This window comes from Triticum urartu, chromosome 3A (assembly GCF_056163025.1).
Source record: "Triticum urartu cultivar PI428250 chromosome 3A, HENAU_Tu73, whole genome shotgun sequence".
NCBI lineage: Eukaryota > Viridiplantae > Streptophyta > Magnoliopsida > Poales > Poaceae > Triticum > Triticum urartu.
In genome coordinates, this window is record NC_141875.1 from 514,637,169 (window position 1) to 514,709,257 (window position 72,089).

Genomic DNA, 72,089 nt, shown 5'->3' on the forward strand with positions numbered 1-72,089 from the left:
AAAAGAATTCAGAGAAGATTCAAATATTGTTCATAGATAAACTTGATCATAAACCCACAATTCATCGGTCTCAACAAACACACTGCAAAAGAAGATTACATCGAATAGATCTCCACAAGAGAGGGGGAGAACATTGTATTGAGATCCAAAAAGAGAGAAGAAGCCATCTAGCTAATAACTATGGACCCGAAGGTCTGAGGTAAACTACTCACACTTCATCAGAGAGGCTATGGTGTTGATGTAGAAGACCTCCGTGATCGATGCCCCCTCCGGCGGATCTTCGGAAAAGGCCCTGAGATGGGATCTCACGGGTGCAGAAGGTTGCGGCGGCGGAATTCGGTTTTTGGCTCCGTATCAGGTAGTTTGGGGGTACGTAGGTATATATAGGAGGAAGAAGTACGTCGGTGGAGCAACATGGGCCCCATGAGGGTGGAGGGTGTGCCTGGGAGGGGGGGGGTAGGCGCGCCCCCCTACCTCGTGCCTTCCTGGTTGCTTTCTTGACGTAGGGTCCAAGTCCTCTGGATCACGTTCATTCCAAAATTCACGTTCCCGAAGGTTTCATTCTGTTTGGACTCCATTTGATATTTGTTTCTGTGAAACTCTGAAATAGGCAAAAAACAACAATTCTAGGTTGGGCCTCCGGTTAATAGGTTAGTCCCGAAAATAACATAAATGTGTATAATAATGCCCAATAATGTCCAAAACAGGATATAATATAGCATGGAACAATCAAAAATTATAGATACGTTGGAGACGTATCAGGGAACACCACCGACTGGGTCCCCGAACACAGTTCGGCGAACCTTCTTCCTATAACCAAACAAACACATGAGTCACAGTCGGATGCGACTGCTGAAAAGCATGTTTATCCATACCTCCTCGATGAAGGCCTGGTTGTGTCTTCATCCGCCTTCCTCTTCGAAGGCTTGCCCGGCGTGGGAGCCAATCTCTTCGAAATCGCCGAACATCTCCCCTATGAAGCACGATACAGTGCAGTGGGTGAGGCATAATAAGAGCACTCTTTTAGAGAAGGTGTTTCTTAATTATTTACATGTGAAGCAGGAAGAAGGCCAGGGTAGTCGGCGGTGATGGCCACTTTTGTGCCGTCATAGCTTGTCTGGTAAAACACTCCCTCCGCAAGCACCACGAATATATCCGGATCCTCTTCAAACCTAGGATCTAGCTCCCGGTTGTGGATCTCCGGCTGTGCGGCAGGACTATGAAGTCCTTCAGTGACCTTCCGCCAGTGCTGTCATAACAAACATACTTGAAATTTATCAAAAGTAATCTGTAAGGGGAATGAGTGGAATAGAGGGGTCGAAGCTTACCCAACTGGGAGGATCATACATAGAATACCCATCTTTGCGCTTAATGCGAAGAAACTTCTCTTCCTCCCCTTTAAACAGCTCGGCCAATATTTTGGCCAGAGCGGCGGGGGTATCCGGACCCTTCCGGCCATAGCGGGAGGCGTCATCCTCTGCATTGTAGTGCCACATGGGCAGCCCTCTGTATTGTAGCGGCTGAACCCCTTGCACTATGGAGGTCGCCATTACCCCGATTATTGTGAGTCCGGACTGAGCGAGCATCTTTATCTGGCTCATAAGCTGGCAAACTTCTGCGCTGTCATTCTCTTCAAGACCCCGGGGACGCCAGCTGTGGCGTTTCTTCAGTAGAATGCTCGCAAATTCAGGAAGACCCTTTCGAACTGGGTCAGGAAGCGTGACGTCCTCAATGTAGAACCATTCGGAAGGCCATTCTTCGGGTGCCTTCCTTGGTGTGCCGAACAGATATCCAGTATCGGCGATACGCCATACTTCGGCTCCGCCCACTTCAAATATTGACCCCTCGTGATTACACGTGACAACACAAAAGAACTTCCTCCACAGCTCGAAATGAGCCTCGATACCCAGGAATAGTTCACATAAAGCGACATAACCCGCAATGTGCAGAATGGAGGCAGGGGTGAAGTTGTGCAGCTGGAGGCCATAGTATTCCAAAAGTCCTCGGAGGAACGGATGAATGGGAAATCCAACGCCCCTTAGCAGGTACGCGACAAAACATACTTGCTCTCCCCTTGATGGATTGGGGAAGTCCTCTACCTGAATCTCACCTTTGAAAGAATCTAGCCCCGCTCGAACAGAAACTAGATCCATGGGGGGAAGAAATCCCTGTGCCTGCAGCTTCGTTAATTGACTGTGGGACACTGAACACCTCTCCCATTGGCCTTTCTGTGGGCCGGAATGGGTGGAGGAGCTGGAGGCAATAGCCATGCTGGAATGGTTTCTCCTAAGCAGTTTCCGGGGATTTCCTCCGCGTGGTGCTGAATGGATCTAGGATCCAATCTCTTTAATAGGTGCTCTTCCTTGCACGGACGGGGTGTTATCTGCAAAAATACCCTGACCTTCCACCTTCGCTTGACACGTGGAAGGCGAAGTTATTTAACGAGCAGAAGCCAAGGGGAGCGACATTGAACCGATGGCCGAATACATCACTTGGAGATCATTAAAGGAGGAACCCACCTTGCAATGCCGAAGACAATTTGTGTGCCAAACACCTCGCTATTGAAGACTGGTTCGGGGGCTACTGTGGGAGTCCTGGACTAAGGGGTCCTTGGGTGTCCAGCCTGTTATCCATGGGCCGGACTGATGGGTTGTGAAGACATCAAGGCCGAAGACTGTACCTGTGTCCGGATTGGACTCTCCTGGGCGTGGAAGGCAAGTTTGGCGACCGACTATGAAAATTCCTTCTTATGTAACCGACTCTATGTAACCCTAGATTCCCTCCCCGGTGTCTATATAAACCGGAGGGGTTAGTATGGAAAGGATAAATTCATTACCATAGTCATACAAGCTAGGCGTCTAGGGTTTAGACATCACGATCTCATGGTAGATCAACTCTTGTAATACTCATATTCATCAAGATCAATCAAGCAGGAAATAGGGTATTACCTCCATAGAGAGGGTCCGAACCTGGGTAAACATCATGTCCCCCGTCTCCTGTTACCATCGATCCTAGATACACAGTTCGGGACCCCCTACTCGAGATCCGCCGGTTTTGACACCGACACCCTCAATTCCATTTTTTGTAGTTTTCTTTTATAAACTAAACTAGTGATAAAACAAGAAACTAAAAGATTCGATTCCAAGATCTAAAGATATACCTTCAAGCACTAACCTCCCCGGCAACGGCGCCAGAAAAGAGCTTGATGTCTACTACACAACCTTCTTCTCGTAGACGTTGTTGGGCCTCCAAGTGCAGAGGTTTGTATGACAATAGCAATTTTCCCTCAAGTGGATGACCTAAGGTTTATCAATCCGTGGGAGGCGTAGGATGAAGATGGTCTCTCTCAAACAACGCTGCAACCAAATAGCAAAGAGTCTCTTGTGTCCCCAACACACCCAATACGATGGTAAATTGTATATGTGCACTAGTTCGGTGAAGAGATGGTGATACAAGTGCAAATGGATGGTAGATATAGGTTTTTGTAATCTGAAAATATAAAAACAGCAAGGTAACTAATGATAAAAGTGAGCACAAACGGTATTGCAATGCGTTGAAACAAGGCCCAGAGTTCATACTTTCACTAGTGCAAGTTCTCTCAACAATAATAACATAATTTGATCATATAACTATCCCTCAACATGCAACAAAGAGTCACTCCAAAGTCACTAATAGCGGAGAACAAACAAAGAGATTATTGTAGGGTACGAAACCACCTCAAAGTTATTCTTTCCGATCGATCTATCATAGAGTTTGTACTAGAATAACACCTTAAGACACAAATCAACCAAAACCCTAATGTCACCTAGATACTCCAATGTCACCTCAAGTATCCGTGGGTACGATTATACGATATGCATCACACAATCTCAGATTCATCTATTCAACCAACACAAAAACTTCAAAGAGTGCCCCAAAGTTTCTACCGGAGAGTCAAGACGAAAACGTGTGCCAACCCCTATGCATAAGTTCACGAGGTAACAGAACTCGCAAGTTGATCACCAAAACATACATCAAGTGGATCACGTGATATCCCATTGTCACCACAGATTAGCACATGCAAGACATACATCCAGTGTTCTCAAATCCTTAAAGACTCAATCCGATAAGATAACTTCAAAGGGAAAACTCAATTCATCACAAGAGAGTAGAGGGGGAGAAATATCATAAGATCCAACTATAATAGCAAAGCTCGCGATACATCAAGGTCGTACCACCTCAAGAACACGAGAGAGAGAGAGAGAGAGAGATCAAACACATAGCTACTGGTACATACCCTCAGCCCCGAGGGTGAACTACTCCCTCCTCGTCATGGAGAGCACCGGGATGATGAAGATGGCCACCGGAGAGGGATCCCCCCCTCCGGTAGGGTTCCAGAACCGGTCTAGATTGGTTTTTGGTGGCTATAGAGGCTTCTGGCGGCGGAACTCCCGATCTATTCTGCTCCCCGATGTTTTCAGGGTATATGGACATATATATGCGAAAGAAGTTGGTCAGGGGAGCCATGAGGGGCCCACGAGGGTGGGGGCACGCCCAGGGGGTAGGGCGCGCTACCCTGCCTCATGGCTTCCTTGAAGCTTCCCTGACGTCTACTCCAAGTCTCCAGCATTGCGTCCGTTCCAAAAATAACTCTCCCGAAGGTTTCATTCCGTTTGGACTCCCTTTGATATTCCTTTTCTTCGAAACACTGAAATAGGCAAGAAAACAACAATTTGGGCTGGGCCTCCGGTTAATAGGTTAGTCCCAAAAGTGATATAAAAGTGTATAATAAAGCCCATAAACATACAAAACAGATAATATAATAGCATGGAACAATCAAAAATTATAGATACTTTGGAGACGTATCATCCATCGATGTCACCCCCTGGTTTTTCTTTTAAATCAAATTTTGACCAGAAACTTTGACCATCCATAACTTTTAAATCATAAGTCCAAATGAGTTGATTCTTTTTGCATTGTGTTTATTTTGAAAAGTTCTAGCAGCACACCAAAATGGAGATTTTTCCTTGCTGTCCAGAATTTCTGGTGATTTTCAGAGTTGTTCTTGATATTTTATTTTGTTGTTTTAAATTATTTTCAGAGGGAGAAGCTTGTCTTGAAGATAACCAAGAGTGTGAACCTCCTCTGCAGTAAGGCAAGCCACACCAACATTTGTATGGTGTCATTTCAATATCTATGATTTTTCCAACTTGAATATGAGTTATTTTCATGCATTTAATTATTTAAATGAATATTTCTTATGCAAGTTACCTTGTCATGCTTGAAATGCTTATTTATAGTACTGGTTGAATGCATGAACTATTTTAAGTCAGTAGAAGAAATTTTTGATTGTGTGGTTATGTTTTCATGATTAATGGTAGTTTCTTTATGTGATAAATTGATTTTAATATATTATGGTATAACCAAAATGATGAGTGATAAAAACCAGTAAAGTTTAATGATGAGTAGTGCAAGAAGGAAACTTTGATGATGTTGATCTATTTACTTTGAGTGGTATGTTTTGCATGTTGAATAGTTGCATGATCATGGCATATGGTGACTCGAGTAATTTTATTTCAAGTTAAAACTGATGTTAATTCAACTTGAACATAAACGTTGATCGAGTCATGGTGCTACTGAATCAAGTTTTTCCTAGTGCAACCACATTTGCCTTTATGGGAAGGTCTTTATTTGGTCCGTTTTCATGCCTCTGGTCGGTACCTCCAACGAGGGAAGGTTATGGGCGTGCGGTACCCTGGCCCGGTAAGCAGACATAACCTTGTGTGCCCGTTTGTTGTTTTGGTACCTTGTCCCCGTTTGGGACCGTTTTTGCCACGACGGTGGCCGTTGATGCCTTTGGTAGGCATGGCGCCACCCATGACTTAGCCCAGTGGGGAGATAGTCAGAATGGCCGGGAGAGTGTCATGGCAATGGGAGGGTTTTGTCGGAATGCCGTTGGTCCACCCGAATGCGAAGACGAGGCCATGGATTCCGTGGTGTGGGTAAAGTGCGCTACCTCTGCAGAGTGTATTTAATCCATCGATAGCCGTGTACTCGGTTACAAGCACAGCTCGTGAGTAAGTCACACCATGGATCAACATTAATAAGTAATCTTGCACACTAAATTGTTATTGTTTGGCACTGGTTATGTCATTATTTGTGAGATCATGGCGATGATTGTGGTGGGAACCAAAGTGTTGGTTTCGTTTGTGATCCAGGTATGATCACCGTTTTGGTTACGAGGTAACCCGTCTTGTAACAGAGTCTGAGTGACTCGGTGCACAAGTTGATTTTACTCCATCAGTAATATGTCTTGCATTGCATTAAACCTGATTGATTGTCATGATATTGTTTGCCGTTATGCTTATGCTTGTTGTGATATTGCAAGTACATTCAATGTACTGACATGGTGTGTCATGCCAGATTTCAGGAAAGTCGTATCGGATCGGAGTGCTTCCCGTGTCTAGATCGTGTCCACATCAATGTCCCTGTGCTGTGGAGTTCCACCTCATCGCTGTTCCACTGTTGCGTAGTTATCGTGACCGAGGCCCCTTCATGTTCATGAAATAATGTACATACTGTTCAGCCGCACCATGTGTGCCGCTTGGCCTCGCTATTTGATGTAATATCGAACCTATGTTTCCGCTAGCATCAATAAAGCAGTTGTTTTCTGTACCAAATTCTTGTGTGTTGCCAGAAGACTTGATCTCTGGGCTGGCAATGCAAGGTAAACCGGTTGCTGTGAGTCGGGGTGCCACAACCAATGAGGATGATGAACCCCTCTGTGATGGTGTCTAGATTGGATCTATGGTTTCTAGAACTTGCGGCGGCTAGAATTGTGTTTCGTCGACTCCCCTAGGGTTTTTGGAATATTGGGGTATTTATAGAGCAAAGAGATGGTGCGGGAGGCGACCGAGGTGGGCACAACCCACCAGGGCGTGCCTGGGCCCTGAGGCACGCCTAGGTGGGTTGTGCTCCCCTCGGAGCCCCCTGTGGTACTTCCTTGGCCCATCATGTATCTTCTGGTCCAAAAATCTCCAAAAAGTTTTGTTGCGTTTGGACTCCATTTGGTATTGATTTTCTATGAAGTAAAAAACAACAACTGGCACCGGACACTATGTCAATAGGTTAGTCCCAAAAAATGATATAAAGTTGCTATAAAATGATTGTAAAACATCCTAGAATGATAATATAACAGCATGGAACAATAAAAAATGATAGATACGTTGGAGACGTATCAACATCCCCAAGCTTAATTCCTACTCGTCCTCGAGTAGGTAAATGATAAAAATAGAATTTTTGATGTGGAATGCTGCCTAACATGTTCATCACATATTCTTTTCTTTGTAGCATGGACATTTGGACTTTTATATGATTCAAAGCAATAGTCTAGTTTTGACATGAAGGTTTCAATACTCAAGTATATCAACAAGCAACCATGTCTTTCAAAATATCAACACTAAAGCAAGTTATCCCTAGCCTATTATGCTCAATCATTGATCCATTCATGAAACACACTCGCATATTAGCTACACCAAATGCTCAAGTACGATCATAGTGCCCCTTAGTTGGTGCTTTACAAGAGAAGATGTAGAATAAAATTAAAATTACATAAAGTAAATAGAGAGGCCCTTCGCAGAGGGAAGTAGGGATTTGTAGAGGTGCGAGAGCTTAAAGCGAAAAATTAAGAGATAAAACATTTTGGGTGGCATGCTTTTCCTGTCAACAAAAATGACCGAGTAATTCCCAACACTTTCCATGCTAGATATATCATAGGAGGTTCCCAAGCAGAAAATAAAGTTTAGTCCTTTTTCCACCATACTTTCACATTCCACAGCTAATCGAATCCACAGGTGCCGTCCATACCAACACTTCTCAAGGAATTTATTATTTGACAACATAAAGTAAATTCATTTTTCATTTCGGGACCGGGCATCCCTAATACCTTTGTCGTACTCCCGTGCAATGACAAGTGAATAAAAACTCATCTTGAGAATAACACATCTAGCATGGAAAATATTCACCAGCGGCTGCCGCTTCAAGAGCGGTATGAGCACACAAAAATGAAATTTATTTTGAAAATTAGAGATGTCACAAACAAATTTGCTTAGAACGATGAAAGAATACCGCATATAGGTAGGTATAGTGGACTCATGTGGCAAAACTGGGTTTAAGGGTTTTGGATGCACAAGTAGTAATCATACTTAGTGCAAATGAAGGCTCGCAAAAGATTGAGAAGCATCCAACCAAGAAACAAAAGATCTCATAAGAGAGCATTAAGCATAACTAACACCGAATAATGCACCATAAGTAGGATCTAATTTCATTGCATAACTATTGACTTTCATGCTTGCATAGGGAATCACAAACCTTAACATCAATATTCTTACTAAAGCATAATTACTCATCAACATGACTCACATATTGTATCATCAATACTGCAAAACTATTACAAAGAATCAAGTTTATTTTGTCCAATCATCTTCATGAAAGTTTTTATTATATCCTTCTTGAATATCTATCAATTTGGGACTAATTTCATATGTTGCTTTTTATAGCTCAAAGAAACCTAAGTGAAGAACATGAGCATAAAAAGATTTCTTCTCTCAAAATAATTTAAGTGAAGCACGAGAAAATTTCTAATTTTTTTTACTAACTCTCAAATAAATCTAGGTGAAGCATGATATAATTTCTTCAAAAATACTAAAACACACCATGCTAAAAAGATATAAGTGAAGCACTAGAGAAATTCCATAGCCCCAAAAATTTAAGTGAAGCATAAAGAGCAATTCTAACAAATCATAGCATAATTTTGGCTCTCTCAAGTAGGTGTGTCCAGCAAGGATAGCTGACACAAAATAAACAAAACAAGCAAAGAATCATATAATACAATACGCTCCAAGCAAAACTCATGACATGTGACGAATAAAAATTAGATCCAAGTAAGATACCGATGGTCGTTAGAAGAAAGAGGGGATGACACTCGGGCATCCCCAAGCTTAGTTGCTTGCTTCTCTTTAATATAATAGCTTGGGATGCCATGGGGAATCCCCAAGCTTCGACTCTTCTTACTCCTTATTCCTTCATCCATCGTTTTCTCACCCAAAACATGAAAACTTCAATCACACAAAACTCAACAAACCTTCGTGAGATCCGTTAGTATAACAAAGCAAATCACTACTCTAAGTACTATTGCAAATGTATTCATATTTTATTTTTGCATTATATATACTCTATTCCAACTTCACTATAGCTTATACCCTCCAATACAAACCATAGATTCATCAAAATAAGCACACAAGACAAAGAAAACAGAATCTGTCAAAATCAAAATAGTCTGTAGCAATCTAAAAACTTCAAATACTTCTATAACTCCAAAAATTCTGAAAAATTTGAACAACATAGGAAATTTGTATATCAATATTTTGTATAGAATTCAGAATTTTATGCGCTTTTGTGATTTTTAACAATTCTGTGACTGACGCACAAAGTTTCTATTTTTCAACAAGATCAAATCAACTTCACCCAACAAAATTCCAAAGGCTTTGCTTGGCACAAACACAAATTAAAACACAAAAAACACGACCATAACAGTATAATAATTGTGCAAATACTCAGGAACAGAAAAAAAAGACAAAAATAAATTTTATTCATTGGGTTGCCTCTCAACGAGCACTATCATTTTATGCCCCTAGCTAGGCATAATACAAAGATCTAAGTGTTGTCATCTTTATTTATGGATCCATAAGATGCCCTCATGATTGATTCATATGGTGGATTAATTCTTGTTATAGGGAAGTGTTCCATACCCTTCCTTAGTGGAAATTGAAATTTAATATTGCCTTCTTTCATGTCAATCACGACACCAATTGTACGTAAAAATGGTCTACTAAGTATAATATGACAAGACGGATTGCAATCAATATCAAGAACAATAAAATCTATGGGCGCATAATTCCTATTTTCAAGAATAATAACATCATTAATACTTCTCATAGGCTTTTTAATAGTAGAATCCGCCAAGTGCAAATTAAGAGGACATTCTTCAATATCGATAAGACCACATCACATAAAGATTTCGGAATTGTGGGAAAACTAGCACCCAAATCACATAAATAAAAACACTCATAATTTTTAATATTGAATTTGATAGTAGGTTCCCATTCATCATGTAATTTTCTAGGAATGAAATCTCTAATTCCAACTTTTCTTCCAAGGCTTTCATCATAGCATCAACAATATGTTTAGTAAAAGCTTTATTTTGTTCATATGCATGGGGTGAATTTATCATGGATTGCAACAAAGAAATACAATCAATCAAAGAGCAATTATCATAATTAAAGTCTTTGTAATCAAAAAGAGTGGGCACATCACTAATTAAAGTTTTCACATCTCCAAACCCACTTTTGTCAATTTTCTCAACAAGATTTTCACCCTCCAAATTATCGGGACGACTTCTAGCTAAAGTTGACTCTTCTTCAGTCCCTTTATCATCAATATTAATTCCACTAAAAATGCATCAATAGAAGAAAAACCGATCAGTTTAAGATCTTCATCATTTTTATGAAAGCAATCGCTAGAAAACGCATTTTCTAAAAATTCTCTTTTAGCTCTAAGCATAGCGGTTCTTTTCTTACTTTCATCGATAGAAACATATAAAGCTTTTATTGATTCCTCAACCTTAGGCACAAAAATTTTCATCTTGAGTTTTTCAACATCTCGAGAAATTATATCAATGCTTCTAGACATATCATCAATCTTACTCAACTTTTCTTTTATCGTAGTATTAAAATTCTTTTCAGCATCGATAAATTCTTTAATATTATTCTCAAGATCAGAGGTGTTCCTATTATTATTATAAGAAGGATTACCATAGAAATTACCATAATTATTAGAGGAACTACTAGGAAAAGGCCTAGGATTAAAATTACCTCTAGAACAATTCTTATTAAAAAAACCGCCAAACAAAATCCACATCTATGGCATCACTATTTTGCTCAATCAAAGTAGACAAAAGCACATCATTAAGATCAATAGGAGCACTTTTATTAGCAACCAATTTCATAAGTGCATCAACTTTTTCACTCAAAGTAGAAATTTCTTCAACCGAATTAACTTTTTTACTAGTAGGAGCTCTTTTGGTATGCCATTGTGAATAATTTGCCATAATATTATCAAGCAGTTTAGTAGCTTAACCCAAAGTAATTTCCATGAAAGTAACACCCATGGCAGAATCTAAAAGATTTCTAGAAACAAAATTTAATCCCGCATAAAAAAATTGTATGATCATCCAAAGATTTAAACCATGAGTAGGGCAATTTCTTAGCATCAATTTCATTCTTTCCCAAGATTGCGCAACATGTTCATGCTCAAGTTGCTTAAAATTCATGATTTGTGTCCTAGGGAAATAATTTTCACGGGCGGAAAGTACTTAGTAATAAAAGCATCCTTGCACTTATCCCAAGAATCGATACTATTGCGAGGCAAATAGGAAAAACAAATTTTTGCACGATCTCGCAAAGAAAATGGGAATGATTTCAACTTCACATTATCATTGTCCACATATTTTTTTCTTTTGCATATCGCATAATTCCAAGAATGTGTTAAGATGGGACGCGACATCCTCATTAGGAGTACCGGAAAATTGATCTTTCATAACAAGATTTCAACAAAGCGGCATTAATATCACAAGACTGCGCACTAGTGGCAGGAGGAGAAATCGGAGTGCTAATAAAATCAATGTTGTTGGTATTGCATAAATCACACAACTTGGTGTTCTCTTGAGTCATCATGACTAGCAACAAGATTGCACTCAAAAACAGATCTGACGAGAAAATGGCGAACGACAAAGACGACGAATAAAACGGCAATTTTCTGCGAAGTGGGGGAGTTGAAAACAAGAGGAAAATGGAAAATAATGTAAATTGCAAGGAGATGAGATTTGTGATTAGGAACCTGATAGATGTTGATGATGTTTCCCCAGCAACGGCGCTAGAAATTCCTTTTGATTGCGGCTTGAACTACGTCGATATTTCCCCAAAGAGGAAGGGATGATGCAGCACGACTACAATAGGTATTTCCCTCAATGATGAGACCAAGGTTATCGAACCAGTAGGAGAACCATGCAAAACTACGTAAACAGTACCTGCTCACAAAGAACACATACTTGCAACCTGACGTAAAGAGGGGTTGTCAATCCCTCTCGGGTAAAAAGATAGATAAAATTGTAGTAGATTGGATAAATAGATCTCGCGGGAATGCGAGATAAAATAAATAACAATAGATTGCAGCAAGGTATTTTTGGGTTTTTGGATTAATAGATCTGAAAATAAAAGATACAAATAAATAAAAAGGCAAATAGCAATATAGATCTGAAAGTATATGATGAGAAAATAGACCTGGGGGCCGTAGATTTCACTAGTGGCTTCTCTCGAGAAAATAGCATACGGTGGGTAAACAAATTATTGTTGGGCAACTGATAGAACTTCAAATAATTATGACGATATCCAGGCAATGATCACTATATATGCATCACATCCAAGATTAGTAGACCGACTCCTACCTGCATCTACTACTATTACTCCACAAATCGACCACTATCCAACATGCATCTAGTGTATTAAGTTCATGGAGAAACAGAGTAATGCAATAAGAACGACGACATGATGTAGACAAGATATATTCATGTAGGATTAGACCCCATCTTGTTATCCTTAATAGCAACGATACATGTGTGTCATTTCCCCTTCTATAACTGGGATTGAGCACCGTAAGATCGAACTCATCACAAAGCACCTCTTCCCATGCAAGAAAAATCAATCTAGTCGGCCTAACTAAACCAAATATTCGAAGAAGAAATACAAGGCTATAAGTAATCATGCATATAAGAGATCAAAAGACTCAAAATAACTTTCATGGATAAAAAAATAGATCTGATCATAAACTCAAAGTTCATCGGATCCCAACAAACACACCGCAAAAAGAGTTACATCAAATAGATCTCCAAGACCATTGTGAGAATCAAAAGAGAGAGAGAGAGAGAGAGAGAGAGGAAGCCATCTAGCTACTAACTACGGACCCGAAGGTCTACAATGAAGTACTCACGCATCATGGGAGAGGCACCAATGAGGATGATGAACCCCTCCGCGATGGTGTCTAGATTGGATTTTGGTTTCTGGAACTTGCGGCGGCTGAAATTGTGTTTTTTTGACTCCCCTAGGTTTTTTGGAATATTAGGGTATTTATAGAGAAAAGAGGCGGTGCGGGAGGCGGCCGAGGTGGGCACAACCCACCAGGGTGTGCCTGGGCCCCCCAAGCGCGCCCAGGTGGGTTATACTCCCCTTGGAGCCCTCCTCTGTTACTTCCTTGGCCCATCGTGTGTCTTCTGGTCCATAAAAATCTCCAAAAAGTTTTGCTGCGTCTGGACTCCGTTTGGTATTGATTTTCTGCGAAGTAAAAAGCAAGCAAAAAATACAACAATTAGCGCTGGGCACTATGTCAATAGGTTAGTCCCAAAAAATGATATAAAGTTGCTATAAAATGATTGTAAAACATCCAGGAATGATAATATAAGAGGTAATATCACTGGTAGACACTAAACTTGCGTTGGATGTGCAGTTTAGTGCTACAACTTTAAAAATACGGATTTTTGGTCAGTTAACTTGCGTTTAGGTTCATATACGGTCACTCTCATTGACTGCCTGCGTATTCGCCGATGACATGGCATGCCACGCAAGCAGAGGCCCACTGTCAGTGACACAGGCCGTTTCAAGGAGTCACGTGCGTGGTGTTTTTGTACAGACCCCCTGCACTTATTTTCTTTTGCGCAAAAATGTCCCTGCAAGGGCGGGAGCAAGCCAACCGTGCATATTTGCGGAGCGGTACCCCAATATCTGTGGCCATTCATTCTAACTCCCCACCGCTTCGTTTCCCGATCAAACAGAGGCGGAGGCGGAGGAGGCGGTGCTTGACGGCGGCCGTCGTCAGAGGCGACGAATGAACCCCGTCGTCGACATCCGGGCGAGGCTGCGCCGTCGTATGGTACGTCTTCCCCCCCCCCCACCCCCACCCCCACCCCTCCCTGCTCTCCTCCATCTTGTTTCTCTCATCTGCTCATGGTCGTCTTCTTCCTGCCCCGTTTCGCGTATCTAGGGTTCATGTGTTATGGCCATTATCTTTGATAGTTTCTCGTATGGACGAGTTGTTCTTAACCGATCTTGAAAGGACGGATTGGATTTTGAAGGTCCAGGCCCACTGTTTGCAAATCGAACTAGGGTTCGGGAAGGTCTAGGTCCCCTGTTTGGTTAGATTATATAGTTGAAAAATGTCTGATGTTTGTACTGGGAAGGGCAAGAAGTTAACTGAACTTCTGAATTTCAGAAAGTGCATGCAGTTACTGAAATTTTTGACACTAAATGTGTTTACTCTGAATTTCAGAAACTGCATGCAGTTAACTGAATTTTTTGACACTAAATGTGTGTACTCTGAATTTCAGAAACTGCATGCAGTTAACTGAATTTTTTTGACACTGAATGCGTGTACTCTGTTTTTTTAAGATTGTGTGCTCTATTGGTACTGTAATGGATAATTAGCTGCTGAATGCGTGTACTAAAAATGTACTCAAAATGTGTACTATAATGGATAATTAGCTGTTGAACTTGTGTTGTACTTATTTACTTGTTAACTGAATTTTTCTTCAGTAAATTCGATGTACCCTACTTACTGAATTTTTTTATTTTCACAATGCAGGTGATTTTGATGGCTTGTTTAGTGTTCAGATCCACCACAAGGGTTTGTTCTGTGGGAGTGAGAGCAACAAGACTTACATGGATTATGAGGTTGACTGGTTTGACATGTGTGAGAGTGACACATGGTCAATGTTATGGATCAAGGATTTTCTTTCACAACTGGGACATGACATGGAAGCCTCCAAATTAGATGTGTATTGGTGCCAACCAGGGAAGACCGTTGCTGATGGGCTTAAGCTTATGCAATGTGATGCAGATATTGTTCTTATGATTATTGCAACAACAGAGCACAAGAACCTACTGCTTGTAGTAGATCATGGTGAAACTTTGCAGTCATCAGATGATGATGTTTTGATTACTGGAGTGATAGAACTGCCTAAGGTCATTACTCCCACAAAACACAATGGAAAAGAAAATGTTAGCTGCTCAGCGAAAGGAAAGAGTCCAAGACAGAATGTATCAAGGAAAATGAAGAGGAGGATGTCATATGGTGAAGGATCTAGTTCTGGGTTTACAGCTGCAGTGGAGGAAGAGCAAGGAGAGGAGCATGGTCAGAGCAGTGAAGAAGAGGGTGATGTTCAGGATGAGTTAACAGATGAGGATTTTTAAGAGAGTGACTTTGATGTGCAAGATGGTGACGATGACCTGTTTGATGCACATGTTGACAAAAATGTAGATGACCACAGAGAGAAGACTGAATTTTCTGACTATGAAGCAGAACTCCCAGAAGATGCACTGGAGGATAGTCATTTGAATATGTCAAGAGAAGAGAAAGATAAGTTGAAGCATAAATTCAGTGTTTTCAACCCTACCACAGACCTGAATGCACCAGTGTTTAAGCTAGGTATGGTATTTGCAGACATGATAGAGCTGAGACATGCTCTCAATGCATACAGTGTCAGAAATAGAGTGAAGGTGAGGAAGCTCAGGAATACTAACAGGTCATTAGAGGCAGTATGCAAGGATGATTGTACTTGGTACTTGAAGGCAGGCAAGGACAACAGATCCAGCAGCATTCAGATCAAGAAGTATACTGACAAACATACTTGCACCAAAGCTTGGGATCTGAAAGTGCTTACTGCTCCCTTTCTTACTAAACAGTTCAGAGAAGAGTTCAGAGGCAATGAGAAAATGCCCTTACTGAAATTTTCAGAGAAGGTGGAACAAGAATTTAACTTAGTTGCTCACAGGAGTAAGTTGGGAAGGGCAAGAAGAGCAGCCGTTAAAGAAATCAGGGGAGAAGATGATGATCAATACAACACTTTATGGGACTATGGGCAGGAGTTGAGAAGGAGCAATCCAGGGAGCCTATTTTTCTTGTGCACAAAGGAAGTGTTTGATGACAAGGCCAAGGTCACAAAGGACCACTTCTCAACATTGTACTGGTCTTATGATGCATGTAAGAGGGGTTTTTTGAAGGGCTGCAGACCAATAATTTTCCTTGATGGTTGTCACATCAAAACAAGATATAAGGGGAATATATTGACAGCAGTTGGGATTGATCCAAATGATTGTATCTTCCCTATAGCATTTGGCATATGTGAAGTGGAGTCAACACACAGTTGGGAGTGGTTTCTAGCCTCTTTGAAGGATGACCTGAATATAATCAATACATCAACATTCACCATTATGAGTGACAGACAGAAGGTGAGTCATAGTTTTTTTGTTCTTTTATTTGTAAAATGTTCTATTCCAAAGTTCTGGAACTAGGATGCAAGAAAAGCTCGAGGCTCGTGAACCGCTCGAGATCGACTCGAAAAGAAACGAGCTGAGTTTGAACACTTTATGTAGCTCGACCAAGAAACAAGCCGATCTTGAGCCAATGTTGGCTCGCTCGATTTTAGCTCGATAGCTCGACAGAATATCATTATATTTTAAGTGATGTTTATGTTGTTGTAGGGTTTGACGAATGCTGTGAAGAAAGTTTTCCCTGATTCAGAACATAGGAACTGTGTTAGGCACATTTACCAAAATTTCCACAAAGTACACAAGGGTGAACAACTGAAGAATGACCTCTGGGCCATAGCAAGATCCACTAATGAAGCTGCCTACACCAGAAACATGGATAAGATGAGAGATCACAACTTTGCAGCATTCAATTGGGTTGAGAACTTGTCCCCAAGAACTTGGATCAAAGCTTTCTTTGACCCTTTCTGCAAGTGTGATATATTGCTGAATAACATGTGTGAGGTGTTTAACAGGTTAGTTTCATTGTTTGCAAGTATGATGTATTGCTTGATTTCTGTTGCATTTGCTTTCATTGATTGTGTGAACACATATTTGTAGCTACATTTTGGATGGTAGAGAGTTGCCAATTAAATCAATGCTGGATTACATCTTCTGGAAGATTTCAAATAGGATGGTTGGTAAGCAAAGGGAGGCAGAAAAGTGGACAGGCAGGCTTTGCCCCAAGATACAAAAGAAGCTGGACAAGTATGTTGAGTGGGCAAAAAATTGCAGGGTGAGGGAGTATGGAAGAGGTGTATTCCAGGTTATCTCATTAAACAACACTTACATTGTTGATCTGAACATGTTGAGCTGTAACTGCAAAAGGTGGGAATTGTCTGGTATACCTTGTCATCATGCAATTGCTTGTTTTAGGCATGAGAGAATTGAGCCTGAGAGCATGGTCCATTCATGCTACACTGTTGAGGAGTACAAGAAGTGCTATGGCTTCAATATGAGGCCAATGAGGGATCCAGAGGAATGGGAAAAGATGCGTGGCAATCCTGTTTTTCCACCCATATACACCAAAGTAATGGGCAGGCCCAAGAAAAGTAGGAAAAAAGATCCAAAGGAGAAGAAGGATAAGAAAGGAGTTAGGAAGTTGACCAAGCATGGTGTTAGCATGCATTGCTCTGTTTGTGGGGGCGCTGATCATAACAAGAAAGGGCATTACAAACACGTGAATCAACCACCTACCGAGGAAGCACCTGGGGAATCAGAAGAAGAATACGATGATCCAAGCATAATTGATGTAAGTTTCTTACATCTTTTCTTGTACATTGATATATTACTTGTACTTCTGTGCATTGATATATTACTTGTACTTCTGTAGAACATTATGCCACACAGAGTTTACCCACAGTTTGATCCAACACAAACTCTTGATTCTATAGTTTACAAGATGCAGGAAAGGGTAAAATATGCAGTGTTGGTTCTTTTTGGAATATTTTTTTCTGAATTAACAATTGCTCATATGATATGTTATCTGTTAACTATATTGGCAGGAAAAATTTACATACCCTGCACCTATGGACTTTGGTCCCCTTCCTGAGTCTAGCTTTATTGCTAATGCTAGGGACACAATCCCTATAGGCAGGGTGACAACAGCCATGTCCAGGGGCAGGGTGAGAGGAGGAACAAGTGGAAGCAATGCAACAAGAGGAGGAAGAAGTGCAAGAAATGCAACAAGGGGTGGTAGAAGTGGTACCAATGCAAGAAGGGGAGGAAGAAGTGCAAGCAATGCAACAAGGGGAGGCAGAATAGTAAGCAATGCAACAAGGGGAGGAACTGCTCCAAGTGCAACTAGAGGTGGCAATTACCCAAGTGGAAGTAATCCTCCCAGAGGAGCAAGGGCTGCTGCTCCAGGATTCTACAACTTGCTTTTTGGAAATGATGGACAAAGCAGCCAGCAACCACCACTTTTTATGCAGGGAGAAGAAGAGGTACTTGTGAGCCAAAATGCACCCCAAGATGGCCTGTTTGGAGATGGCTGGCCTCAGGACATGCATGATTTCCTATCTCTGTAGTTGGATGACCAAGTGATGAAGTTCATGAATGAACTTTTGTGTAGAATAGTTCATGAATGAACTGCTCCTTTTGTTGGGGTAAATCAGGAAAAAAGACCTTGTTCTGCTTAGGTTTACATGACAAATGAACCATGCTTTTGTCAGTACTAATTTCCCTATTTAGTATGGATTTTGTTCGCTACTTCTCCCAGTTTGGAGCTATGACATATGTTTACTGTCATATGCCCAAAATCAGTTTGCACATATGTTTACTGTCATATGCCTAAAATCAGTCTGCACATATGTTTTCTGTCATATGCCCCAAAAGAGTGGCCTGCATTTTGAATTGTTTTACCGAGATTTTTATGCTCAAATACATTCTGCAGATATGTTCACAGCCATAAGCTAAATTGAGTCTGCACATATGTTTTCTGTTATATGCCCAAAAAGAGTGGCCTGCTTTTTGAATTGTTTTACTGAGATTTTTATGCTCAAATACATTCTGCAGATATGTTCATAGCCATAAGCTATACTGAGTCTGCACATATGCTTACTGTCATATGCCCAAAAAAGTGGCCTGTGGTCTGCTTTTTGAATTGTTTTACTAAGATTTTTATGCTCAAATACATTCTGCAGATATATTCATAGCCATAAGCTAAACTGAGTCTGCACATATGCTTACTGTCATATGCCCAAAAAAGTGGCCTGCTTTTTTCATTGTTTTACTGACATTTTTATGCTCAAATACATTCTTCAGATATGTTCAGTCATAAACCAAAAAAATGAGTGGCCTGGGATTCGAACCCAGACCGTGCTAGCAACAACCCACACCATCTAGCCACTCGGGCAGTGAGACTAATTTGTTCAGTTACGTGTACTCAAGTCTTTTGTACCAACTATTTGTACCATCTCTTTCCTTTGCTCCGCTGCCCGTACGTCTGACAGATGTAAGAGATACGCGCCGGCGACACCCGTGACTACTCCCGCTTTCGCAAGCTCATTCCCGCCATCCAGTACTTCTTCCAAAGCCATTTCCCGCCATTAGCCCGCTCGCCACAGTGTTATTTCCCGCCCTCGACGCACGCTATATAAACACGCTGGTGACCGGGTTTTGGTGGGGCCACTGTCAGCAAGGACATTTTTGTGCAAAAGAAAATAAGTGTAGGGAGGTCTGTGCAAAAACACCACGCATGCGACTCCTTGAAACGGCATGTGTCACTGACAGTGGGCCTCTGCTTGTGTGGCATGCCATGTCATCGGCAAATACGCGGGCAGTCAACGAGAGTGACCGTATATGAACCTAGACGCAAGTTAACTGATCGGAAATCCATATTTTTAAAGTTGTAGCACTAAACTGCACATCCAACGCAAGTTTAGTGACTACCAGTGATATTACCTCATAATATAACAACATGGAACAATCACAAATTATAGATACGTTGGTGACGTATCAATGTGCGGACGATGGTGTCATTGAAGTCCCCCCTATAATAAAGAAGAATTGGGTAAGGTCGACCAACTACTCAAAAAAGTAGGATAAAACATTTTAATCATGGTGAGAGAGAGTATAAGCATTGATCTAGTAGTAGGGAGCATCAAAATGGAGGTATGGGAAGCGCATTGCAGACCACTATCATTGAAATGTGAAAGTACCCTCTGATACGTCCATTTTGCATCATGTTTTCCTACTTTTATTTATAATGTTTTTGTGCATAATAATGCTTTATGGAGTAATTATAATACATTTTCTCCAATAATGTGCAAGGTTTACACAAAGAGGGAGAATGCCGGCAGCTGGAATTCTGGACCGAGAAAAGGTATGTCAAAGTTACCTATTCTGCACATCTCCAAATGAGCTGAAAATTTATGGAGAATTGTTTTGAAATATATAAAAAATTACTAGAGAAAATAACTACCGGAGGGGGCCCACCTGGTGAGCACAAGACACCAGGGCACACCAGGGCCCCCAGGCGCTCCCTGGTGGGTTGTGCTCAGCCCAGCCCACTTTCAGCGCCCATCTTCTGGTATATAGGTCATTTTGACCTAGAAAAAATGAGGAGATGACTTTCATGACGGAGGGCCACTGTCTCGAGGCGGAACTTGGGCAGGAGTAGTTTTGCCCTCTCGCGGAGCGATTCCACTGGGGGAACTTCCCTCCCGGAGGAGGAAATCGAAGCCAACTTCATCACCAACAACCCTCTCATGTTTGGGAGGGCAATCTCCATCAACATATTCAACAACACCATCTCCTCTCAAACCCTAGCTCATCTTTTGTGTTCAATCTTTGTTACAGGAACCTCAGATTGGTACCTGTGGTTGACTAGTAGTGTTGATTACATCTTGTAGTTGATTACTATATGGTTTATTTGGTGGAAGATTATATGTTTAGATCCATTATGCTATTTAGTACCCCACTGATCTTGAGCATGATTATCATTTGTGAGTAGTTACTTTTGTTCTTGAGGTCACGGGAGAAATCTTGTTGCAAGTAATCATGTGAACTTGATATGTGTTTGATATTTTGATGATAGGTATGTTGTGATTCCCTTAATTTGTGGTGTCATGTGAACATCGACTACATGGCACTTCACCATATTTGGTCTTAAGGGAATGCATTGTGGAGTAGTTATTAGATGATGGGTTGCTAGAGTGACAGAAGCTTAAACCCTAGTTTATGCGCTACTTCGTAAGGGACCGATTTGGATCCAAAAGTTTAATGCTACAGTTAGATTTTATCTTAATACTTTTCTCGTAGTTGCGGATGCTTGCGAGGGGGTTAATCATAAGTAGGAGGTTTGTTCAAGTAATAAAAAAACCTATGCACGGGTCCACCCACATATCAAATTATCAAAGTAGCGAACACGAATCAAACCAACATGATGAAAGTGACTAGATGAAATTCCCATATACCCTCAAGAACACTTTGCTTATTATAAGAGACCGTCTTGGCTTGTCCTTTGCCACAAAAGGATTGGGCTACCTTGCTGCACTTTATTTACCGTCGCCGTTACTTTCTCGCTACAAATTATCTTGCTATCAAACTACTCGTTACCGATAATTTCAGTGCTTGCAGAAATTACCTTCCTGAAAAGCACTTGTCTTTTCCTTCTGCTCCTCGTTGGGTTCGACACTTTTACTTATCGAAAGGACTATGATTGATCCCCTATACTTTTGGGTCATTAAGACTCTTTTCTGGCGCCGTTGCTGGGGAGTGAAGCGCTCTTGGTAAGTGGAAATTGGTAAGGAAAAAATATTACTACGTGCTGAAATTTATTGTCACTTGTTACTATGGAGAACCATCCTTTGAGGGGTTTGTTCGGGATATCTTCACCTCGACCGAAATCACAATTAGTTGCCCCTCAACATACTGCACCTACTAAAATATTGGTTATAAAATTCCTTCGGGTATGATAGACACTAGTAGAAAAGAGGGCTTTGGTTCAGGACGGGTCAGCCCATTAGTCCTAGTTCAGTCCAAAACCGGGACCCATGGGGGCATTGGTCCCGGTTCGTGAGGCCAGGGGCCTGCCGGGCCTCATGGGGGCATTGGTCTCTGCTCGTCTGGCCCCTTTGGTCCCGGTTGGTAGGACGAACCGGGACCAATGGGCCTCGCTCCTGGCCCACCACCATTGGTCCTGGTTCGTGGCTTGAACCTCAGCCTGTGCATTCGGTTTTTTCGGTTTGATTCGGTTCGGTTTATACGTTTTTGGTTTATACGGTTTTTATACTTCGGTTTATACGGTTTTATATGGAGATACGGTTCGGTTTCGGTTGTAACCGTTTGCTTTCGGTTTGGTTTCGGTAATAACCAAATTAACCAAAGTTGTCGCGAATTTTTGAATGGACAACAAATATTTTTTGTCACATGATTTGGTCTGTGCATGTAGCCATGTACGTAAGACTTTTCTTGTAAGAAATGCCTACGTAGATTAGATCGTTATTAGATGGCAGTGGCACACATCATTTTGGTCCTAGGCATTACACCAAGTCTGAGGATTAGACAAGTTTTTAATTACGTGAGGGAGCAAGAAAAGAAAGAAAATAGTTTGACCCACGAGCCACGAGCGACTCCAGCGGCCGGCTGGCCTTTCTTTTAGGCACGCGAGCTCCAACGTGCGCTAGAAGCCCAGAACTGGCTGTATGGGCTGGATAATTGAGGCCCAAGAAAGCAAAACGAAGCGCCAGGTGCTCACTGCTCAGGTCGTTGGCTTGTCTCTGCAAAGTTTAGTACCACCTCGCGTATGGAGCTGAAGCGCGGTGAGCACAAGGCTATAAAAGGAGGGGTGGCTCTGGCTTTAGCTAAATATCTTCACACTATGAAGGTTCTATCGGTTTAATTCGGTTTAACCGAAAACCATCGGTTTCTAACCGAAAAACCGAAGGCTATATGGTTTTCAAAAGTGAAAACTAAAACTGAAACCAAAACCTGAAAAAACCGAATTTCGGTTCGGTTTTGTTTTTTTTGGTTTGCTTTTTGGTTTTCGGTTCGGTTTTGCACAGGCTGACTTGAACCAGGACCAAAGGCTTCCCTTTAGTCCCGGTTCATGCCACGAACCGGGACCAATGAGGTGCCTATATATACCCCTCGCCCGCGAGCAGAGCACTCCACAGTGCTCTGTTTTTCTCTGGCCGGCGAGGGGAGGGCTTTGTGGTGCTCTAGCTCACCTCCTATGCACATGAGGTGTTCGATGAAATGCCCGAGCCACACTAGTTAAGCTTTCTCCTCTCGAAGCTCGACCTCAAAGCTCCATTTTCCTCGAGATTTTTCTAGGTTTAGCGGCCCGTCACATCCCATTCCCGTCTTCACCGCCGTCGATCGCCCGCGCCGATCGCGTCGCTGGCACCACCGTGGTGAGCCTCTTGTTCTTATCTTCTTTCTGAAAGGAAAAAAAATTCTTACTTTAGATAGATACTTGTCTAATTTTCTTACTTTTATTATTGCTTGTTATTATATATATAGTGCGATGGTTTTGGTATCCGCCCCCGTCGGCCCTTGTCCTGGCTATGATTCAGATGTGGTATATATTAACTTTTTATAACTATTTGGTTCATTTATTGTTTATGAAAATTATGCCGACCAATGTGACATAATTTTTATTTATGTAGGAGGTAGTTGAACCAGAAATTCCAACCGACCCTATTGTCGAGAGGTTAAATTTAGTTGAAGAAGAAAACAATTACTTGAAGGAAAAAATAAAAAAATTGAGGAGGAGAAGATGATATTGGAGTTGCATGTTGCGGATGTCGTTGATGATCACAAGATCAAGATGGATGCAATGCGGTTGAAGATGAGAAAGATTAGAAAATATGCCATTCATACGGAGGCTTGGTATCATTATGCCGTTGGATCAATTGTTACCTTGGTTGCGATTATGATCGCATTTTTCGCATTGAAATGTTTTACATAGTTTCAATGTATGGTTTAATTAATTAGATGCTCTGGAGAGCTATATGTTGTTAGATGAGAACTATGTATGTACTTTGGTTTTAATGTGATGATGAACTTCTATTAATTTGGTCACTTAATTATCTATTCATGATGTTCTGTAATGGTTTTTGACACACTTAATTATATATAAAGCACGCAGATGAACCGATAATGGATGTACGGTGACAGACACACCTCCGAGTACATTAAGGGGGTGCATGATTTTCTCGAAGTGGTTGAGGCAAATAAGCAGAATGGTTTTATGTGTTGTCCATGCCCTAAATGTGGGAATACGAAGTCTTACTCTGACCGGAAAATCCTTCACACCCACCTGCTTTACAATGGTTTCATGCCACACTATAATATTTGGACGAGGCACGGAGAAATAGGGGTTATGATGGAAGACGGCGAAGAAGAAGAGGACGATGACAACTATGTGCCCCCTGAATACGGTGATGCTGCAACGGGGGAAGCTGCTGAAGATCAAGAGGAACCAGACGATGTGCCCAATGATGCTGCAACGGGGGAAGCTGCTGAAGATCATGAGGAACCAGACAATGTGCCTGATGATGAAGATCTCCGTCGGGTCATTGTCGATGCAAGGACGCAATGTGAAAGTCAAAAGGAGAAGCTGAAGTTCGATGCAAGGACACAAAGCTCGGTACCGTACTGGAATTGCTGCAGTGGAAGGCAGAGAATATTGTGCCTGACAAAGGATTTGAGAAGCTACTGAAAATATTGAAGAAGAAGCTTCCAAAGGATAACGAATTGCCCGACAGTATATACGCAACAAAGAAGGTCGTATGCCCTCTAGGATTGGAGGTGCAGAAGATACATGCATGCCCTAATGACTGCATCCTCTACCGCGGTGCGTACAAGGATCTGAACGCATGCCCGGTATGCGGTGCATTGCGGTATAAGATCAGACGAGATGACCTTGGTGATGTTGACGGCGAGCCCCCTAGGAAGAGGGTTCCTGCGAAGGTGATGTGGTATGCTCCTATTATACCACGGTTGAAACGTCTGTTCAGAAACGAAGAGCATGCCAAGTTCATGTGATGGCACAGTGAGGACCGTAAGAAAGACGGGAAGTTGAGAGCACCCGCTGACGGGTCACAGTGGAGAAAAATTGAGAGAAAGTACTGGCCTGAGTTTGCAAGTGATCCAAGGAACGTATGGTCTGGTTTAAGCGCAGATGGCATTAATCCTTTCGGGGAGCAGAGCAGCAATCATAGCACCTGGCCCGTGACTCTATGTATGTATAACTTTCCTCCTTGGATGTGCATGAAGCGGAAGTTCATTATGATGCCAATTCTCATCCAAGGCCCTAAGCAACCCGGCAACGACATTGATGTGTTCCTAAGGCCATTAGTTTAAGAACTTTTACAGCTGTGGAATGGAAACGGTGTATGTACGTGGGATGAGCACAAATAGGAGGAATTTAACCTGCACGCGTTGCTGTTTGTAACCATCAACGATTGGCCCGCTCTCAGTAACCTTTCAGGACAGACAAACAAGGGATACCACGCATGCACACACTGTTTAGATGAAACTGAAAGTATATACCTGGACAAATGCAGGAAGAATGTGTACCTGGGCCATCGTCGATTTCTTCCGACCAACCATCAATGTCGAAAGAAAGGCAAGCATTTCAAAGGCGAGAAAGATCACCGGAAGAAGCCCGCCATGTGTACCGGTGATCACGTACTTGCTATGGTCAATGATTTACACATAATCTTTGGAAAGGGTCCCGTCGGACTAGCTGTTCTGAATGATGCTGAGGGACACACACCCATGTGGAAGAAGAAATCTATATTTTGGGACCTACCCTACTGGAAAGACCTAGAGGTCCGCTCTTCAATCAACGTGATGCACGTGACGAAGAACCTTTGCGTGAACCTGCTAGGCTTCTTGGGCGTGTATGGGAAGACAAAATATACACCTGAGGCACGGGAGGACCTGCAACGTTTGCACGAAAAAGACGGCATGCCTCCGAAGCAGTATGAAGGTCCTGCCAGCTACGCTCTTATGAAAGAAGAGAAAGAAATCTTTTTTGATTGCATGCTCAGTATGAAGGTCACGACTGGCTTCTCGTCGAATATAAAGGGAATAATAAATATGCCAGAGAAAAAGTTACAGAACCTAAAGTCTCATGACTGCCACGTGATTATGACGCAACTGCTTCCGGTTGCATTGAGGGGGCTTCTACCGGAAAACATCCGATTAGCCATTGTGAAGCTATGTGCATTCCTCAATGCAATCTCTCAGAAGTTGATCGATCCAGAAATCGTACCAAGGCTAAGGAGTGATGTGGCGCAATGTCTTGTCAGTTTCGAGCTGGTGTTCCCACCATCCTTCTTCAATATCACGACGCACGTCCTAGTTCATCTAGTCGACGAGATTGTCATTCTGGGGCCCGTATTTCTACACAATATGTTCCCCTTTGAGAGGTTCATGGGAATCCTAAAGAAATATGTCTGTAACCGCGCTAGGCCAGAAGGAAGCATCTCCATGGGCCATCAAACAGAGGATGTCATTGGGTTTTGTGTTGACTTCATTCCTGGCCTTAAGAAGATAGGTCTCCCTAAATCGCGGTATGAGGGGAGACTGACTAGAAAAGGCACGCTGGGAGAGGACTCAATAATATGCAGGGACAGATATTCTTGGTCTCAAGCACACTACACAGTTCTACAAAACTCTACCTTGGTGACCCCGTATGTCGATGAACACAAGAACAGTCTGCGCTCCAAACACCCGGAGCAGTGCGACGACTGGATTACATGCAAACACATCAGGACTTTCAGCAGTTGGTTGGAAACACGTCTTAGAGGTGACAATACTGTTTGTGATGAGCTGTACTTGTTGTCCAGGGGACCATCTTTGACTGTATTGACTTACAAAGGATACAAGATAAATGGGAATAAAGTTTACACGATCACCCAAGATTAAAAGAGCACCAACCAAAACAGCGGTGTCCGCTTTAATGCAGCAACCGAGAGGGGAAAGGACACACATTATGGTTACATAGTGGACATATGGGAACTTGACTACGGACATGATTTTAAGGTCCCTTTGTTTAAGTACAAATGGGTCAATCTATCAGGAGGCGGGGTATAGGTAGACCCACAGTACGGAATGACAACAGTGGATCTGAAAAATCTTGGGTACACTGACGAACCGTTCGTCCTAGCCAATGATGTGGCACAAGTTATCTATGTGAATGACATGTCTACCAAACCGAGAAAAATAAAAGATAAGGAAGCGAATACATCACACGATGAGCCAAAGTGCCACATAGTTTTTTCAGGAAAAAGGGACATCATGGGAGTGGAGGGCAAGATAGACATGTCTGAAGATTATGAAAAGTTTCATGAAATTCCTCCCTTCAAAGTCAAGGCTGACCCAAGCATCCTGATAAATGATGAAGATTATCCATGGTTACAACACAATAAGAAAATGACACAAGCGAAGAAAAATGAAGACTTTCTCCCACAACTATTATGATGATACCATGCCAACTTTGTAATAGACGAGTATGATACCATTGTCCGTTTTGTACATGCACATGCCATGTGGGTGAAATTATGATACCATGCCAACTTTCAACTTTTTCAGAGTTCATTTGAAATGCTTTAATGTCTTATGGTTCGGCCCTCGTAATAACATTATTCAAATTTTAACTATTCAAATTTGAAAACTAATGGCACTAACAGAAATTTTATAATTTTTCTAAAACTAATGACACTAACAGAAAGTTTATAATTTTTCTGACCTAAAAGCAAAAAGAATTAAAAAATAAAGCAAAAAACAAAAGAAAATAAATAATGCAAAAAACAAAAAAAAACTGGAAAAAACTATTTTTATAGTAAAGTTAATCACAAACTTATGATTCACACAAATTTCAAAGAATTCAAATTTTAACTACTCAAATTTGAAAACTAATGGCACTAACAGAAAGTTTATAATTTTTCTAAAACTAATGGCACTAACAGAAAGTTTATATTTTTTCTGACCTAAAAGAAAAAAGTATTAAAAAATAAAGCAAAAAATAAAAGAAAATAAATAATGCAAAAAACAAAACAAAAAAACTGGAAAAAAAACTGTTTTTATAGTAAAGTTAATCACAAACTTGTGATTCACACAAATATCAAAGAATTCAAATTTTAACTATTCAAATTTGAAAACTAATGGCACTAACAGAAAGTTTATAATTTTTGTGACCTAAAAGAAAAATAATTAAAAATAAACTTTAATAAAATAAATAAAAATAGAAACAATAAGTATTTTGTTGTAAGTAGAAACAAAATAAAATAAGTAAAGCAACAAAGAAAACAAAAAAAGTGCCACCTACTGGGCCCCCACGGCCTGAATCCGACTAGAAACCCTACCATGGGCCAGGATTCAGGCCCGCAGGTGGCCCAGTAGGCCCACAGGCACACAACGTATGGTTAGGCCCGAAAGCCTACAATTGAGAGGAGCTCGAGAGGGTGGGCGCAGCAGCGCTTATAAACCACTCTCGAGCTCTCTCAGCTAGCGAGGTGGTACTAAACTTTTGACGCGGGGCAGCACAAGGCCTTTGGTCCCGGTTGGTACCACCAACCGGGACTAAAGGGGGCATTGGTCCCAGTTCATGGCACCAACCGGGACCAATGCTCCTCGCCCCTGGCCCATGACCATTAGTCCCGGTTTGTGCCACAAACCGTGACTAAAGGGTTGGTCCTCGTTGCGGTCAGAGTTTAGTCCCACCTTACCAACCGAAGGGGGCTCACACCGGTTTATAAGCCCTTCCCTCTCTGCCTTGTTGAGCTCCTCTCAAAGTGAAAATAGATGCCCTTATATAGGAAATTTAACCTAAATTCAGAGTGAATTTCTCTAAAATTCATAGAAATTTACTATGAATTTAGGTTGAATTTTCTCTATAAGCGCATCTATGCTCATTTTTTTAGTAAAGTTAATCAGAAACTTGTGATTCACACAAATTTCAAAGAATACAAATTTTAACTATTCAAATTTGAAAACTAATGGCACTAACAGAAAGTTTATAATTTTTCTAAAACTAATGGCACTAACAGAAAGTTTACAATTTTTCTGACCTAAAAGCAAAAAGAATTAAAAAATAAAGCAAAAAATTAAAGAAAATAAATAATGAAAAAAACAAAACAAAAAAATGGAAAAAAACTATTTTTTATAGTAAAGTTAATCACAAACTTGTGATTCACACAAATTTCAAAGAATTCAAATTTTAACTATTCAAATTTCAAAACTAATGGCACTAACAGAAAGTTTATAATTTTTCTGACCTAAAAGCAAAAAGAATTAAAAATAAAATTTAATAAAATAAATAAAAATAGCAACAATAAGTATTTGGTTGTAAGTAGAAACAAAATAAAATAAATAAAGCAACAAAAAAACAAAAAAACAAATTTGAAAACTAATGGCACTAACAGAAAGTTTATAATTTTTGTGACCTAAAAGAAAAATAATTAAAAATAAACTTTAATAAAATAAATAAAAATAGCAATAATAAGTATTTTGTTTTAAGTAATAAAATAAAATAAAATAAATAAAGCAACAAAGAAAAAAAAACAAATTTGAAAACTAATGGCACTAACAGAAAGTTTATAATTTTTGTGACCTAAAAGAAAAATAATTAAAAATAAACTTTAATAAAATAAATAGAAATAGAAACAATAAGTATTTTGTTGTAAGTAGAAAAAAAGCAACAAAGAAAAAAGTGCCACCTACCGGGCCCCCACGGCCTGAATACGACTAGAAACCCTACCATGGGCCAGGATTCAGGCCCGCAGGAGGCCCAGTAGGCCCACAGGCACACAGCGTACGGTTAGGCCCCAAAGCCTACAATTGAGAGGAGCTCGAGAGGGTGGGCGCAACAGCACTTATAAACCACTCTCGAGCTCTCTCAACTAGCGAGGTGGTACTAAACTTTTGATGCGGGGCAGCACAAGGCCTTTGGTCCCGGTTGGTGCCACCAACCGGGACTAAAGGGGTGCATTGATCCTGGTTCGTGGCATCAACCGGGACCAATGCCACCCTTTAGTCCCCGTTGGTGCCACCAACCGGGACCAAAGGCCGCTGCTTCCCGCCCTTTGGGCTGCTGAAAAGAGACCTTTGGTCCCGGTTGGTGGCACCAACTGGGACTAAAGGGTGGCATTGGTCCCGGTTGATGCCATGAACCGGGACCAAAGCCTTTTCTATATAAGAAAACACTTAGCAGTTTCTCCAAAATTCACTTGTTCTTCGCTCCGACGCCCCACGCTACTCCTCGTCGCCGTCGCCGCCGAGCCCTGCCCCGACGTCGTCGCCCACGCTCTTGCCCGACGCCGTCGCCGCCGAGCCCTGCTCCGACGCCGTCGCCCGTGCCCTCGCCCGACGCCATCGCCGCTCGCCGCCCTGCCCCGACGTGCGTCGCCCCGGCCCGCCCCCGTCGTCGTCGTCGCCCTGCCCCGCCCCCTTCCTCGCCGGCCGTCGCCCATGCCCTGAGCGCGCGCCCCCTGCCCCGTCGCCGTCCCCGCCGCCGAACCCGCGCCCCTGCCCCTCCTCACCTTGGTCCGGCCGGCGCCCTCCCCTGTCCTTGTTTTTTTCATATATTATATGCTTGTTTTTTTCAGATTATATATATATATATATGTATATATATGTGAGTATATGTATTGTGTATATATGATATACGCCTTCTTTTCAGATTTTTTGTTCATATATATGATGATTTGTATTTTGCTTTTTTATAAAAATGTATATATGTTTGTATGTTCTCTTTGTATATATGTTCATATATGCAAAAGTAAGATTTACATATTTAGAAAAGTTTTTATATATTTAGGAAGAAGGAAGAGAAGGAAGAAGGAAGAAGAAGAAAAAGTTTTATATATGCAAAAGTTACATTTTTTGAAAAGTTTTATCTATATATGTTCTCTGATTTAGTACATTTTAGGTTAGTTTCATTTTTAGAAAAGTTTTATATATTTAGGAAGAAGGAAGAAGAAGAAAAAGTTTTATATATGAAAAAGTTACATTTTTAGAGAAGTTTTATATATCTGGCTAGGAAGAAGGAAGAAGAAGAAAAAGAAGGAGAGGAAAAAGGAAAATAAGAAGAGGAAAAAGGAGAAGAAAAGGAGAGGAAGAAAAGGAAGAGGAGAAGAAGAGGAGAGGAAGAAAAGGAAGAGGAGAAGAAGAAAGGAATAGAGGAGAAGAAGAAAAAATAGAAAATATTCTATTTTTTTCTTCTTCTCCTCTATTCCTTTCTTATTCTCCTCTTTTTTTTCTTCGATCTTCTCCTCTATTCCTTTCTTCTTCTCTTCTTTTTTATTTCTTCTTTGTTTTCTTATGTTTTATCGGGTCTGTCGTCGTCGATATACCCCTCCCGATAACTTCAACACGAGGGGGGTCGATATAACCCCCTCCCCGATAATGTTATTTTCCCATGTACGTATGTCGCCATTGTCGATATAACCCCCTCCCCGATAACTTCAACACGTGGGGAGGGGGGTCGATATACCCCCTCCCCGATAACATTATTTTCCCGTGTATGTATGTCGTCGTTGTGGATATTACCCCCTCCCGGATAACTTCGACATGAGGGGCGGTCGATATATATACCCCCTCTCGACTGTGATAACTTATACCGCGGGAGCACCCCCCCGACCCTCTTGCTCGACCAAAACTCTTGAGGACACCCAAACCCTAGAAAAAAATGATGTCGGTCTCCTACCCCCTCCCGCCGCGCCCCTACCCGACAAACTCTCTCAAGGCCACCCCAAACCCTTGAAGCGTTGTCGAGGCCACCCCAAACCCTAGAGATATATATGCTTGTTTTTTTCATGTATATATGCTTTTTTCACATATATGATGATATATATGCTTGTTTTTTTCATGTATATATGCTTGTTTTTTTCTTATATATGATGATGTATATGCTTGTTATCATAATTGTTTTTGTGTTGGAGAAGAAAACATTTTTTCCATGCAAAAGTTACATTTTTAGCTAGGAAAGGAAGAAGAAGAAAAAGAATGAGAGGAAAAAGGAAAATAAGAAGAGGAAGAAAGGAGAAGAAGAGGAGAGGAAGAAGAGGAGAAATGAACAAGAAGAAGAAAAAAGAAGAAAAAGAAGAGGAGAAGAAGAAAGGAATAGAGGAGAAGAAGAGAAAATAGAATATTCTCCTCTTTTTTCTTTTTTTTCTTCAATCTTCTCCTCTATTAATTTCTTATTCTCCTCTTTTTATTTCTTCTTCATCTTCTTTTTTTATCGGATATGTCGTTGTCGATATACTCCGTGTCCCGATAACTTCAACACGAGGGGCTACTTCATCTTCTCCTGTATGTATGTCGTCGTTGTCGATATAACCCCCTCCTGGATAACTTCGACCGTGATAACTTATACCACGGGAGCACCCCACGGCCCTCTCGCTTGACCAAAACTCTCGAGGACACCCAAACCCTAGAAAAAAATGATGTCAGCCTCCTACCCCCTCCCGCCGCGCCCCTACCCTTGAAGCGTTGCCGAGGCCACCCCAAACCCAGAATAAGCTAGGTCTACGTTTGCCACTAATATATTCACATGCTGTCATGTTTGTGTAATAATTGCCATGTTGTAATATTTGCAGAAACAATGGAGCACGGACAAGAAGAGGAAGCAGAACAGGTGTTGGGGGACATAATCTTAGCCAGAGGTGATGTCTTGTCATATCTTAATGACAATGATGGTCTAGAAGAACATGGTCAAGAAGAAGCAGGCTACGGTGATCGAAGAATGGAGGAGGAAAGACGTGATTATGATGGCTCCGATGACTCAATGCTAGTGCAAGAAGGAGCCCGTGGTGACGGCTCCGGTGACCGAACAGAGTCCGGCCAGGTAAATATATTAGTTAAGCCTGGGATGACTAGCTAATTGATGCATTCATTGTTTTGGTATGTACACATATTAATTAACTCTCGTCTTTCTTCTTTTTCATAGCCCTCCGGATCGAGCACAACTTCGGTAAAGAGACGAGGCCCAAAGAAAAAGTTGCGCTCGGATGAAAGGTTTGAGATCACAACAATCACGCGTGACGGCCAATCGATTGAACCCATCCGGACAAAGGAAGCATTTTCTGCTCAGTGCGGGGTTCTTGTTAGGGACAAGATCCCGATTAGCATCCACCAATGGTATAAGCCTAAGAACGAAGAGCCTGAGGTGTCTTATGTCAATGATATGCAGAAAGATGATCTTTGGACTGAGCTGAAGGAAAATTTCACCCTACCGCCAGAGGAGGATCCGGAGAAGCCAGTTAAAGAGCAATTAATCAAGTCTCATGCTCTTAAGAAGATGGCAGACCTATTCAGGAGGTGGAAGAATGAGCTGAAAACGTTTGTCGACAAAGAAGAGACACCAGAATTCATCGGCAGATATGAGAAGATCAGAGATCACTAGCCCGCATTTGTGGCCCACGAGACATCGGAAAAGATTAAGAAGATGTCAGCGACAAATAAGAAAAATGCTGCGAAGAAGAAGCTTCACTATCGCATGGGGTCTGGTGGCTACCTCAAAGCCCGGCCTAAGTGGGCCAAGGCTGAGAATGATTTGCTTGATAAAGGGATCGAACCAGATACAATGAACTGGCCAGGCCGTTGCCGGACTTGGTTCTTCAGGGCTGGCGGAACCTTGGACCCTGTAACAGGGAAGTGCGTTTAGACGAATGAGCAAATGAGAATACCAGTCAAGAGGCTGAAGCACTATATTGATGCAGCGCAGCAAGGGACGTTCATTCCAGACAGACAGAACGACGAGCTCACAATGGCCCTCGGGAAACCTGAGCACCCTGGACGGACATGAGGCACACTAGGCTCTGTTCCATGCAAGGCTGGTTTTCCGGACACAGGCGGTTACAAATGCCAGGAGAGGAGGAAAAAAGTGGAGCATGCCCAAATTCAGACGCTGCACGAAAGGGTTCAAGCACTAGAGGAACGAGAAGTAGCTCGCAACAAGCGACCTGCCGAAACTACCCCCGAAGCTACCCCGCCATCTCAGCGGAGAAGCAGCGTGGCTTCCACCGAGCTGCTTCAGCCGGAGCATGTCTTGACAGCTCCTGCTAGCTACCCCGTGGATGCTATCACGGAGTCTCAAGATTGCCACCTTATGACGCAATGGCAGAACTTCAAAGTCAAGGCGGCTGTCGGCTCTGTTCGGCCTACTGAACCCGGCGCAACTTTTCACTGTAGTCCGATACCAGAAAGATATGCCAGGGTGATGGTGGAGGAAATAACGGAGGGATTTGAGGACCTCCAGCTTGACTACCCTACCGGTGAAGGGGAGACTCGACTGGGTTCTTGTCTATTGACTCCATGCCTATGGCGGAAGGAGCTCATCAAGCTTCTGAACTCGACGCCTCCGCCTCCTCCTCCTCCTCCGGCGAGTCAGGGCACTCCGCCTCCTCCTCCGCCTCCTCCTCCGGTGAGTGATCAGGGCACTCAGCCTCCTTCTCCGGCGCGTGGCGGCACTCCGCCTCCTTCTCCGCCTGCGCCGGCGCGCCCGAGCAGCCAGCCTCCTCCTTCTCCGCCTCGTCAGCAAGGGCGGAAGAGACCCGCCGCCGCTCCGGCTGCTCCGGCGCGTCATAGTCCTTCTCCTCCACCTCGTAAACAAGGAAAGAAGACAGCCGCAGCTGCTCCGTCTGCTCTGTCGGCATCTAGCAGTACAGCCAGAGGCGGGAGGCAATATAGATTCAGTCCTTCTCTGAAGACTCCAGAGAAGTTACCATACGAGAGGACCAAGGAGGAAAACAGGAATATCATGTGAGCCGAAGTGACGAAATTCTTTGAAGGGGTGAAAGCAAAGAAACATCCACCTCCGGAGGAGAAGGTAGATCCAGTGAAAGTGAAGCACACTCTGGCTGCCCTGAAAAAACCAGCAAAGTCTTCGCCGAAAGGCAACTATGACCGCATTATTGCAAAGTCATTTGTCAAAGCGGAGCGGTCGGGAAGTATTGTGAGTGATCAAAGGTTAAAAGAACGACAAGCTGGGAAAAAATTGCCCAGCTCAGCAAACAAGAGAACCAATCGTGCCCCCCGCTCAAGGTGCCTACTAATGATCCGAGGATGGTGCCCGGTTATAGCAATCTTGGAGATTAGCTGCCCGACGATGTACATTATGAATTCTTGGAGGTGGAGGAACACAAATACGAGTACGGGAAGCCTCTCGTCAAAGATGAAAGATCTCTAACAACGATGATGCGAAGATTCCATGATTGGTACATGAAAACCTGTAGGGAGTCAGGGGGAGGAATACTTTGACGCTGAGAGTTAGAGAGGAGCATGACCTCATTGGAATTGAACTGTTGAATGTTACATTTGAGGAGTTCTTCCAGTTTTTCAATCAAAAGGCCCTCGATAAAGCAACGGTCACTTGCTACTGTCTTTAAGTAGTACTACTTCTGTCATTAAGTCTCTCTATATAGGTCAGCTCTTTCATTGCATGTATTTATAATTATCCTCACTATATTATGCAGATTGAAGATCGCCGAATTGAAGAAAAGACAAATCAGTGATATTGGGTTCATTAACACAAATCTCATAGATACAACTGAGGTTAAATATCGTGCCGAAGGTACCGAGGCCAACTTGCTACGATCGTTGGTAATAAATGAAAACAAAGATATAATACTCTTTCCTTACAACTTCAAGTGAGTGTTACTGTCTTGTGCATATTCGGTTCCCCTTATTAGTCCAGGTTATAGTAATGTAATTGATGAGTTATGCATACGTGCACAGGTTCCACTATATTCTCCTAGAGATTAAGCTTGAGCAGGGACTAGTAACCGTCTTAGACTCGAGACGAAAAGATCCCCAGGACTATGCGGACATGACTCAAATGCTCGAGAAGTTAAATCGATCATTATCCATCATATCAGCAACTTTGTTCATTTCCTGATATCAAGTAATTGTTTTCTTTGTCTAGCAAGGTTTGGAGAAAATTCACCAAAAAAGCTCCGGGACTGCCGAAGAAGCTGCAATTTAGACACCCGAAAGTAAGTACTGTAGTAACATGTTCCGCGCATCTCCTAGTGATTCAAGCACTAGTTTCATCAATACCATTTGGCATGCTTGCTTATCAGTTTGATTGACCTCTATTTCTTGTAAAGTGGTTGTGGCAGGAACAAGGGAATGATTTCTGTGGATACTACGTTTGCGAGTCCATCCGCCACATGACCTATGAACGAGGGTACTCTGACGAACAATATGAAGTGCGTAAGCAATAATATTCACAATTTTATTTTATTACCATCATTTATGTTGAGTTTCATTTATTCACATATATATATGTATTGACCCCTTGTTCAAATTAGATGTTTCGGATGCGGGATGAACTCCTAGCACCAGATCGTATGCGAGCAATTCAAGAGGAATTGGCGGCATTCTTCCTTGACCACGTGATCGCTGAAGACGGAGAATACTATGTGGACCCTGTGTTCATATATAATTAGGAGATTATATTGTAAGAGATAATTATTGTATATATGTAGCCGGCAGTGTCAGATAGATATACAAGAACTTGTTGTTCGACCAATCTCTCGAAGAAGGAGAGGCGGTCGATATCACTTCTCTCTGTATGAATATTTTCATGATGATCTTCTGTTTCCTTCATTTGCTTACTAGCTAGCGTGTCTAGTCCTCTCTATATGTACATATATATAGCGTCGACCAAGCACGGACATAAGAGAGGACACTTCCCTCTATTAATTAGCTAGCTAACACAATATATGAAACACCTAAATTAAACCCCCAAAACCCCCAACCCCTCCCCCCCTTTCAAAAAAACAAAAACCCCAGCCCCTGAAATGCTGACGCGTGGATGCCTATTGGTCCTGGTTGGTGAGTTTGATTGTGTTAAATCTATTATGAATACCGATGCTTTTCACAAGTTTAGCACTAAATATGGCCTTGACTCTGAGATAGTAGCCTATTTTTGTGAATCATTTGCTACTCATGTTGATCTCCCTAAGGAGAAGTGGTTTAAATATCATCCCCTATGAAAGAAGCAATTAGAGAATTGGTAATAGCTAAAGATGAAACTATCATTTACAATGTTGATCCAGTTGTGCCTACTGCTTATATTGAAAAACCATTCCTGTTAGGATAAAGGAACATGCTAAGGTTTCAACTGTAGTTCACAAAAGTAATATCAAAGTACCTAGACCTTCAGAACAAATTAAAGTAGAACCTATTGTCGCTATGGTTAAAGATCTCTTGGTAGAAAATATTGATGGGCATGTTATTTACTTCTGTGATGAAGCTGCTAGAATTGCCAAACCCGATGAAAAGATAAACATAGACATGTTGTTGGCATGCTCGTTATCTCAGTTAAAATTGGATCATTGTTATCATGGTTTATGTGACTTAGGTGCTCGTGTAGGTGCTATTCCTTTTAGCTTATACCAAGAAATTATGACTGACATAGCACCCGCTAAAATAGAAGACATACATGTTACTATTAAATTTGCTAATAGAGACACTGATACGTCTCCAACGTATCTATAATTTTAGATTGCTCCATGCTATTATATTATATAGTTTGGATGTTAATGGGCTTTATTTTATACTTTATATCATTTTTGGGACTAACCTACTAACCGGAGGCCCAACCCAAATTGCTGTTTTTTTGCCTATTTTAGGGTTTCGAAGAAAAGGAATATCAAACGGAGTCCAAACGGAATGAAACCTTCGGGAATGTGATTTTCTCAACCAACGTGATCCAGGAGACTCGGAGTGTGCATCAAGAAACGATCGAGGAGGGCACGAGGCAGGGGGGCGCGCCTACCCCCCTGGGAGTGCCCTCCACCCTCGTGGGCCCCTCATTGCGCCACCGACGTACTTCTTCCTCCTATATATATCCACGTATCCCCCAAACATCCAGGAGCACCACGAAAACCTAATTCCACCGCCGCAACCTTTTGTACCTAAGAGATCCCATCTCGGTTCCTTTTCCGGAGCTCCACCGGAGGGGGCATTGATCACGGAGGGCCTCTACATCAACTCCATGGCCTCTCCGGTGATGTGTGAGTAGTTTACTTCAGACCTTCGAGTCCATAGTTATTAGCTAGATGGCTTCTTATCTCTCTTTGGATCTCAATACAAAGTTCTCCTCGATGTTCTTGGAGATCTATTCGATGTAATCTTCTTTTGTGGTGTGTTTGTCGAGATCCGATGAATTGTGGGTTTTTGATCCAGATTATGTATGAACAATATTTGATTCTCCTCTGATTTCTTTTATGTATGATTGGTTTATCTTTGCAAGTCCCTTCGAATTATCAGTTTGGTTTGGCCTACTAGATTGATCTTTCTTGCAATGGGAGAAGATCTTAGCTTTGGGTTCAATCTTGCGGTGCTCAATCCCAGTGACAAAAATGGAACCAACACATATTGTATTGTTTCCATCAAGGATAAAAAGATGGGGTTTATATCATATTGCATGAGTTTATCCCTCTACATCATGTCATCTTCCTTAAAGCATTACTCTGTTCTTATGAACTTAATACTCTAGATGCATGCTGGATAGCGGTCGATGTGTGGAGTAATAGTAGTAGATGTAGAATCATTTCAGTCTACTTGTCTCGGAAGTGATGCCTATATACATGATCATACCTAGATATTCTCATAACTATGCTTAATTCTATCAATTGCTCGACAGTAATTCGTTTACCCACCGTAATACTTATGCTCTTGAGAGAAGCCACTAGTGAAACCTATGGCCCCCGGGTCTATCTTCCATCATATTAATCTTCCAATACTTAGTTATTTCTATTGCCTTTTATTTTACTTTGCATCTTTATTTCTCTTTATCATAAAAATACCAAAAATATTATCTTATCATATCTATTAGATCTCACTCTCGTAAGTGTCCGTGAAGGGATTGACAACCCCTTTATCGCGTTGGTTGCGAGGTTCTTATTTGTTTGTGTAGGTGCGTGGGACTTGAGTGTGATCTCCTACTGGATTGATAACTTGGTTCTCAAAAACTGAGGGAAATACTCATGCTACTTTACTGCATCACCCTTTCCTCTTCAAGGGAAAACCAACGCAGTGCTCAAGAGGTAGCAAGAAGGATTTCTGGTGCCGTTGCTGGGGAGATTCGCGCCAAGCCAAGTCAAGTCAAGATATACCAAGTACCCATCACAAACTCTTATCCCTCGCATTACATTATTTGCAATTTGCCTCTCGTTTTCCTCTCCCCCACTTCACCCTTGACATTTTAGTTGCCCTCTCTTTTTCGCTCTCCTTTCTTTCGCCATGTCAGAATCAAAAAGGGTTGGGGGTTCTCTCCCGAGTTTTAGTACTTTTGACAATCCTTCTATCCTCTCGAAACTCATAAAAAATAATACTATGGAAAGACCTACCGAAGTTATCAATGAGAACCTTAATAATTTTTATGAAGATGACTCCGGAATTTTTCGCTATTTACTCGATGAATCTTTGAAAGATGCTTGGGATAGATTATTAAGGATCCGGGCCAATACCAAATTGAAATTTACTTAAAGAGCTTTTATCTTGCCCTACCTTCTTCGTTTAAGCATGTCTTAGATTCTATATTTGAAGAAGGTTTTCTTGAAGGGCATGCCGTAGATACTTATGAAAAGATGAAAACCATATTTGGGCACCCTGTTAGGGATATTACTAATGGAGGTAAACTGGCCTTGTGTAGCTGGGTTAACTCCTTGAAGATTAGAAGCCCACGAAGATGCAAGGATGATGGCGCTTCATGAAGGCCCAAGGCCCGAAAGGCTGGTTAAAGCCTGTAAATGTAAACCGACCTAGTCGTCTAACTTGTATTGTAAGGTAGGAAAGATAGAGACCAAACCGGACACGTTTATGATCCGTCTTCGGGGCTCTGTAACCCGGCGGCCGTCAACCTATGTATATAAAGGGACGACCCGGCAGCGGTTTAGGGACAGACAACGACTCGAGAGCCAGACAAAGCGGATTCGCTCCCTGGCCTTCGAAACCCTAGCAATACCAATCACAACTAGACGTAGGCTTTTACCTTCCTTGAAGGGGCCGAACTAGTATAAAACTCCACGTGTCCCCTTGTCCGGTTTAACCCCTTTAAGCTAACCCGTAGCGATGGCTCCACGACTAAGTCCTTTCACAAGGACATCTACCGTGACAAACCCACGACAGTTGGCACCCACCGTGGGGCTATTGCATGATGGTTTTGAGTTCTTGAAGGGCAGCTTTGATGGACTTAAGGGATACGATGTGGGCTAGATGACGAAGAGTCATCACGGCAAGCTCTACATCGACAACGCAGGATGGGGTCCTGAGGCCGATTCAATCGAATACGGGTACCGGGTCACCTTTGGTGGGATTCATGTCTTCATCGGCAAGATCGGTGAACCGGCCCCTGAGCCGGACATGTGCACCGACATCATTGAAACGGCTCGGCGTGTAAGTTCTTCGCCGCTTCAGCCCGTGGCAAAGCATGTTTTCGTAGGTGTCATCCATGGAGCGAGATACGAGGACGGGCCGGTGTCCGATGGAGAGACTATGGTCTGTTCTGATGACGAGTCTTCTGGAGAGACCGAATCGCTTTACCAGTTGCAGGACGGCCGGATTGATGGAGGATCCGAGGGCGACAGTATTCCGGATTCCCCTGATCTGCCTAACCGGGCCGCCATCTTCATGGCCGGCACACAATCAGCGCCTCATTCATCTGCCGCCACAGCAATACTCTCCGGTTCAACAACGGCCACACCAACAGGGCAGGAAGCTCGGCGCCGCCTCCAGCCCAAGTCCTGTCCAATTTGTTCGACGCTTTGGCAACGTTGATGGCCGCGGAGGTGGATGCAGCAGCCAGGGATCAGCACAATGCGGAGATTGTGAAGGTGAAAGATCAGATAGCTCAAGCTAAAGCGGACCTGGCGACAGAGAACGCTAGGATGGCTACAGAATGGGCTGAACTGGAAGCACATGCATACCGGATTAGGCTGGATCAGAATGCTTCAGAGGAAGTCATGAGAAGAAGGTACCGATTGCGTCTCCCATTGGTTTATGAGCCGCAGAATCTCTTCAACACACCAGGAGTAGGAGCTGGTAACCAACCCATACTAAACCGGGCAGAGGCACCGGGGACAGGAGCGCCGGTTCAACTGCGCACGATGGACCCACCTCGCCAGAACAATGTTGTACCACAGTATGTACCAACACCTCCCGGGCATTATTCCAACCCGTTGGACAATATTGTGGCCACCGCTTCACGCCTGGCAGCCGTCCCAACCGATGGCGAGTCACCAGTTGCGGTTGAAGCACGTCGGGATAGGGAACTCCTTCAAACAGCGCTAAATCAACATCACGCATATTCACACAGTTGTGAGAGGATTCATTCCACTCCCCGTCCAAGCCGGAGCTATAGCAAACACGTTGAGGACGAACCGGTCGTGTCCAGTAGTGCACGTCGCCAAAATTCACCACGAGGAAACAACCCGGCAGGGGGAGGCACTAATGCGCAGGATGTTGTGGACCATGGCCACGCACGTCGGGAGGCCGAGTTAGCAGCTCGACACGGAGCACGACAACATACTCTGGTTCACCCTACTGCTTCAGTAGAGCCAGGTGTGGTGTTCAGTTCCTTAGGGGTGCCGTGTCTCACCCCCACTTTGCGGAATGTAAGATTGCCCAAGGACTTCAAGGGACCTCGCAAGGTACCAAATTACACCGCCGATTTGCAACCAGAGGCGTGGGTGGAAAGCTATGAGATGGCAATGGAGATGTTAGATGTGGATGAGGCAGTGTGTGCTAAATATTTCACCATGATGTTGGAAGGAACAACTCGCACTTGGTTGAAGAGCTTACCGACCAACTCTGCCAGATCATGGGCTGAATTGAAGCACCGGTTTATCCAGAACTTCAAAGATACTTGTAAGCAGCCAATGGCAATCGTGGATCTGGCCGCTTGTGTCCAAGAGGAAGGGGAGTCCACGACCCATTGGGTCAAACGGGTCTCAGCGATTTTGCATTCATCAGATCGTATCAATGCAGACACTACAGTGTTAACATTAGAGGGCAATTGCCGTTTCTTACCGCTCAAACAGAAGTTGGGAAGGCTCAAACGTCACTGCAATGGTATGTCAACGCTCATGGCCACTTTGGTTAAATACGCCGATTCAGATAATACCAAGGACCCGGATTCAGAGGAGGACAAACCGGGGAAAGGTAAGAAGAACGACAACGCCAAGGGTCAGCAGCATAATCCGGCAGGCCATGGAAATGGCGGTAAATGCAAGGCCGACAGCAGGTTGAACTTTGTTGCTAAAACCAATGCACAGGAGAATGGCCAGCGCCGTAAGGGCAAGCAGCCCCAGAGGGGTGGAGGTTCAGGCCCCAATTTGGAGCGCCTGTTAAATCAGCCCTGTCCAAAGCATGGATCGAAGGATAAGCCGGCATCACATCTTTGGAAGGACTGTTATATCATGTGGGATTTCAAGAATTCCAATATGTTTCATTATGATAACGGCCCGCCCGGCGGTTCAGGAGGAGGTTTCCATGGGCCGGGTTACGGAAGTGGTGGTTCCGGTTTAGGGTTTCAAGTCAACCAAACCGGACACATCAATCAAGGGCACCAAGGCAACCAGGGAGGCTACAACCATCAGGGGAATCAGCAGCAGCAGCAGTCGGGTTATCAGAGCAATCCCAAGCAACTAAATAGCGGGCAATATCATGTCTTCACTACTAGTTTGTGTAAGCGTGATTAGAAGCTTCACAAAAGGGCAGTACACTCTGTTGAACCAGCAGTACCTCAGTATTTATGCTGGTCTGAGCAACCTATTTTGTGGAGTAGAGAGGATCACCCACCCCGGGTTGATAACCCGGGACACTTGGCCCTGGTGGTAGCCCCTCAAGTTGGGGGATAAAAGTTTACTAAAGTGCTCATGGATGGCAGGAGCAGTATCAACATTCTGTATTATGACACATTCCGCCGTATGGGGTTGACAGATAAGAATCTTAAACCGTCAAATACCGTTTTTCATGGCGTGGTGCCTAGTAAGTCTGCATATCCTGTTGGCAAGATAGCCTTAGAGGTGGCTTTTGGAGACAATTATGATTCAAGGTCAAAAACATTAACGTTTGAGGTGGTAAAAATCAAAAGTCCGTACCATGCTTTGTTTGGGCGGCCGGCTTATGCTAAGTTCATGGCAAGGCCATGTTATCTTTATTTACAGCTTAAAATGCCAGGTCATAAGGGGACTATCATAGTACAAGGAAGCATAAAGATCGCTTTGGAATGTGAGGAAGGTGATGCGGCTTATGCTGAATCGGTTTGTGCCACGGAGGAGCTAAAATTCTATAAGGAGCAAGTTGATCCGGCAGACATGACTTCTTTGAAAAAGCCAACTACGGAACACGATCTGGCATTGAAGTTTAAATTGGCCACATATACTAAGATGGTTGACTTTGTTCCTGGCGATTCATCCAAACAGTTCAACATCAGCACTAATCTGGATCCCAAAGAGGAAAGCGCGCTCATCGAGTTCATCCGTGAGAATCGGGACATCTTTGCCTGGAAACCTTCTGACATGCCAGGTGTATCGAGGGAACTCGCTAAGCACACACTCAACATTGATCCTAAGTTTAAACCAATCTGGCAGTTTCTCCGCCCCTTCAATGAAGAAAGGCGTAAGGCTATTGGTGAAGAGGTAGCCCGTTTGTTGGCCACAGGGTTTATTGTAGAGGTCTTTCATCCAGAGTGGCTGGCTAATCCGGTGCTGGTTCTTAAGAAAAATGGCACTTGGCGTATGTGTGTGGATTACACAGATTTAAACAAGGCTTGCCCTGCAGACCCCTTTGCTCTCCCTCGCATTGATCGGATAATTGATGCTACGGCAGGTTGTGACCATTTGTGTTTTCTGGATGCTTATTCTAGTTATCATCAGATCAAAATGGCGGTTAAGGACCAGGAGAAGACAACTTTCATAACTCCCTTTGGAGCCTTCTTCTATGTCTCCATGTCCTTTGGGCTCAAGAGTGCCCAGGCAACTTATTAGCAATGTGTTCAGAATTGCCTGCATAAACAAATTGGGCATAATGTTCATGCATATGTGGATGATATTGTGATAAAATCTAGAAAGGAGGAAACATTGATAGATGATCTGAGAGAAACCTTTGACAACCTCTGGGTTTACAAAATGATGCTTAATCCGGAGAAGTGTGTCTTTGGTGTCCCGGCAGGCAAGCTCTTGGGTTTTTTGGTGTCAAACAGAGGCGTTGAGGCTAATCCGGAAAAGATTTCAGCAATTACATCATTGGCTAAACCGGCGTGTATCAATGACGTTCAACGTCTGGCCGGCCGGATTATAGCCTTGAGCCGGTTTATTAGTCGCCTTGGAGAGAAGGCCATCCCTTTATATCAGATGCTCAAGAAAACATATAACTTTGTATGGAGCGAGGCAGCTGATAAGGCGTTCGAGGATCTGAAGAGGTAGTTAGCTGAACCGCCCGTGCTTTGCAGCACCAATCGACAAAGAGCCGCTATTGCTATATGTGGCTGCTAATGCCCGAGCTGTTAGCGTAGAAATTGTGGTAGAGCACAAGGAACTTGGCAAAGAATATCTGGTTCAACGGCCGGTTTATTATATCAGTGAGGTGCTCATTGAGTCAAAGCATATGTATCCGCATTGGCAGAAGTTGGTGTATGGAGTGTTTATGGCAAGCCGGAAGCTTAAACATTATTTTCAGGGCAATCCCATCACAGTGGTCAGTTCAGCTCCTCTGGGAGATATCATTCAAAACAGAGAAACAACTGGCCGGATTGCCAAGTGGGCTATTGAGCTTGGACCTCATGGGCTCAAATATATACCTTACAGGCGCCTGAAGAGAAACCAGATAATACATATTGGACTATTCATTTTGATGGGTCCAGATAGTTGGAGGGCTCGGGGGCTGGAGTCATATTAACTTCCCCACGAGGTGACAAGTTTTGTTATGTCCTCCGATTAATGTTCCCTTGTACTAACAATGTAGATGAATATGAGGCTTTGCTCCACGGTCTCCGGATGGCTAAGGAGATGAACTTAAGCCGGTTAAGTGCTTCGACGATTCAGACCTGGTGGCTCAACAGGTGTCTGGCACTTGGGATTCTAAGGACCCAGTCATGGCTGCATATCGGCGAGAGGTGGACTCAGTGGCTGGTCACTTTAAGGGTTATCAGGTGGATCATATAGACCGGCGGAAGAATGAAGCGGCGGATGCTTTAAGTCGTCTTGGTTCCCAGCGTAAACCGGTTCCGCCAAATGTCTTTCTTAACGTATTGCATAATCCGTCAGTCAAGGTACCAACAGAAGAAGATTTGGCTATTCCTGATCTGGAGGCTCAGTTGGTGGCAGCTTTACATGTCATACCGGATTGGACAATCCCATATCTGGCTTACATGAACCGGGGCGAGTTACCCGACGATGAGACGTTGGCTCGACAAATAATCCAGCGTTCCAAGTCCATGACCATACTCAACGGAGAGTTACATCGCTATAGCATTTCAGGAGCAATTCAGCATTGTGTTTCTCCTCAAGAGGGGTGTGAGATTTTGCGAGAAATCCATGAAGGGAACTGCAGTCACCATGCCGGTTCAAAGTCTTTGGTTGCTAAAGCTTTTCGCCGCGGTTTTTACTGGTTGACAGCACATGTCGATGCGGAGGATTTGGTCAAGAGATGTGACGGCTGTCAAAAATTCACATGTCGTGCTCACGTGCCGGCTCAGGAGCTGAGGATGATTCCAATAACTTGGCCGTTTGCGGCTTGGGAGCTTGATATGGTTGGACCCTTCAAATGGTCCAAGGACAAAAAGACCCACTTATTAGTGGCAGTTGATAAATTCACCAAGTGGGTGGAAGCAGAGCCAGTCAGCAAGTGTGATGTGGCCACGGCGGTTCAATTCATCAAAAAGGTGATATTCCGGTTTGGTTTTCCACACAACATTATAACTGATAATGGTACTAACCTGTCAAAAAGGGGAGATGGAAGAATTTTGCCAGCGTGAGCACATCCAGCTTGATCTAGCATCAGTGGCTCACCCCAGTCTAATGATCAAGCGGAAAGGGCAAATCAAGAAATTCTACGAGGTATCAAACTCAGGCTTATGGTTCCTTTAAAACGAACACCGGGTTGTTGGGTCGAGGAACTACCTTCTGTGTTATGGAGCATCAATACCACGCCCAATAGGTCTATGGGTTACACACCTTTCTTCATGGTTTATGGAGCAGAGGCAGTTCTTCCTAGTGACATCCGTCACGACTCGCCCCGTGTGACAGCCTATGTTGAAGCTGATAATGAGAAGGCGCGTCAAGATTCTCTGGACCTGTTGGATGAAGAACGTGATCTTGCAGCAGCACGATCGGTGATTTATCAACAAGATCTATGATGTTATCACAGCCGCCGGGTTAAAACCAGAACCTTTCAAGAAGGCGATTTGGTGCTCCGGCTCATCCAGGATCAGACTGATATGCACAAGTTATCCCCACCTTGGGAAGGGCCCTTTGTGGTCAGCAAAAATCTGCACAACGGGTCTTACTACCTCATTGATGTTCGAGAGCACAAAGACTCATGTCAATCGGAGGAGGAGACCAATCGGCCATGAAACATAGCTCTCCTTCGGCCTTACTATACTTGAAGCCATAGGCTCATCATCCATACATATTTATGACAGTATTTATATCATATAATAAACCGGAGCCTCCGTTATAAGCGGGGTATCTGCTTTTTACATCATGTGTGTGCTTATAAGAGTTAACTGACAAAGCGGAAAATTTTTCTTAATCCGGTGTTAGCAGCTACACAGGTTTGCAGAAAATCACTAGGGGGCTTGGTCATCTTTGAACTACAGCTACACCTTTGATCGGTTTTGAAACCACGAAGGGATATCACTAGGGGGCTTGGTTGTTATCACACCATAGCTACACCTCTTGGTAGGCATTTAAGCCACAAAAGAAAAATATGTGGAGCCAAAGAGAGTGTAGCATAAAGCACAGACTCAAACATGGGTACACACTGAGCACAGCTCACAAAATTACTTGGGGGCTCTTTTTTTGCAAAGCAACAAAGAGTTTGAAAGGACCCTTGTAATTGGCTATCAAGCCACGGCTTGGAAGCCTGGTGTATTCACCTAAAAACCCGGGTTAGCCTGCCTTCATCAAGTAAGTCACTCCTATCGAGGTAATCCTGGTATGCCCATCGAACGCTTGACATGTCAATCTTTTATGGACCCTGAACTTGTCAAAGTTAAAATGATGATTGGTTAATTGGAGGCCCATCTTAAAAGGCTTTGTTAAATGGTTTAACTCGAAGGCCGGGCAGCCCATGAAAAACCTCGATTTGGAGCCTGGCAGCTCGTAAAAAGCCTTGCATATTTTCCTTTTTGAGTTTTATTTGTTGAAGTTCATAAGTCCTTTTTGATAAACCGGCGTCCTTGACCCGGCTTGCTTTTCAACTACAAGTTGTCGGCACATGATCAATTATAGACAGGTGTTTATTGACCCGGTCTGGTTTGACTAAATCACCAGTGTTATAAAGAAAACCCGGTAGTTATCCTGGTCTGGTTTAATATATAGACCGGCATTACAAAGATGGGGTTCCCAACGTTCCGGATTGGTATTAACACCTTTGCCATATACACTGTTGGTCAACCAATGAGGTATGTTATGTACATTGCTTTTTGTACAAACACTTGATTATTCATCTAGGTATTATATACTTCTTGGACATCATGACCCGTCTAGCGGTAAACCTCTAGATACTATTAAGTTGTTGTGCCCAGGAACACAATTCATCATGGGTTATGCATAAATATATCCCAAAAAGTGGCACAAGATTGTCACAAAGTATTACGAAACATGCTCGATGGCATGGCAGATAACGGAGTTTTGGCTATCCTATTACAAGAAGCTTTCAAAGCGGCTCCAATGGTATCATTGTTTTTCACAGTAGCCATGTAAACCGGCGACCGGATGAGGACTCTTCATCTGGACGGTTTGATGGTTGAGGGTCAGTTGGTGTGGGCACTTCTTCATCCCTCCCCAGACGCTGGAAATCAACCGTTGACCAATCGATTCCAGTTAAAGCTTGAAACACTGCTTCTTCATGGATAAGATTGGAGGGGTTAATATCAGGAGCATAAGTGTGCTTACGAATCGGAGGCACAAGTTCTTCAACTTCATGGATGTCGGCCGACTGTCTTTTCCCCTCCGCATCGTAAAACGGTTGAAAATGGGACAAATCTGTATCATCGGCCATCTGTTTGGTCAGCCGCCGGAGGTCATCATTGTCGAAGTTTGAACCGTCTTCCTTTACACCCGGGTATCCTTTAATGATATCTTCCGCTTCAAGGTCTAGAATCCAGGCTTTGGCTTGAATAAGTGCAGTTAAAGCTCCTGCTCTGGCAGCTGCTTTCTTCAACTCGGCAATACGGGCTGGTAACATGGCCAGTTTCTCAAGTGTTTCTTTAATCAAAGTTGGAGCCGGTTTGTTGTAAGCTGCCGTGCAAATAGCCCGCTGAGACCCAGAGTACAGCTGTTCAACCAAAGTATATGCCGCTTTGAGTTTCATCCGCATGTCTGTACCAAGATGAGCAATCCGGGTACCTACCAAAGATTTATATTCATATTTTGGTCAGTGATAAGGTTTATTGACTTACGCAAAACACATAAACAGATACTTACCAAAGATAGCAGAAGTCATAGCATTGAAACGGCCAGCCAGTTCATCTACAATTGGCTTCAGGGCTGCCTCGGCGTCTTCAGCTCTTTTGGTTAAACCGGATTTCTCAGTTTCCTGGTTAGCACAATCTTTGTTGAAAGATTCCTTCAGCTTTTCCATTACGGCCAGGGCCTGGGTCAGCTCCTCTTTGGCTTTTGCAGCCTCGGCTTGTTGTGACTTCACATTCTCTTGCAAGTCAAAATTTCGAGCATCTTTGCTTCTCAGTTTAGCCTGCAACGTTGAAGGTATATTAAAACAAATATCATATATATGCGCTAAGTACAAAGCGTATAACAAGTTATGCACTTCATACTTGGGGGCTAATGCCTATTTGCTCTAAAGTACTACATTTTATACAAGTCTCCAGAACAATGCAAGTATTATCCTTGACACTTGGGGGCTAATGTGCGTCTGTTCTAAAACGGATGTGTGGATTAAAACCTGGATTAACTTGCCAAGTTAAACCGGTCTTTGGGGGCTATGCTGCAGAAAGTTAAATAATTATTAAAGGATGAGTCTTGTCTCTTATTAGAGACCTGCCATTGTAAGGATCAATGATGAGAAACTTAAAGTGTTACGAAGACCCGGTTCATGATTAACATCATAAATAGCCCTTGGGGGCTACTTGGGATAGTATTTTATCTATAAATCAATAAACAAAGGGAGAGGAATTTACCTCATATCGCTCTTTCATCAAGTTCACCAAACCGGCCTCATAGTCCCGGTTTGAATGCAGACGGTTCAAGAAGCCAGAATGAAGCTCTTCAGCATTAAGATGAGCATAGCTTGATAAATCGCTGCTCCATTTGCCTTTTTCCCTAGCAGCTTGCTCTTCTTTGGCACTGTGTTGAGCCAAGATAACGGGATGGCTAGGAGAGCTGTGGCCCATTCTAGTAATAATAACATCGTCTCCTTGGCCTTCAGTGTGTTTAGTTGGTGACAATGGAGTTTCAGTATTTCTCACCGGACTAGCCCGGTTTGGCTCTGCCGGTTCAGTGTCAGGTGTGGCAGGTTCAGCATCTGCTGGTTCATTGGTGTTTTGGCCCTGAAGGGGCGGTTCATCAGAAGCGGCTTCAGGATGAGGGCCCTCCGGTTCATAAGTTTGTTCCGGTTCACCTCTGGGTTCTTCGTCAAAAGTGGCCGGGTCTTCGGGCGGATTGGTGACCCAATCTTTCTTGTTGGGTCTGGCTTTGGCCCTGCAAACAAAAAATAAAGGATTAACATCTTATTCAAGTTCTGTGATGCATTGAAGGAAAAGGTTTTACAACTTACCCAGCCACGGTTTTCAGAGGAGGGAGTTGAGTTGTTGTCGACTCGCCAGATGATGAGGGAGGTGTCACCTGATAATTTGAATCGGACGGATTAAGAGGTTCTCTCAAATAACCTACCTTGGGGTAAGAATGGTCAGAAGTAGGAGAGACCTCAGATCAGCACTTCCGAACCGGGGTATCAGGTAAACCGGCTGAAATGACCTGTTGGCCACTGTGCTGGGTTGTCCAGCAAGCTTCATGCTGTTGAGTCTTCAAAATAAATGTTGGATCCAAGTGAGCAAGAGGATGAGAAAAGCTTACTTTCCGGACTGCTTGGCGAATTTTTTGTGTTAGCACAGAGTCTGAACCGGAGGAAAGGGTAATTACCTCTACATCATCAGCTTGACTGCCTTCTACGTCCTCCTGAGGAATATCATTGTTAATGAGATGCATGAAAAGAGAGCCAAGTGAATCAACTTCTACCTCAACTTCTGGGTCCTCAGTATCATCATCAAGCTCCATGTTGACCCGGTCAGGCGTTTTCCGTTTTGACGTCCGTTTGACGGCTTTAGTTTTGGAGCGAGATGGTTTGACCGCTTTGTCCCCAGTTGGTTTTACCGCTTTTTATACGGTTTTCCGTTTCCAGAAGGGGTCATCACCCTATACATACATACGTACATAGAAGAAGGATTACAAGTTGCACAAGCTAAAAATATTAGATATGAAAAGGAAGTATAATTCTTACAGCAGGCGGTTTGTTCTTGGCATAGAAGGGACTCAAACCGGTTTGACTACATGCCAGTTCCGATTCATTCAGAATCTTCTTTACACCTTCAGTGACTTCTTCCTTAGATAGTTGAAGGTTGCAACGGCGTTGAGGGTCGTCGACCTCACCAGTATACTCACACATTAAACCAGGACGCCGGCATAGAGGCAAGATGCTCCAAGATATCCAACAGCGCACGAAATCCATACCTGTTAAACCATTGGCCATGAAGGCCCGGAGTTTGGCGAGTTGAGGGGCATATTTCGCCCTTTCGCCGGAGCTTAAGCGTTGCGGCATCGGATGGGTGTTGGAAAGCTGATGATCACGAAAGCCTGGAAGGGGATTTTCATCTTCAGGCGAAGTGTCTTCGCAATAAAACCAAGTTTGGTTCCATTCCTTTGGATGGCTATGATGTTTGGCATGAGGAAACTCAACTTCTTTCCGCTTTTGAATCGAGACACCACCAAGTTCAGTGTTCGGGCCATTTACAAACTCCGTGCGCCGGTTCAAGTGAAAGAAGTCCCGGAACAATTCTACAGTTGGTTCTTCCTGTAAGTATACTTCACAGAAGACCTGGAAGTTACATAGGTTGGATACTGAATTGGGCCTGATGTCTTGGGGATGGAGTTGGAAATTGGCAAGCACATCCCGATAAAATTTTGACCCTGGCGGTTTGAAGCCACGGCTTATGTGGTCAACAAAGACCACCACCTCACCTTGCCTTGGGGTTGGAGGATTTTCTGTTCCTGGAAATCGCCATTTAATTTCAGTTTTCTTAGGCAAGGAGCCGATGCTGACCATCTCCTTAAGCTGAGTTTCAGTGACACGGGAACGAGCCCAGTTGCAAGCAGTGAATTGTTTGGCCATTGCGAAATGAATAAGCTGAAAATGAAAGGCCGGTTTATAAATCACTCATGATTATATGCAAGATACAGGGGAGTAAGAAACATACCGATATACGAAATGGCATAAACCAGAGACCAATGCAATAAGGGATAAAAGGTAATACCAGGACGGGAGTACTCAGACACTGTTAAACCAGAGTATAACTATGAAGGTAAAATGCTCCTACGGTTTATCAGAGGGCTAATGGCGTAGATTGCTTATACAAGGTTAAACCGCCTATGTTGGTGTAAGGAGAAACAGATTTCACAGAGACATATGAAAATTTCGAATCTAAGGTAAGACAGAAAAGCAAAAATATTTTGACCTAAAAAGGGTAAGACCCGAAACAGTTTATGAAGGACTACGTCAGCTTTTGCGCATAAGGATCTATGGTGGTAACAAAAGATTAGCCACGGCAAGGGATATGATAAGTGCGAAGCATTCATCTACAGGCCAAGGAAGAACAACACCAAAAGCTCCGATGAACTTCAAGAACCGCGAAGAGCAGGGAAACCCAAATGGATCTAGAAAGGAAGGGGGAAGGACTTACTACGGCCACGGAAGCAGCGGAGGTGTGCTGCGGAACTCTGGTGCGAACAGGTCGATGCAGCGGCCGACGGTGAAGCAGACGCGAGGCTTGGCGATGACGGTGGCACACAGGTGCGGAGACGTCGCGAGGAAGAAGAAGGGATGAAAGGATAGCGGAAAGAAAAGAAAGGGGTCCTCTGCCCCTATTTATAAGGTGAGGCGAATAAAACGGCAAGTGCGGGAATTGAGGAGCCCAAAAAAATGGATAAATTAATAAAGGTGTCGCCTCGGTGGTTGAATATACATTAAAATAAGGTAATATTCATAATCAATTGATAGATGACGTCAGGGCGGTTTATCATCATCGTGAAGTATGATGTCACAGCGGTTTACAAGTTCAAGGTGAAGATATGAGGGAGGAATTTTTCTAAGTGTTGAAGATTGACATGGACAAGTTCAAACCAATCTGGGGCCTAATGTTAGGGATATTACTACTGGAGGTAAACTAGCCTTGTGTAGCCAGGTTAACTCCTTGAAGATTAGAAGCCCATGAAGATGCATGGATGATGGTGCTTCATGAAGGCCCAAGGCCCGAAGGCTGGTTAAAGCCTGTAAATGTAAACCGACCTAGTCGTGTAACTTGTATTGTAAGGTAGGAAAGATAGAGACCGAACCGAACACGTTTATGATCCGGCTTCGGGGCTCTGTAACCCGACGAGTGTCAACCTATGTATATAAAGGGACGACCCGGCAGCGGTTTAGGGACAGACAACGACTCGAGAGCCAGACAAAGCAGATTCGCTCCCTGGCCTTCGAAATCCTAGCAATACCAATCACAACTAGACGTAGGCTTTTACCTTCCTTGAAGGGGCCGAACTAGTATAAAACTCCACGTGTCCCCTTGTCCGGTTTAACCCCTTTAAGCTAACCCGTAGCGATGGCTCCATGACAAAGTCCTTTCACAAGGACATCTGCTGTGACAAACCCACAACACACCCCATGAATGAGAAGGTTGAATCTACATCTCTTTTGCTCTCCTACCAAAACGAATCTATTAAAGAGATGAAAGCTAGCTTAGATGCAAACTTCCATAAAATGCTTAATCTTTCTTCTACCATTAAAAGCCATGTGCTTTATGAAAATAGAAAGGTTAATGCCATAGATAATAAGTTTGCTCTTTTCTTCCCTACTACCAAAGATGGCAATACCTAGATCTATCCTTGCTTTTATGCCTAGCTAGGGGCATTAAATGATAGCGCTTGTTGGGAGGCAACCCAATTTTATTTTTCTTCCTTACTTTTTGCTCCAATTTAGTAATAAATAATTTATCTAGCCTCTGTTTTTGTTGTGTTTTTTGTGTTTAGTTAGTGTTTGTGCCAAGTAGAACCATTGGGAAGACTTGGGGAAAGTCTTTTTGATCTTGCTGCAAAAAACAGAAACTTTAGCGCTCACGAGAATTGCTGCCATTTTTATTTGGAAAGTGCTATTTAGTTAATTATTTTTGCAGATGATTAATAGATAAATTCTCCACGTCCAGAAATTTATTTTAGAATTTTTGGGGTTCCAGAAGTTTGCGTTAGCTACAGATTACTACAGACTGTTCTGTTTTTGACAGATTGTGTTTTTCCTGTGTTGTTTGCTTATTTTGATGAATCTATGGCTAGTAAAAGAGTTTATAAACCATATAGAAGTTGGAATACAGTAGGTTTAACACCAATATAAATCAAGAATGAGTTCATTACAGTACCTTGAAGTGGTGTTTTGTTTTCTTTCACTAACGGAGCTCATGAGATTTTCTATTTTGAGTTTTGTGTTGTGAAGTTTTCAAGTTTTGGGTAAAGATTTGATGGATTATGGAACAAGGAGTGGCAAGAGCCTAAGATTGGGGATGCCCATGGCACCCTAAGGTAGAATTAAAGGACACCAAAAAGCCTAAGCTTGGGGATGCCCGGAAGGCATCCCCTCTTTCGTCTTCGTCTATCAGTAACTTTACTTGGAGCTATATTTTTATTCAGCACATGATATGTGTTTTGCTTGGAGCGTCTTGTATGATTTGAGTCTTTGATTTTTATTTTACCACAATCATCCTTTCTATACACACCTTTTGAGAGATACTCACATGATTGGAAATTTATTAGAATACTCTATGTGCTTCACTTATATCTTTTGAGGTATATAGTTTTTGCTCAAGTGCTTCACTTATATCTTTTAGAGCACGGCGGTGGTTTTATTTTATAGAAATAATTGATCTCTCATGCTTCAATTATATTATTTTGAGAGTCCTTTAGAACAACATGACAATAATAAAAACTTTCATACAAGTGCATTGAATACTATGAGAAGTTTGAAACTTGATAATTGTTTTGAGATATGGAGATGGTGATATTAGAGTCATGCTAGTTGAGTAGTTGTGAATTTGAGAAATACTTGTGTTAAAGTTTGTGATTCCCGTAGCATGCAGTATGGTGAACCGTTATGTGATGAAGTCGGAGCATGATTTATTTATAGATTGTCTTCCTTATGAGTGGCGGTCGGGGACGAGCGATGGTCTTTTCCTACTAATCTATCCCCCTAGGAGCATGCGCGTAATACTTTGCTTTGATAACTTGTAGATTTTTGCAACAAGTATGTGAGTTCCTCATGACCAATGTTGAGTCCATGGATTATACGCGCTCTCACCCTTCCACCATTGCTAGCCTCTCTAGTATCGTGCAACTTCCGCCGGTACCATAAACCCACCATATACCTTCCTCAAAACAGCCACCATACCAACCTATTATGGCATTTCCATAGCCATTCTGAGATATATTGCCATGCAACTTTCCACCGTTCCGTTATAATGACATGCTTCATCATTGTCATATTGCTTGCATGATCATGTAGTTGACATCGTATTTATGGCAAAGCCACCGTTCATAATTCTTTCATACATGTCACTCATGCATCATTGCACATCCCGGTACACCGCCGGAGGCATTCACATCGAGTCATATCTTGTTCTAAGTATCGAGTTGTAATTCTTGAGCCGTAAGTAAATTAAGTGTGATGATCATCATTATTAGAGCATTATCCCAAGTGAGGTAAGGATGATGGAGACTATGATTCCCCCACAAGTCGGGATGAGACTCCGGACGAAAAAAAAGAGAAAAGAGGCCAAAAAAAGAAAGAAGGCCCAAAGAAAAAAATTAGAGAAACAGAGAGAAGGGACAATGTTACTATCCTTTTCCACACTTGTGCTTCAAAGTAGCACCATGATCTTCATGATAGAGAGTTTCCTATGATATCACTTTCACATACTAGTGGGAATTTTTAATTATAGAACTTGGCTTGTATATTCCAATGATGGGCTTCCTCAAATTGCCCTAGGTATCACTACAAAAAAAGACACATCCATGACATTTTGGGCCGAATGAAAATTTTTCTGTCATACATATGACAATTCTATGACGATAATTGTGACAAAACCCGGTATCATCATAGATGTGGTGGGCTCCTACTTCTATTGGAAAAAATCATGACAGAAAATGGGCTTTTCATCCTGGGCGGGCCGGAGACGCAGCTGCATGACATTCTTTGGGCCGTCCATGACGGAAAAAATCGTGGTAGAAGTGAGGGCGAGGAAAATTTCGGGGAGTTCCCGGTTATGGTGGGAGGTCGGGGGCCGAGCGATGCGCGTTTCTCTCGTACACGTACGCGCGTGTGTGCGAGGCGTTGGCTCTAACTGAACCCAAGTGAGGCGTTGGGCTCTAACTGAACCCGATCGATTACACTGCAGGCTACGCGTTACTGAACCCGAGCGATCGATCGATGGCTGTTAACTGAACCTGATCGAGCAATTCCTTCGCTACTCCTGCTAACTGAAGCCGATCGATGCTGCCTCTGCTATTATATTATCTGTTTTGGATGTTTAATGGGCTTTTTTATGCACTTTTATATTATTTTTGGGACTAACCTATTAACCGAAGGCCCAGTGCAAATTGTTGTTTTTTTCCTATTTCAGTGTTTCGCAGAAAAGGAATATCAAACGGAATCCAAACATAATAAGACCTTCGTGAGGATCGTTTTTGTAACAAACGCAATCCAGGAGACTTGGAGTGGACGTCAAGGAAGCAGCAAGGAAGCCACGAGGCAGGAGGGCGTGCCCCCACCCTTGTGGGCCCCTCGCAGCTCCACCGACCTACTTCTTTCGCCTATATATACTCATATACCCTGAAAACATCCAGGAGCACCATGAAACCCTATTTCCACCGCCGCAACCTTCTGTACCCGTGAGATCCCATCTTGGGGCCTTTTCCGGCGCTCCGCCGGAGGGGGAATCGATCACGGAGGGCTTGTAAATCAACACCATAGCCTCTCTGATGATGTGTGAGTAGTTTACCACAGACCTTCGGGTCCATAGTTATTAGCTAGATGGCTTCTTCTCTCTCTTTGGATCTCAATACAAAGTTCTCCTCGATTCTCTTGGAGATCTATTCGATGTAATTCTGTTTGCTATGTGTTTGTCGAGATCACTGTTCAAGATATCTTCCGATATTCCAATAAATCGGCCAATTTATCACTTATCATGGTCTGACCGATAAGATAAATCGGCCGATAAATCAACCGATATGGCGATAAATCGGCCGATATGCCGATAAACTGGTCGATTTACCCCTTATCGTAGGTCGACTGATAAGTTCCCGATAAGAGATATCCCCAACATTGGTCGAGATCCAATGAATTGTGGGTTTATGATCAAGATTATCTATGAATATTATTTGATTCTTCTCCGAATTCTTATATGCATGATTTGATATGTTTGCAAGTCTCTTCGAATTATTAGTTTGGTTTGGCCTACTATCTTTCTTGCAATGGGAGAATTGCTTAGCTTTGGGTTCAATCTTGTGGTGCTTGATCCCAGTGACAGAAAGGGAAACGACACGTATTGTATTGTTGCCATCAAGGATAAAAAGATGGGGTTTATATCATATTGCTTCAGTTTATCCCTCTACATCATGTCATCTTGCCTAATGCATTACTCTATTCTTATGAACTTAATACTCTAGATGCATGCTGGATAGCAGTAGATGTGTGGAGTAATAGTAGTAGATGCAGAATCGTTTTGGTCTACTTGTCACAGAGGTGGTGCCTATATACATGATCATGCCTAGATATTCTCATAACTATGCACTTTTCTATCAATTGCTCGACAGTAATTTGTTCACCCATCGTAGATTATGCTATCTTGAGAGAAGCCACTAGTGAAACCTATGGCCCCCGGGTCTATTCTCCATTATATTATTTTCCCGTCAACTAGCCATTTCTGTCGCTTTTATTTTGCAATCCTTATTTTCCAATCTATATCACAAAAATACCAAAAATATTTATCTTATTATCCCTATCAGATATCACTCTCGTAAGTGATCGTGAAGGGATTGACAACCCATTTATCGTGTTGGTTGCGAGGTTCTTGTTTGTTTGTGCAGGTACTAGGCGACTTGCGTGTAGTCTCCTACTGGATTGATACCTTGGTTCTCAAAAACTGAGGGAAATACTTACGCTACTTTGCTGCATCACCCTTTCCTCTTCAAGGGACAACCAACGCATGGTCTAGAGGTAGCGAGAAGGATTTCCGGCGCCATTGCCAGGCATAACTACGCCAAGTCAAGACACACCATGTACCCGTCACAAACCCTTATCCCTCGCATTACATTATTTGCCATTCGCCTCTCGTTTTCTTCTCCCCCACTTCACCTTTGCCGGTTTATTCGCCCTCTTCCGTTCGTCCTTCTGTTTGCTCGTGTTACCATGTGCCTTATATTAGCTTGCATCTTCTCTTGCTAAATATCTATTGTTATGGATCCTCATCCTCTTGCTAATACTTTTAAAAGATCCAATTATGATGAACCAATTGCTAGTGAGTTGAGTGCACTAGATTATCTTTATGAAGTTTTGCTTGAAATCCGTGAATTTGAAAATTGTGATGAAGTGCTTTATAAAGTGATCACGATAGATCTTTGAATAAAAAGCATGATTGCAATGATTTTAGTATAAATTCTATTGATGTAAATTGTGTCAGTAATATGCAAAACCCTAAGCTTGGGGGTGCTAGTTTTTCTATGTCCTCTACTTGTTGCAATGATCATTATTGGGGTGATTTTTCTTATGATCTTGAAAATTTATTTAAGCCCATGATGAATATGAGATTAATAATAGTGTTTGCATTAATATTGAAAGTGGGTTTGGAAGAGTGTCAACTTTAGATCCCACATATTTGGATAATGTTCAATATTATGAAGTTTTTGATAAAAGTGGGTTTGGACAGGTCATGACCTTAGATAATGTTAATCCCACTATTTTGGAAGAGTGTCAACTTTGCACGCATGTGGATCATGTTGAGAATATTTATGTGATAGTTTTATTTTGATTTTGATTATGATCCTACATGTAATTATTATGAGAGAGGGAAATATGGTTTTAGAAATTTTCATGTTGCAAAATTACCTCTCGTTATGTTGAGATTGCTATTGTTTCTTTCCTCTTCCTTGCATATGCTTGTTTTTGCTTGCTATGATAATTTGTTTCCCTATAAGATGCCTATGCATAGGAAGTATGTTAGTCTTAGATGTGTTTTTCACATGCTATATGATGCTCTCTTTGTGTTTCAATTGCTATGTTTCATGTGAGCATCATTACAATTATCAATGTCTAGATAGGGGCGTTAAACAATAGCGCTTGTTGGGAGGCAACCCAATTTTATTTTTGTTCCTTGCTTTTTGTTCCTGTTTAGTAATAAATAAATCATCTATCCTCTATGATGATTGTGTTTTTATGTTGCAATTAGTGTTCGTACCAAGTAAAGCCTTTAGGATCTTCTTGGGTGATTGTTATTTGATCTTGCTGAAAAAAACAGAAAGTATGCGCTCACGAGAATAATTTTCATTTTTTACCATAGAGCGATAAAATACTGATTCCAACTGAAGTAGATCAATATAAAAATTATTAAGGACTTCCTAATTTGGTAGAAGTTTTGGAGTTACATAAGTATTCGAAACCTACAGATTACTACAGACTGTTATGTTTTTGACATATTCTGTTTTTCGGTTGTTGTTTGCTTATTTTGATGAATCTATGGCTATTATCGGGGGGTATGAACCATAGAGAAGTTGGAATACAGTAGGTTTAACACCAATGTAAATAAAGAATGATTTCATTATAGTACCTTAAGTGGTGATTTGTTTTCTTATACTAACGGAGCTCATGAGATTTTCTGTTGAGTTTTGTGTTGTCAAGTTTTCAAGTTTTTGGGTAAAGATTTGATGGATTTTGGAACAAGGGGTGGAAAGACCCTAATATTGGGGATTCCCAAGGCACCCCAAGGTAAAATCCAAGGACAACCAAAAGCCTAAGCTTGGGGATGCCCCGAAAGGCATCCCCTCTTTCATCTTCGTCTATCGGTAACTTTACTTGAGGCTATATTTTTATTCACCACATGATATGTGTTTTGCTTGGAGTGTCTTGTATAATTTGAGTCTTTTCTTATTAGTTTACCACAATCATCCTTGCTTTACACACCTTTTGGATAGAGAGACATGAATTGGAATTTATTAGAATACTTTATGTGCTTCACTTATGTCTTTTGAGCTAGATAATTTTGCTCTAGTGCTTCACTTATATCTTTTTAAGAGCACGGTGGTGGTTTTATTTTATAGAAATTATTGTTCTATCATGCTTCACTTATATCATTTTGAGATTCTTTTAGAACATCATGGTAATTTTCTTTGGCTATAAAATTAGTCCTATGTTGATAGGCATCCAAAATGGGTATAATAAAAACTTTCATATAAAGTGCATTTAATACTATGAGAAGTTTGATTCTTTATGATTGTTTTGAGATATGAAGATGGTAATATTAGAGTCATGCTAGTTGAGTAGTTGTGAATTTGAGGGATACTTTTGTTAAAGTTTGTGATCCCGTAGCATGCACGTATGGTGAACCGTTATGTGATGAAGTCGGAGCATGATTTATTTATTGATTGTCTTCCTTATGAGTGGCGGTCGGGGACAAGCGATGGTCTTTTCCTACCAACCTATCCCCCTAGGAGTATGCGCGTAGTACTTTGTTTCGATAGCTAATAGATTTTTGCAATAAGTATGTGAGTTCTTTATGACTAATGTTGAGTCCATGGATTATACACACTCTCACCCTTCCACCATTGCTAGCCTCTCTAGTACCACACAACTTTCGCCGGTACCATAAACCCACCATATATCTTCCTCAAAACAGCCACCATACCTACTTATTATGGCATTTCCATAGCCATTCCGAGATATATTGCCATGCAACTATCCATAGTTCCGTTTATTATGACACGCTTCATCATTGTCATATTGCTTTGCATGATCATGTAGTTCAAATCGTATTTGCGGCAAATCCACCATTCAGAATTCTTTCATACATGTCACTCTTGATTCATCGCATATCCCAGTACACCGCCGAAGGGATTCACATAGAGTCATATTTTTGTTCTAGTATTGAGTTGTAATTATTGAGTTGTAAGTAAATGAAAGTCTGATGATCATCATTATTAGAGCATTGTCCCATGTGAGGAAAGGAAGATGGAGACTATGATTCCCCCACAAGTCGGGATGAGACTCCGAACGAACAAAAATAAAGAAAAAAGAGGCCATAAAAAAGTCCCAAATAAAAAAAGCGAGAGAGAAAAAGAGAGAAGGGGCAATGCTACTATCCTTTTACCACACTTGTGCTTCAAAGTAGCACCATGAACTTCATGATAGAGAGTCTCCTATGTTGTCACTTTCATATACTAGTGGGAATTTTTCATTATAGAACTTGGCTTGTATATTCCAATGATGGGCTTCCTTACTCACTCACATTGATATCTATACTAGGTCTTCGTGAGCAAGTGAGTTGGATGCACAGCCACTTAGTTTCTTTTTGAGCTTTCATACACTTATAGCTCTAGTGCATCCATTGCATGGCAACCCTACTCACTCACATTGATATCTATTAATGGGCATCTCCATAGCCCGTTGATACATCTAGTTGATGTGAGACTATCTTCTCCTTTTTGTCTTCTCCACAACCACCATTCTATTCCACCTATAGTGATATATCCATGGCTCACACTCATGTATTGCGTGAAGATTGAAAAAGTTTGAGAACGTCAAAAGTACGAAACAATTGCTTGGCTTGTCATCGGGGTTGTGCATGATTTAAATATTTTGTGTGGTGAAGATAGAGCATAGCCTGACTATATGATTTTGTAGGGATAACTTTCTTTGGCCTTGTTATTTTGAGAAGACATAATTGCTTAGTTAGTATGCTTGAAGTATTATTATTTTTATGTCAATATTAAACTTTTATCTTGAATCTTTTCGATCTGAACATTCATGCCACAATAAAGAGAATTACTTTGAAAATTATGTTAGGAAGCATTCCACATCAAAAAATACCTACTCGAGGATGAGCTGGAATTAAGCTTGGGGATGCTTGATACGTCTCCAATGTATCTAAATTTCTTGATTGTTCCATGCTATTATATTATCTGTTTTGGATGTTTAATGGGATTTATTATGCACTTTTATACTATTTTTGGGACTAACCTATTAACCGAAGGCCCAGTACAAATTGTTGTTTTTTTTGCCTATTTCAGTGTTTCACAGAAAATGAATATCAAACGGAATCCAAACGGAATAAAACCTTCGCGAGGATCATTTTTGGAACAAACGCAATCCAGGAGACTTGCAGTGGACGTCAAGGAAGGAACGAGGAAGCCACGAGGCAGGAGGGCGCGCCCAGGGGGCCAGGCACACCCCCACCCTCGTGGGCCCCTCGCAGCTCCACCGGCCGACTTCTTTCGCCTATATATACTCATATACCCTGAAAACATCCAGGAGCACCACGAAACCCTATTTCCGCCGCCGCAACCTTTTGAACCCGTGAGATCCCATCTTGGGGCCTTTTCCGGCGCTCCGACGGAGGGGGAATCGATCACGGTGGGCTTTTACATCAACACCATAGCCTCTTCGATGATGTGTGAGTAGTTTACCACAGACCTTCGGGTCCATAGTTATTAGCTAGATGGCTTCTTCTCTCTCTTTGGATCTGAATACAAAGTTCTCCTTGATTCTCTTGGAGATCTATTCGATGTAATTCTTTTTGCGGTGTGTTTGTTGAGATCCGTTGAATTGTGGGTTTATGATCAAGATTATCTATGAATATTATTTGATTCTTCTCCGAATTCTTATATGCATGATTTGATATCTTTGCAAGTCTCTTCGAATTATCAGTTTGGTTTAGCCTACTAGATTGATATTTCTTGGAATGGGAGAAGTGCTTAGCTTTGGGTTCAATCTTGCGGTGCTCGATCACAGTGACAGAAAGGGAAACGACACGTATTATATTGTTGCCATCGAGGATAAAAATATGGGGTCTATATCATATTGCTTGAGTTTATCCCTCTACATCATGTCATCTTGCCTAATGCGTTACTCTGTTCTTATGAACTTAATACTCTAGATGCATGCTGGATAGCGATCGACGTGTGGAGTAATAGTAGTGGATGCAAAATTGTTTCGGTCTACTTGTCACGGATGTGATGCATATATACATGATCATGCCTAGATATTCTCATAACTATGCACTTTCCTATCAATTGCTCGATAGTAATTTGTTCACCCACCGTAGATTATGCTATCTTGAGAGAAGCCACTAGTGAAACCTATGGCCCCCGGGTCTATTCTCCATTATATTATTTTCCCATCAACTAGCCATTTATGTCGCTGTTTATTTTGCAATCTTTATTTTCCAATCTATATCACAAAAATACCAAAAATATTTATCTTATTATCTCTATCCGATCTCACTCTCGTAAGTGATCGTGAAGGGATTGACAACCCCTTTATCGCGTTGGTTGCGAGGTTCTTGTTTTATAGCGATCCGACCTCAAAGGTCAAATCTCTATGCATAAGTGTCATCCCTGGATCTTTAAAGCTGACACACAGTACTTCGAAGGATTTATAACAGAGTAGCTATCACACACTTATTACATTGATAGTCTCAAGAGAGAACGTAATACAATAATATGGCTTAAGGCCATCTAAATACGATAACAGCGGAAGGCTTGGAAGATAAAGTGAGTCCATGAACTCCAGCGGCCTAGCTGAGAGCACGACAATGACCTAGTGCATGGAATATGCTGGCAAAAATAACACTGTAGAGCAATGAACAGGTAACAGCTATAACTATATGCATATTTGGCTGGTGGAGGCTCTACGGTTATAATGTTTTTGCTAAAAGCCAATTTTCCCCTACAACAAAGGAATATATTTTGTTTAACTATCATGGTAGTTGATAAACATTGAGAAGGTTCCTCCAACTCAATCCCAATTAAAAAGTATTAACAACCCAACAAATTAATTTAGAGTGATGAGATCAACATGATAATCCAAGAACCAGATACTCAAGATGTCCATAACCGGGGACACGGCTAACCATGATTAGTTTGTACACTCTGCAGAGGTTTGTGCACTTTTCCCCACAAGACTCAATCTCCTTCGTTGGTTTTCTCGCACTACATGGTGTTTGAGAAGCGGATGACCGAGACACAGTCTTTCAGAAGCATTAACTCTTCACTCTGGGTAGACAGTTACACCTACTTTCCCCTACATCGCTAGCCTACCACTGAAAGAGGTCACGCAACATACTCAACTATGCCAGAGCCCATAATGGCTTGTGGTTGCACACAGAAGTTTCTAGCATGAATAATCTTATGATCCCTTTGAGCCTGGGTGGCGAACCATAGGATGATCGCACTGGTACCCTAGGATATCCTAGGACAACACTGGATTCTCTAGGTGCCCCAACCAATCCACCCAGATGTGTATTTAAGTAGCCACCTTTAGTTAGCCCTTAATTAACAAGTCTCACATCTATCATGGATACACTCAACCAATCCACGTCTACGAGCATAGCATAGCAGTATAACCATAACATAGAAGTAACTCCTAGGGTTTGATAGTAAAAGGGAAATAGGTTCTACCTCATCATCTACTTCCCAATACCCACATGTTAAGAGATCCTACTCATGCAATGTTTTAGGATTGGAGCTAATGCATAAAAAATGGGTGATAAAGAGGTATGATCAAAGTGTTACTTGCCTTGCTGACGATCTGCAAACCCTAGAGACTCGTAGTAGGACGCTTCGCGCTCCGGAAATTCTATCGCAAACAAACAATAGCATACATAAGCAATCAAGCATAGATGCAAGGGTAAAACTCAGATATGAAAGTCCAAACTTAAAGTTCAACTGAAGAGCTTCGATTTGCAAAAAGAATCAATCGAATCGGCGCTAGGAAACTCAAACTACGCTCAAAAGAACTTCGAATTCAAATCTCTTGGAAACCAAATTTTAAATTGTCAAAATCATGTTCAAGTTGACTAAATGGAAAGAGGACTTTGAGACGAAGATTTTGGCGTTGGTTTCACTGGATTTGGACGAACGGTTGAAAAGTTGTGAGAGTTTGAAGATCAAGGGCGAATCTGCGACAAAAGTATTCGCGGATAGGTCCCTGGCGAAAAAAATAAAACAGAAAAAGAAAAATTTATCGGACGAACGTCCGCTAATAGAGGCTAACGAACGAATTCGTTTGTTATTAGGTCTAAACGAACGAACGTTCGCGGAATAGATCTAAACCAAGAAAATCGATCTATAAATAAAATCAAACTGAAAACTGGTGAACCGGGATCGGTTTATACCGATTAAACGACGGCGGCGAGGTCAACGGCGGCGGCAGGATTCCGGCGAGGCAGGGGCTCTGGCGAGGCGGCGGCGGGGTAGCGGCGCGGCGCAGGCAGTAGCGGCGCGCGGGCGACGGCGGCAGCAGGCGGCGCGCGGGCGGCGGCGGCAGCAGGCGGCGCGGGGCGGCGGCTGCGGCGGGGCGGGACGAGGAAGAGAGGGGCGGCAGCGGCGCGGCTTATAAAGGCCTCAGGGGGTGGCGGCTTGAGCGAGGGGGCATGAACGCCGAGGCCGACCTGGACTTCGGCGCTCGCACGACTGCGGGAGGCGGCGGCGCTGGTTGGGCTTGGCCTGGCTCGGCTGGGTCGTTGGCCCAGTCGGGCGAAACGTTTTTTTAATAAAAAAATAATTCCGCCGAAGAAAATTCTAAATAAATATAAAAAATGCCAAAAACAATTTTCACCGTCTAAATAAAATATTTAGAACAAAGTGAACATTTTTCTGGCCTAAAAATGCATATTTTTTCTCATTCAAATAAAATAGCAATAAAATCCCAAATAAAATATTTATTTGATTTTAACATTTTCCCTCCAATATTTATTTTATTTTGGAGAAGTCCTTTTATCTCCTCTCTTTTATTTTTATATTGGAAATATTTCAGGGAGAAAAATATTAAAACCAAAGTGATCCTCTTTTCAAATTTGAGAAAAATTCAAATATGAAAATGGTGAAATCCCCAACTCTCTCCGTGGGTCCTTGAGTTGCTTAGGATTTCTAGGAGCGCAAACGGGATGCAAATAAAATATGATATGCATATGATGACCTGTGTATAACATTCCAAATTGAAAATTTGGGATGTTACAAACCTACCCCCCTTAAGATGAATCTCTCCCTCGAGATTCGGGTTGGCTAGAAAATAGGTGTGGGTGGTCTCTCCGTAGGTCTTCCTCTCGTTCCCAGGTGGCTTCATCCTCGGTATAGTGGCTCCACTGAACTTTGCAAAACTTAATAACCTGGTTGCGGTTAACTCGGCTGGCAAACTCGAGAATCTTGACGGGTTTCTCATCATAGGTCAAATCACTATCCAACTGAATTGCTTCCAAGGGCACTGTATCTCTCAGAGGAATATCGGCCCACTCTGCATGGCACTTATTCAACTGGGAAACGTGAAATACATCATGAACTCCTGACATTCCTTCGGGTAACTCCAACTTGTAGGCAACTTCTGCCATACGTCCCAAAAATCGGTATGGTCATACAAATCTCAGGGCTAACTTTCCCTTAACTCCAAAACGTTTAACTCCTCAGAGAGGTGACACACGAAGATATGCTTTGTCTCCGATTTCATAGACTACCTCCTTGAATTTTGAATCTGCGTAATTCTTCTACCTGGACTGAGCTACCTTTAGTCTGTCGCGAATCAACTTAACCTTCTCTTCAGATTCTTTGATCAAATCCATTCCAAATAACTGACGGTCTCCAACTTCATCCCACATCAACGGTGTCCTGCACCTCCTTCCATACAAGGCTTCGAAAGGGGCCATCTTCAGACTAGCTTGATAACAGTTGTTGTATGAGAATTCCGCGTACGCCAAATTATCATCCTAGCTGGATCCATAATCTAGCGCACAAGCTCTCAGCATGTCCTCCAGAATCTGATTGACTCTCTCGATCTGTCCATCTGTCTGCGGGTGAAAGGTTGTACTGAACTCTATCCTGGTTCCCAAAGTCTGGTGCAGCTGATGCCAAAACTTCGAAGTAAACTGAGTCCCTCTATCCGATACGATGGCCCTTGGAACTCCATGCAGACATACGATCCTGGTCATATATATCTTGGCCAACTTCGCACTCATATAGGTGGTTTTTACTGGGATAAAGTGAGCCACTTTGGTCGATCCACTACTACCCAGATAGAATCATATCCCGATCGGGTCCTGGGTAATCCGGTGATGAAATCCATGCCAAGCTTATCCCACTTCCATTCGGGTATCGGCATAGGCTGAAGTAATCCAGCTGGCTTCTGATACTCTGCCTTCACTCTCTGACATACATCACATACGGCTACATACTCGGCAATATCCTTCTTCATACCAGTCCACCAGAAACGCTCCTTTAAATCCAAATACATCTTGGTGTTTCCAGGGTGTATTGAGTATGGCGAGTCATGAGCTTCCTGTAGTATTAACTTCCTGATTTCTGCATTGTTGGGTACATATACTCGGTCCTCAAACCATAAAGTGTCATGCTCATCCTCACGAAAACCTTTGGCTTTTCCTTCACTCATCTTCTCCTTTATCTCAGCAATCTCTTTGTCATCCTTTTGAGCTTCTCGAATCTTTCGCAATAATGTTGACTGAACCTCCATTGCTGCGACAAAACCTCGTGGAACTATCTCCAAATGAAGCTTCTTGAGATCGTCAACTAACTCCTGCGGAAATCCTCCGCTTACAAGGGTATTGGCATAAATTTTCCGTCTCAAGGCGTCTACTATGACATTGGCCTTTCCTGGGTGATAGTGTAGCTTCATATCATAATCCTTTATAAGATACAACCATCTCCTTTGTCTGAGATTCAGCTCCTTCTGCGTGAAAATGTACTTCAAACTCTTCTGATCCGTGTACACATCAGAATGGTTTGCAATAAGAAAATGTCTCCAGGTCTTGAGTGCATGAACTACAGCTGCTAACTCCAAATCATGCGTGGCATAATTCAACTCATGCGGTCGAAGCTGACGTGAGGCATAGGAAACAACTCTTCCGTCTTGCATAAGTACACCTCCAAGTCCTAAGAGAGAAGCATTGCAATACACTTGGAAATCCTTGCGTATATCTGGCAAAATCAGCATTGGGGCTATAACCAAACATTTCTTCAACTTCTAAAAACTTGCCTCACATTCATCTATCCATTTGAACTTAGTGTCCTTCTTCAACAACTCTGTGATGGGCTTCGCAATCTAGGAAAAAATCTCAATGAATCTTCGATAATATCCTGCGAGTCCAAGAAAACTGCGGATCTCCCCTACTGAGGTGGGTGCTAGATAGCCAGTTGGTGACTAACTGAACCTTGGTAGGGTCTACAGCTATACCTTCTCCTGATATAACATGTCCAAGAAATCCAACTGCCTTCAACCAAAACTCGCATTTGCTGAATTTGGCATAAAGTTGATGTTCCCTGAGCTTCTCGAGTACTAAACGCAAATGCTCCTTGTGTTCCTCTTCATTCTTCGAGTATACCAAAATATCATCAATGAACACCACAACAAACTTATCCAAGAACTCCATGAACACCTTATTCATCATACTCATGAAATAGGCAGGGGCATTAGTTAATCCAACTGACATGACCATGTACTCATATAGCCCGTACCTTATGGTGAAAGCTGTCTTGGGTATATCCTTTTCTCGGATCTTCAGCTGGTGGTATCCTGATCGCAGGTCTATCTTGGAAAATACTTTAGCTCCTTGCAGTTGGTCGAACAAATCATTGATCATCGGTAATGGGTATTTGTTTTTGATCGTCACTTCATTCAAAGCACGATAATCAACAATCATTCCCAAGGATCCATCCTTCTTCTCAACTAAGAGCACTGGGGATCCCCACAGTGACGAACTTCGTCGAATGTAACCTTTCTCCAATAACTCCTTAATCTGCTTCTTAATCTCCTCCAGATCATTTGCGGGCAACCGGTATGGTCTCTTTGATATTGGTCCGGTGCCTGGCAACAGATCTATCAAAAACTCAATGTCTCGATCCGGCGGCATGCCTAGTAGTTCCTCTGGAAATACATGTGGATAATACTTCACTACAGGCACTTCCTCCTGAACAACTCCTGAGAGGGAATTTACTTGGGTCCTCCTTGGCGCATGCCTGGATACATTACTTAATCCTTTTTCCCTTCGGGGTGGTGCGCATAAATGACTTACTGGTGCAATCGATGTTCCGCCATACATCGATAGCCAATCCATGCCTAGTATCACATCCGATCCTTGTGACTCCAGAATTACTAGGTCTGAGGAGAAACATGCCTACCTATGGTTAATGGCATCTGAAAACATCCTTGGCTTGCCATAAACTCTGCTCCTGGCGAGCTTACTAACATAGGTGTCCTAAGAACTTTGGTGGGCAACTTATACTTATCCACAAATCCCCTTGAAAGGTATGAATGCGATGCACCAGTATCAAAAAGAACAATTGCAGTAAATGACTTAACCAAAAACTTACCTATAACTGCAGTTGGCTGCTCTTTCAACCTCCTCCACGTTAACGTGGTTCACTTGTCCCCTGTTGAAAGGGTTGGGCTTCTTCCCAAATCTTCCATTGCCATTTCCATTCTTTGGTTCAGAACACTCGGTGGCGTAGTGTCCAGTCTTCCCGCACTTGAAACAAGTAATGTGACTTAGATCCTTCTTGGCGGGCGTTGCTGGGTTGGAACGGTTCTGGCTGCTGCTTCCTCCATTTCCATTCCCATTCTTGGGTCCACTGTGGTTATGTGAACTTCCTCCATTGTGGGTATGGCCTCCATGGCTATGGGTGTAACCTCCGGAGTTAGGGGTAAAGCGAGGCTTCTACTGAGCTCCAGAATTGTACTTCCCCTATCCATACTTCGGTTTGCGGCTCTCTATCTACTGATGTTTGTTTTCAATCATCAGGGCCCGGTCTACCAACTCCTGGTAGTTAGTGAATGTTGCCACCATCAACTGCATACTCACCTCATCATTCATTCCTTCCATAAACTTCTCCTTCTTCGTGGCATCTGTGGCCACATCATCTAGGGCATAGTGGGCTAACCTGCTAAACTCATCCACGTACTGTGCCACAGTACGGTTTCCCTGGCGTAAGTTGCAAAACTCATGCTTCTTCATATTCATTGCTCCTGTAGAGACATGGGTTGTGCGGAATGCTTGCTGGAATTGATCCCAAGTGACTTTGGCTATGGGAAAAGTGGTTGTGTAATTCTCCCACCATGAGGCTGCGGGTCCATCCAATTGATGTGCGGCAAAGCGCACCTGCTCCGCATCTGTGCAACCTGCAGTGGTCAACTCCCTTCCAATCCTACGTAGCCAGTCATCAGCAACAATCGGTTCGGTGCTACTAGAAAATACCAGCGGATTCAACCTCAGAAAATGGGCTAGGTTGTCCACTTGAGGTGATGGTGGTGGGTTGTTGTTATTGTTGTTGTTGTTGCCTTGGTTCTGGACAAGTAGCTGCATCAAGGCATTCTGATGTTGGATCAACTGAGTCAGCTCCGATGGGAAGACAAATCTGGGGTCACGTCTCGGAGGCATCTGATGGGTTTAGAGGGGAGAGATTAGAATAGAAATGAGGTCTAAAGAGAAAGCACTACCCATATGCACATGAGACAAACACAATCATATCACATCACTCAATTCAAACAAGGGCATACAATCGATCTACCTACCGTTAAAAAATACTCGGACTACTAATATATACATGGGGGAAATACTACTAATAATATGGTGGTCATCTGGAAATTTTGATCGGTGGAAGACTCCATGATATCCGCTCCAGCTTCGTCTTCGTAATCATCATCACTACTGGCGGGTTCAGAGTCGGTGTCGTCGATGATGATGTAGTCCTTGGGATGTTCGTCATCTCCTCCTGGCGCGGGGTCTCCCATGAATACTCCTAGCTTCATCATCAAGTCGTCATTCTTTTGTACTAGTATTGCGATTTCCTCCTCATATCGATCGCGTGTAGACTTGAGTTCCTCTTCAAGCTCCACGTTCCTAGTCATCAACTTCTTCAGATCTATCATGCTTGCGCACATTTGGTTCTCCTGGCGACGAATGTGCTGGTTTAACTCCTGGATGAAGGCTTTAATGGATCTGTCCCTCCTGGTGCTGATCATCTCCCATTTCTCATCTCAGCGCCCACATATCTGGTAGATGGTGTCCTTAAGATCCTTGTGATAGACTTCACCGATGCATCCCATGGCGATGTGAGCCGCCATGCTCTTTCCTAGACTCCAGGTTGGTGCATCAAAGGAAAACTCCATGGGTTCAGTAACTGGCGTGAATGTCCTTCCTGGAACTTGAACTCGAATCATCCAACGCTCCTCTTCTGGTAAAGTGGCGGTGTAGGTCCCGGTGAAGCTTGGTATTCCAATGTTCAGGTACCTAGTGACTTCCTTCAAGTGTCGTCCAAAGGGTGTATCTTCATCCGGTTGAGCAAACTTTTTCCTTGGGTCCGTCATCTATAGAGTGGAAAATGGAGAGTAGTCAGAAATGAGTAGAGAAGAGTGACCTATGGACTATCTTAGTGGTGGCGTCCTACAATCAGCGTGTGCTCTGATACCATCTTGTAGCAATCCGACCTCAAACGGTCAAATATCTATGCATAAGTGTCATCTCTGGATCGATAATGCTGACACACACAGTAGTTCGAAGGATTTATAACAGAGTAGAATCACACACTTATTACATCGATAATCTCAAGAGAGAACTTAATACAATAATATGGCTTAAGGCCCTCTAAATATGATAACAACGAAAGGCTTGGAAGATAAAGTGAGTCCGTCAACTCCAATGGCATAGCTGAGAGCATGACATTGACCTAGCGCACCTTACTCTTCGTTTGAAAAGTCTGCAACATAATACGTTGCAGCCCGAAAATGGGTCAGGACATGGAATATGCTGGCAAAAATAACACTGTAGAGCAATAAACAGGTAACACCTATAACTATATGCATATTTGGCTGGTGGAGGCTCTACGGTTATAATGTTTTTGCGAAAAGGCAATTTCTCCCTACAACAAAGGAATATATTTTGTTTAACTATCATGGCAGTTGATAAACATTGAGAAGGTTCCTCCAACTCAATCCCAATTAAACAGTATTAACAACCCAACAAATTAATTTAGAGTGATGAGATCAACATGATAATCCCAGAACCAGATACTCGAGATGTCCATAACTGGGGACACGACTAACCATGATTAGTTTGTACACTCTGCAGAGGTTTGCGCACTTTTCCCCACAAGACTCGATCTCCTTCGTTGGTTTTCTCGCAGTACATGGTGTTTGAGAAACGGATGACTGAGACACAGTCTTTCAGAAGCATTAACTCTTTACTCTGGGTAGATAGTTACACCTACTTTCCCCTACATCTGCTAGCCTACCACTGAAACAGGTCACGCACTCAACTGTGCCAGAGCCCATAATGGCTTGTGGCTGCACACGGAAGTTTCTAGCATGAATAATCTTATGATCCCTTTGAGCCTGGGTGGCGAACCATAGGATGATCGCACGGGTACTCCGGGATATCCTAGGACAACACTGGATTCTCCAGGTGCC

General features: G+C 42.7%; 1 protein-coding gene across 1 annotated transcript; it reads left to right on the forward strand.

Moving 5' to 3' along the window:
- The first annotated feature begins 15,458 nt into the window (after positions 1–15,458).
- Positions 15,459–18,624, forward strand: LOC147980330 (uncharacterized). Its single transcript, XM_087516872.1, has 5 exons — positions 15,459–16,373; positions 16,626–16,927; positions 17,013–17,703; positions 17,785–17,865; positions 17,957–18,624. The coding sequence occupies exons 1-5, from the start codon at positions 15,483–15,485 to the stop codon at positions 18,476–18,478; spliced, it is 2,487 nt and encodes an 828-aa protein (XP_087372998.1). The 5' UTR covers positions 15,459–15,482; the 3' UTR covers positions 18,479–18,624.
- The last annotated feature ends 53,465 nt before the right edge of the window (positions 18,625–72,089 follow it).

Bases quoted from the DNA above. Each gene is read 5' to 3' on its own strand.
- LOC147980330 (XM_087516872.1), top strand. From the start codon at position 15,483: ATGTCAAGAGAAGAGAAAGATAAGTTGAAGCATAAATTCAGTGTTTTC. The intron at 16,928-17,012 runs GTTAGTTTCATT...ACATATTTGTAG, and splicing joins ATGTGTGAGGTGTTTAACAG to CTACATTTTGGATGGTAGAG. The intron at 17,704-17,784 runs GTAAGTTTCTTA...GTACTTCTGTAG, and splicing joins ATGATCCAAGCATAATTGAT to AACATTATGCCACACAGAGT.